Raw genomic sequence first — 72089 nt, 5'->3', positions numbered from 1 at the left:
GCGTTTTGCCTCAAAGGTTTGCACGATGTTTTTTAAAGCAGAACACTTCGCACTTGTGATCCATATCATTTACGCCTGTGCGTGGGCCAGGTTTGTACGGCGTGTGGTTGTTTTCTTTTGTACTACATATTGCTTCTACTGCAGGTGTTTTGTAGCATAAATAAGATCGCCGCATTTCCTATTTCAGGCACCATACGGTGGTGCACCAAAAACAGTTGCACGAAGAGGTTTGCCAAAGTTGACAAAGATAGGCTTCGCCTTAACATTCCCAATAAAAAAGAGATGCCTGAATGCAAAAGGGCAGTGCACATTACAAGCACGCATTCAGCGAAGCCTATCGACGCTGGTCAAGAACCTCGCCTCCTGCTACCCAACACACGCGAGCTTATCAATGTTCTGCATAACCATGCCGCGAAACCTAGGGGATGAATAATGAAGGAGGAAAACTAAGGCTCAAATGAGCAGCCCGGCTCTAGGGACACTACTGGGCACTATTGGTTTGTGGCGCTGAAGATAATGTGGGAGTGTTCTTTTCGTTCCCTTTACGGCTGTAGACCGGTGGCCTCCGAATCGATTAACCCCAATGACGGACGCGAGCTCCATTCGTTGCCTTTCCCGTGCTGTATGCGCGTAACACTCCTCCCCACGCTCCACTCCAACCTCCACGTATACGTTTATTAGGCGGGGAAGGGGAAATCGAACGGGCTGATAGTGACGTTGCTTTGAGCATTCGTATAGAAATGGAGGGGTAATTACTCGACACGCTGAATAGGTCGCCGCAAACACCATACGGCCTTTCGGTCCATTGCGCTCGCTTCCCGGTGACGGTGTTTTCTACTTGCCCAGCCCACCGAACGTTTTTCTCTTGAGGCGTGCACCGTAGAAGCTTGGTGTTCTAAAGGTCGATGTGGCGTGGGCGTTTTGTGCGAATGGGCAGAAGTTGTTGATTAATGGGAAGCAGCGCGAACACAAAATTGACTATGACTGGTAAAAAGCGGCACTCCAAATAGTATTGCGCGGGGGCTCTACGGGGGGAGGGTGCTCTATAAATTGAAGTTTGAGAAGCTCAGAGTAAAATATGTCCTGGGACGAGGTTGAAAGCGATGGATTAACGATGGTGGACAGCTCAAGCTTTTAGGTACCTATGCATGAAAAGCGTGGGCACCCAGTGCTTAAGGAAAACTATAAGGCTAACGATAAAACATGGAAAGACGGGGAATCAAAGACAGCCAAGGTAGCCAGAAGAGAAGCGAGACAGATAGAAACAAAGAAATTGAGATAAAAAATGGACGAAGCTAAAACGTCGTTAGAGACGTACAGGGCAGAAAAACAGGACATAGAAAGGAAATTTTCATCGATAATTCCAAGGACGCTGCTTTGCTTTTTCAGACTAGAGCAGGTTGCTTGAGAACTAAGTTCTCTGTGCAGAAGTACACAAAATGATGGGGTATGTGTGGTCGGTGGAACAGAAACAGAAACTATGCGGGACATAGTTTTCGAACGTGAGTGCATCTGTCCAAATCTTTAGGAAAGAAGTATGCGGCTTCCAGGAGCCCTACGATTTAAGAGTAGAACAGAGGGAGTTAACTTAAGGGCTGTCGAGGCGACTAAAAGAAGATTAGAATGGTGGTGGACGAAAAGCAGAGGGGGGAATAGTGCCTCGGACAGCGACCACTTGCAATGAAAATAAAACGTATTTTGTGCGTGCCCTCAGAGCAGCGCTAGTATTAAGCGAAGACTATAAAACATAGATATATTAGTTTTTCTTGGTAGGATAGCACGTCATCACCCCGTTTTAAAGGGGATACCACTTGCAATCAATCAATCAAAATTACAGGGGGCGGGGGAGAACTTTGTTAACAGAGACGCAACGAAACCTTCATGGTTTTCTACGATGTTTTAGATCCGGAGAAATAGGTAGAACAGGTCATACGGTTTCATAACCTAGCAGACGGCGTGTACTATCACCGTAGCCTAATGCTGCCTCAATGTACAGTCTGTGGACTTCTTGCTTAAGGTTCAAATTATCTGTGCTGAAAGAACACAATTTATTTGTGGAAAATAAACTTGATAATTTTGTCCCCGTATATAATTATTTTTGCGGTAAACGACAATGCGTGGATGAGTGTCTACCGTGTGAGGAAATTTAGCTCGGTTATTAAATACAGCGCCTAAGGACATTACCGCCAACTCATTTGCTCACCTGTTCGGCAGTTTTGCATTTCGGGGTTGGATCATTCATGCACAAGTTTTGTACTGTAATGTACGTCTCTTGGAACAGTTCTCACCATGAATGTTCACAATAAATGGCTGGCGATTGCTATACTCCCTAATGCGGAATTTGTGCGCAGCACGAACTGTAGTGTTCTCGGTCATAGGGTATAGCTGCTGCGTCTCAGGAAGCGATAGCTTGATGAGCGGACGCAGGGCGGCGCGCACTACTCTGCCATTATGAGGCAGCACATCGCCGCCGCCTGGCATGTTGTCGTAAATCGTGTTTGAACGTCCCGCGTAAATGTCGTGGGGTTCGTATGAGCCAAGCAACGAAGAGCAAGTCTCACTGCCTCCCGCTTACATCTTCACTAAGCGATACCGCGAACGAGCATCTTGCGCAGGCTCGGCATAATTTCCTCTTCCTCACACTTTCGCTATACGGCCCTCCGCCTTTTTTTAACACGAAAGTGTTTTATTCTGGGATACACGAACATGTGAGTGACGTTATATCCGTCAAGGAAGTGAGGCCAGTACAACGAATCAAGCGTCCTGTAAAGGGTGCACCCGTGCACACAGAGTCTTCTTGCGGGGAAGAACCTTTAGTACTAAAGAGTACGTTATGCTTAGGGTTGTTCGTTTTCTGGTTTTATATTTTAACACGGAAGTGTTTCATGCCGGGGACACGCCGAGATTTCATTGACGTCATATACTTCACGGAAATGACGCCAGTACACCTTTGCCGAAGCGACCCGCCAGCACGACGTCGCTCGCCAAGCACACCCACATGACAGCCGCCGACCCGCAAATCATACTCAGATGCATATTTCACTGCACATTTAACTTTATTTTTTTTACCGATTCCTGTGACAGAAGAATCAACCACAGTTTTTTTTTGTTTTCACTCGCTCGGTTACAACACCGTCGCGAAACCACAGTATCGGCCGCCAAAGGGCTGCGCACTGATAACAAAAACGACGGTTTGGCTCCCGTACGTGTCGGCTCGATACCAGCCCGACAACAAAAAATTACGCCCATCGTCCCGCGAGGGAACCCGGATGTGATGCGACGCATCAGGGGGGAGCGTTTGGACTGACGCTGGTATTGGATTGCGTCAGTTCACTCGCTGAAGGGACTGTCGCTTCCATCACGTCTTCATCGGAAGATCTTGCACGGAGGTATCGTCAAGCGAAGTCAAGTGCGAGAGCGAGCGCTGGACTAATCCGGCGCCGTGCGCTCCCCCGCTTATATTCCCGCTTTTGAAAGGAGAGGAGCCGGGGGCAGAGAGTCGCGCGCATGCGCACACATGCGCGCACCCAGAACAGCGAAGCGCACACGCGCAACTGTTGTTATGATAATGAGACGGAGTGAGAGTGTTGCGCACAGCTGTCGGAGAGAAGAACGGAGGAGAGTTGCGCATGTGCAGTGAGCGTGCGGACAACGCCGCGACGGCAACGGAGGGACATGCCCGAGAGCAAGAGATGCGTCACATCTAAAAAAAAGTTGTCTATCCGTGCGCAATGCACTAATACGGTGCCATGTGCTGTCGGGTTCGAGAACGACAATAATAAATACAAGTATAAATTGTGAACGAGACTATGTTTATGTTCTACCCGAAAAACAAATGAGCACACCATGGTCAGAGAAAATAAAGAGCACTGGGAAACCGGAGAATAGAGGGGGCTGCGATAACGCGGTATCGAAAACGATAACAAGTTTAACAAACGAGGGACAGTCAAAGTCCGGGAAAGAACGGCGGGGACACAGTAAGGGTTCACTGCGGGAACTGGAACCTCACGGCCCAGAGGCGCAGTCCTAGTATTACGGTGTTGCAAGGTCCAGCTGATGTCGTGGCCGTGGTGGTCGAGCGCGCTCCCAGCTCCCGTTGCAGAGAGGCCAACGCAGCTGCCTTGGGCGTCACTGTCTATAACCGACGCACGGCGAGCCGACTTCCTTGCAAAGGAGAACTCCTGGAGGCTGCAGTCGTGGAGGACTTCTTGGGGCACTGCACGGGTCTGGCCGCCCGACCGCCGCGCATCCCGGTCTCGCTCCACCGTTCACAGTCTCTGGTCTCACTCGGTGTTCTCTCTCGGGCTTGCTTCTCTGCCGCCAGCCGCTGTCGCTGGCCGATTCCGATTGGCTGGTCGTGAGTGTGGGGTCACTGACCCCGCAAAACGCTGATGATGATCGTGCCCTCGGGCTTTGAAACATACCCACAGAGCGGGTCTGCTTTGTCGTAGTCTTCTTCGTTTTCACTTCATGACAGTGCCCACAGAGGCCTAGAGAGCAGCCACACATGAGGTGCAATAATCAGCGCAGGCGCCATAGCGAGCCACGTTTGAATTTGGTTTCTGCAGCGTGTTGCAATCAAGCAATACATTTAAGAGGTTTCAGCAGGATTCCTATAGTTATATGACTGCGTTCTGATAACTTATTACTTCACTCTAAACAGTTTCAAATTGGTCGTCCTCACTCTTTTTGTCAAATTGCGGACACTCTCTACGTTTCCCGAAATACAGAAACAATTTTCGTTTGTCTACATAAAAACACGGAAGTTTTTACACTGCCGTGGGAATCTTGTTAGGTGGAGCGGAGGGCACTTTCTTCGGTTTTTCCAGCGCTTTTGCCTCGAGAAAACGTACTTCACATTCGAGCGCTCTATTTACAGGCAGACACCCGAGACAGCGATGGGCGCGGCTGTATAGGTCACCGTAGCCAACGTTACGGCGGAGTGGTTCGAGCAACGCGGAGTCAATTCGCTCAGTCCTGCGCCCAAAACCATTCATCACGTAGACGATTGCTTCAGCGTAATCAAGGAGGAGGCACTGACTGCATTTAAGTGCACCCGAAGAGCATGGATGGCGCAATCACGTTTACCGTTAAGGAGGGGCAGCGCGGTCAGCTTCCATTCCACGACGAGCTCGTCAAGGGCGACGAAAAAGACTTGACGTCCAGCGCATACAGAAACAGCACCTACAGCACTTTAACTCAGTGAACCCGGCCTTATAGAAACGCTCTGTTGCTGTCTCGCATGTGAGCCGTACGAAGAGGGTTCGCAAAAAACGCAAGATATCGCTGCCGACGTACAGCACGTGCATCGGCACTTCTCTGCGAGTGGCTACCCTTACTCATTTTTGCGCACTGTGGAACGCCAGATAGAACATCCTGTACTGCCCGGCAACACGCGTCCCAAGCATCGCGCTTCCATACCGTATGTAGTACCTGGAATTCGCGAGAACTTGGCGCATGTTGTACGCCCCTACAGAGTACAGGCATCGCACGCGCCAACACAACAGAGAAAGCACTTCCTGCTTAAGAACGAATGAAAAATTCCTAGGCGTTATCTACACTATTCCCTGCGCAGACTGCGACCGGTGCTATACGTCAGCAAGACGAGCAATTTTTAGCAGACTCAAGCAGGACATGTAGGGCGTAAAAACAAAACAAAAAAAGTATGTTCTAACGCTCTACCTGAACACGCCGGAGATGCTCGCCATGAAATATAGTGGACGAATGCGGAAATAACGGAAAAAGAGAAGAATTGAATCTCACGGATGTATTTTGAATTCCGTGACAGTACGAACCACGCAGCACACACTTAATAGCAATCATCGCAACTTTCCACACGTGTATACGCCCGTTGCATACGTGACATCTTGAAGCCAACATAACCGTCTCACTTTGGCCCCTATTTCATTGGGAACAAGGCGTCCGTACGGGAACCGAAACGTCTTTCCTGGGTTTCATAAACGTTCAGGGTCGGTGTAAGTTTTTAATTGTTGTCATGCCTCGTTTCAATTGGAGATTGTGTGGGGACAGAAAGGCCTGCTTCTTTTCGTCGAGGTAGCGCATTTCGAATTCGAATTTTAAACACCAAGCCCCTTCCTTTTGTGCTGCCTTCAGGCTGGTTTCCGGGTATTTCGCGGCTGGTCTGCAGTTCCGCCTTCAGCGCATTAATTGTATGGAAGCAAGGTGCTGGACGCCTCATACGTGATCGTTGTTCACAATGGTGAACCAAGCCAGGCTTCAAATAATGCTATGCCATCCAGCGCATTGTACCTCATCGGAAGCTGTGTTCTGCGTTCTTTTTATGTAAGTTCAGGTACGAATTAAACATTTTCAGTTGTGCTGACAATGTAAGAAACGATGTTTTTGAGCACGCATTATCCGTTTGCTCGCATGTACTGTGTCTATAATGCACTATGTTTACATCGCCCACGATAGATACGCATGCAACTCGGACGATTTATCATTTACCCCTCCCCCCCCCCAATTAAACATAACGGCGGGAAAAGCTACACTTATTCCTACCAACTTGAGGCGAATAACACTGTCAGTGGCTGCGCTGATTCCGTTTCATCCCTCGTAACTCCATAATAGTAAAAAGTTGAGTTGGCTATAGTAAAGTGTAGGCATCCTTCGCGCTAAATGCCGCCAGCAGCCACATGCCTAATTTACTTTATCTCTACTTCCCCAAAAAGTATACAGCCCTGAAGGGATGCGCAACTTAGCGGCCAGCTCTAGCTGTTTGCAATGAATAGGAATGACTTTAGCTGCAATGAATGTGACCGCTTTCCTATAGCAGAGATCAGGTAAAAATAACCGTTTTGAGGCTTGCTGGTCTTGGTGCAGTGGATTTTACATTGATATTTTCTGTTTATACCCGCTGCGCCAGTACAGCCGAAATGCCAAAGAAAACACACGCGCGCCGCTACACACACTCCCATATATATATATATCCGGTATATAAGTGCAAGAATAAATGTTTCTTGGACACCGGCAAATATCAAGAAAAAGAAAGACACACGTCGAAAGAGGAATGGTATAAGGTTCGGCCGAGGGACCGGCCTTCGTCAGAATAACGAAGGCCGGTCCCTCGGCCGAAACGTTATACCATTCCTCTTTCGACGTGTGTCTTTCTTTTTCTATATATGTAGATATATATATATATATATATATATATATATATATATAAATATATACATAACACAGAAATAAGGGTTGACAGCCAGGGAAATCGCGGAAGCAGAGGAGGTTCGGTGGGTCATTGAAACAGATAAAGAATTTGGAAAGAAAGACAGAAAGCGGAAAAAAATGCCCGCCAGGTAGAAGTGTATCTGACGCTTGAGGGTGGTAGCCAGCGCCACTCTGACTGTATTTCTCTATTTTCTCAACGAGCCCCTCATTTCCCTACTATATTATTCTGCGAAAGCCTAGCGAGGGTCTCGATTCTGGCAGCCTTGATGTCTAGGTAGCATAAGAGGGCTTCACGCCAGTTACGCGCTCATGGCAGGCTGTAGACGTTCGAGTCACGCCCCGGGGGTTAAAAAGAAGGCCCCCTTCTCCCCGTGTAAAGAATTTGAAAGGGAAGAAAGTGGAGAAAAAATGTCAGCCGGGTGGGCATTTTTCCCCACTAGTTTTTTCCAAATTCTTTACCGGTTTCAATCACCTACCACACCCTCCTTCTTGCTTTCGGAGGTTTTCTTGACTGACAACCCTTATTTCTGTCTTATTTCAACAAGCCCCTCATTTCCTATTCTGATTCGCTACATGCATAGCGAGGGCCTCTGTTCTGGCAGTCTTGGTGCCATAGGAAGCTTAAGAGAGTTCAACGCTGGTCGACCACTCTCGACATGTCGTAGGCACTCGAGTCATGGCCCGGGGGTTAAAAAGTAGGTCCCCTGCACCCCGTGTAGTCTGAGTGGCGCCGGCTACCACCCCCAAGCGCAAGAAACAAAAATACCTCAACATAAATACCCCAGAAAGTGGAGGGGGAAATAGCCCCACCGGTAGCGTAGTGGTCATCGCACCAGAACGGTATTCTGGAGGTCGTCGGTTCGGATCCCACCCAGTGGGCATTTTTGTTCCACTTTAGTTTTTTCCAAATTTTTGATCTGTTGCAATGACCTACCACATCCTCCCCTTTGCTTTCCAAGGTTCTCTTGACTGCCAACCCTTACCCTTAATCCTATCATATATATATATATATATATGTATATATATATATATATATATATATATATATATATATATATATATATATATATATATATAGCAAGTTCTCTTTGCTGAAACGTAGGCCACAATCGTGCTTTTACCTTGTTCGAAGTTTTTCTTCTCTTATATATATATATATATATATATATATATATATAATTTGGAAATGAGGGGCTCGTTATCGAAAGGCGTGGGTTCGGCCCCCACTCTGGGCGCGTGTTTTTCTTTCTTTCTTTCTTGCTAATTAATTAATCTAAAAATATAACTTTACTAAAGGTCACAAAATAGTCTAACCATTCCCCTATGCCTTCTTTGGCATTGTAGACGCCGGTATTTCGTTCTGTATATATATATATATATATATATATATATATATATATATATATATATATATATATATATATATATATATCTTAAAAAGGGGTGGCAAGAAAACAGTTGAGATAACGCCTTGAAAAGGCGTTCGCAGATCGTAGTTTGTATTAAAAATGAGCAAGATCCTGCTGTTTAACGGATCAAAATGAGCTGAATCTAGTTGCGAAATGGGCGCTTGCTTTTGACTTTACTGTTCAGACTGTTTCATGGGTGTTTTCAAAAGATGTGTTTTGCTTTTCGTAGCTGGATTATTATGAATTCAGACAGCGATTTGGAGATCAGCAAAAGAGCATTCCCGAGATGTAAATGACGAAGTGAATAGAAGAAGTGAACGAAATAAAATTGCGCGATTTGAAATAATGGTTAAATTTCGCCTGAACCTACCATACAATATAATTCTGGTTTTAATTATTTTTTACTCTAATGTTTGCCATCTTAAAACTTAACTAAATACCCACCGCTTACAGGCACTGGCAAATATCTCTTCCCCCTCTGAGAGTACGAAACAATTAATTAAGGCGAAGAAGAAGATATGAGCAGCCTTCTTGTTAAGCATTATGGATAGTCATGCCAATGTAATGAAGAGCTTGCTTACTTCCTAAGAACCCTCAGGCATGCCCAAGAAAATTATCGTAGGGAGGAATTCGAAAAGACTGCGAATGGTGCCAAGAAGACTCACCTGCTATCCATGTACTGTACTTGAAGCCCTGTTGTATATTTTTGATGCCTGTTCCACCAAAACTCAATCGCACCATGCCTGGGAGTCAATTTAAATTGTTTTCATAGGAATGCCGCATAAAATTCAGTGTTTCAATTCGATTTGAGCAAATCCAAGCTTATCACCCCGATATTACTCATGTTCATGGCATAATTTTTAATTACTTGTGGCCATAAACTTCCTCTAGCTGACATCAAAAATATGTCATTTGATATCACTGACAGCATTGTATTTAGTTGCGGCAACGAACTAACCGCCTGTTTCCCGAAATCGCGTTAGGTGGATCTGGTGCATTTTGAAGAAAAAGCGCATTATATATATGTGCGGGTGTGCGTGTGTGCCTGCGTGCGTGCCTGCGTGTGTGTGTGTGTGCATGCGTGCTTGTGCGTGTGTGTGTGTGTCTGTGTGCGTGCATGTGCATGTGTGTATGCGTAGGTGTGTATGAGTGTGCGTGCGGGCGTGCTGGTGTATGTGTTGGCGTTTGTGTGTGTGTGTCCGTGCGTGCGTGCGTGCGGCGCGCGCTAAGGATCAAAGACGCTGTCGGCTGATGAGAATCAATATATTAATACGTCTTGCAGTCAGTGATAACAACACTGTAATTTTTCGGCACACAGTCGCGATGGAGACAATTTGTGTTGTAAATACACCACCTTTGTCGCCTCAAAGAGAGGGGGAGGAAGCTTTAATGAATTCTTAAGAAGTCTACCGCCGTACCCATAGGGTTCTTGCTTCTTTGAATGGCTTCGAACAGCGCCAGATAAAATCACGAAAATAAAATGGAAGATCAGCAAGATGACACCGCATAAACATCTGCATATAAAGAAGGACGAGTGGAAACTAAACTACAAAACGCTGTAAAAAGCATGTAGGTCGGACCAGTTAAAAAACACGACGCACCCAGGGTAAGTGACATAAAATATCGAAGTATTGGTCGCTCGAAGCCACCTCGTCATGATTGCGCTATAGTTCAAGAAGTTGATGAATATCTATTCCTGCTCCTCGTCGATCTCGCACATCACAGCGAGGAGAAGCGTAAGATGGCCTCAAAGGCAACACCTATAGAGCCTACTGGGCGCAATGGCGAAATAATTCATCATCGTGCTCGGCTTCGAAACACGGCGCAACACCGATCTAGAGAATCTACGATTTTCTTACCAGGCCATCGACGCTGCGATCTGAACCGTCCCGATTACAGTATTCTGCAAGTCTCTTGGATCATTTTCTACCCTAAATTGCCGTACTTGACCGCTTTTACACTGTAAACTGACCTTCTGAAGGCAGCAGTCATGCCCGACGCCCGGCAACCCTAACAATGGAGTTCCAATCTGCTGAAATGGCAACGGCGCAATCGCCGCCGTCGCCATGTGCCGCCGATGCATCTCCAGCCGAAGCACGCGCTCTGCTCGCTGAAGAACCCGCTCATGCCATCGAAGAAGACATCGACGCGAGTGACTGGACTACTATTACGATAAAAGGCAAGCCAAAGATTCTAACAGCCCCAATCGCAACACTGAAGACCGTCGTCATCAGAACGCCAAACACGCTCAAAATTGCCCAGGTGAGACCCTACGAAATCCTTCAAGCCATTGCTTTAGCGGCAACCTTGGCCCCACACGAGCAGCAGGCCTTGACCCTCCAAGTTCAGTACCGACGGAATGTTATCCTTCTCAAGACCGCCAATGAATTCACTGCCCGAAAGGTAGCAGCTATCACCACGTTGCCTCTTCAAGCTTGCATTCACATCGTGAAAGCCTATGGGACGACCCCCGTGGTTTCGTGTCGTGGTGTCAATCACAGGATTGAGAAAGAACTTTCCGATGCCCAACTTTTAGAAATACTTGAATCGTGGCATGCGACGACCATGTCTTCCCGCATGATGGGAGTGACTGAGTCGGTGTTAACTTTCGAGGGCACCCATGTACCCCACAACGTTCTTTTCCGCCGCGTCTTGTATAGATGCAAACTTGAGAGACCCAGTGCTCTGAAGTGTAATAGGTGCCGTAAATATGGACATCGGGTGCTGAACTGCCCTCACCCTTCGACATATCAACGCTGCCCCACCTGCTCAACAAAGCTCAACGCACAGGATGAACCTCATAGTTGCTCCGCCCATTGCTTCCACTGCGGAGGAAACCATCTGACATTTGACAACACCTGCCCCGTACAAAAGCAGCAACACCAAAATAGCCACAAAGCCGCATACGAGCGTAGGAACAGTCTCCGGAATAAGCTGGAAACCTCACAACCAGAAGAACACAGAAAATCATCTAAGTCGCGGCAGTTCGATCCAAAGCAAGCATCGACTGCTTGGCACATGTCATCTGGTCGCACCAACCAGAAGCATGTGCAGCTCCAGCAACCTTCCAACCGCAATGACTTCCCCCCACTACCCCCAGCCACACAGGAGGCCCCAAGACCTCCTCGACCCAATCCCTGGAATCTGGAAGTTAAGAAGTCAGTTCCACCACGCCCACTTCTTAAGCTGGCTACACTTCTACCAGCGAGTGAGCCGAGACCATCCCTTCCCCCTCACCCCTTCATCTCTGTCTTTTACACACCTCAAAATCCCACACCAGTCGTCACATCTGACAATTATATGCTGCACATGAAAGACCGGAAAGACCTGATACTTTGGTATCTCGCCGAAGAAATTTCTGCCATACGCCAAGGATTCGAGCTCATGCACACTCTCATTGGTAATATTCTACAGGATTACAAACGCATGGAATTCATCGCCAATTAACTCAAACGTCCCCGCCCACCTAAATCCACCCAAGAAATGGCTGCATCCTCTTCCCTTTCTAACTATTTCTTTTTTTTATGGTGTAGGGGGAGAGGTGCGAATAGTCGGACGATGGACGACGGAGCTGAGAGCAAGAGATGCTTCACATCTAAACAAGCCACGCAGGAATGTTTCACTTCAGCCCCATCAGACAACCCAGACCGTTATCTTGTGCGTATCTGGAAGAGGAGAAAACGACTCTTGCGCACGCTTGCACCCAACCAAATAATAGATAGCTAGCCGAGTGCATCTCTGAATTAACGGAACATGTCTAAGAGCACTGTGCTACACTGGCCAGGAATCAATGGAATGAAATTTGTAACGCCATCAACAGCAGCCTGGATCAGAAAAGAACCTGGCACCTACTTAGAAAGTTCCTTGGGCCACATCCTGCTCCTGTTTCCACTCTCGAGAAGCATCATTCCCTGCTGGGATCGGACGCCTTAGCAACCAAGCTCCTCGACCTCCTCCCCTTCTCCTCCTCTCCTTCTCCGCGACCTCCTCCCCTTCTAGCTTGTATCCTCGCTGCATAGGCGCCTCCAATGCAGAACTCGATGAGCCGTTCACCCTTTGGGATCTCGAGTGGCCGGTACTAAAACTAAAGCGGCAGTCGGCCCCAGGTGAGGATCAGATTGCGTATACACATATACCAAACCTATCCGACAAGGACAAGGAACACTTTGTGGACTTTATAAACTCCCACTTGGAAGAAGGCACCGTCCCGTCATCTTGGAAGCAGTCCCTTATAACCCTGCTACCTAATCCATGCAAGAAATCTTCCCTTGAAAATCTCCGCCCAGTCCCTCTAACCTCTTGTCTGGGAAAGACCATGGAAAGGCTGGTTGTCAACCGACTTAAGGCCTATTTTGAGTCCACGGGATTTTCCCCCTCAACAAATTGGTTTCCGCAAGGGTGTGTCTACCCGAGACCTATTTTTCCTCCTAGCTCACGACTTTGACCCTCCTCCTTCTCCTTCCCAGATACAGGCCATAGTGATCCTGGATGTCCGTAAAGCATTCGATAACCTTGCCCATGATCCTCTCCAAAATATACTTGCCTCTACTGGCTGCATCGCTGCATTTCTCCGCGACTGCACGGCAAAGTTCCTTCTCCCTGATTCGGTCTCCGATCCTTTTCCCGTCGCGTGCGGTACTCCACAGGGCGCTATTATCTCCCCCACACTTTTTAACATCGGAGTGGCGCCCCTGCTCGTATTCTAGCATCGATCCCAAACCTCAAACATACATTCTGCGCAGACGACCTTACTCTTTGGGGCACATCTGGGTCTCCTGGGTCAGTGCAGGACACCTTACAGCACGGTATCGATGCAGTCACTGAGTATCTCGACACAGTGTCCCTGTCTCCCCCACCTGAAAGGTACGAATTGCTGCTTATGGTGAAAACTCGCTATCAGCCCCCACACAACCACCTCATCACTCTCACAATGGTAGGTCATCCCATTCCTCGCGTAATATCCTGACGGATTCTTGACTGCATATTCATGAGTCATATATCCGGCTAATGTGGCTACAACAGTTAACGTGTGCCATCAGCTTACGCATCTAGTGCGCCGCATTGTGAACAAGCACGTGGGGTTACATGAGGGTCAAGTTAGGCAGCTCGTACGCGCCTTAGCGCTCAGCAAAATTCTTTATACAATTCTATACCTCTCCCTGACTTGTCACTAAGGACATCGGATTGAGGTTGCGCTTCATACACTGTATATGACCGCCCTCAATGTTCACGTAAATAGTCCACTCAGCGCCTGTACTCTACGGGGCTGTTCTTGCCCCTGGGAGATCTTATACAACATAGCGACCAGCAAATGGCACGTCTTTCTAGCACAAAACAAGGACACTTGATCCTTCAGCAAGGTGCTCTCTGACCTATTGACCTCCCTATCATCACCCCTCGTGCACCGCTCACAAATTACATCAGGATAGCTCCCATCCCAAAAAACGTTGCAGCTGACACCAATCCAGGGAGATGGTGCGCTCGCGTTCTGAATTATGTTCATCCTATTGATTCGTCTACACGGATCGTCTACACAGATGCATCACGGACGCATGTCGAAGCAGCCGCCTATTCCATCGCAAGTAGTCACACATATCCTTGGTCGTTTCACTAATCCCCCACCTACAGCGACTCTGGAGACCTTCCCACCAATAATCAACAGTATTCAGGACCTCTCCGTAGCACCCTCTAACCCCTCCAGATATACCATATACACAGACTCAATGCAAGCTATTCGCACCATTCACATAGGGTGGATTGCTGAAGAACTGCAGTATGATCTACGCAAAGCCTTAACAAAGCTACGTCCCCACACTGTCACACTGAGGTGGGTTCCTGGTCACGATGGACCCCAGGCAATCAGGTAGTGCATAGCCTCACCCACGAACTTCTGCAGAGGGCGTCTGGGATTCCCTGGCCTTATCCACCTGGGATTCCCTGGCCTTATCCTCCCACGTGGGACACTACTCACCACTACAAACAAGAAATAAAGCTTCACTACAAGAAGATCAGAGAAACCCTTCGTACACTTCCTGTTCTAGAAAAACCTCTAACCCCCCGCAACTACGCATTCTTCGACGCATACAGTTAAATACCCTCCTTACACCGGCTCGTTCCGTTCTCTACCGCCTCCGACGCTCACCAGCGTGTCCCAATTGTCCAGAACCATTCGATAATTTAGAACACGGCATTTTCCCCTGCCCCATTGCGATTCAATCCCCACATTTTCCCCGCCCTCCTCCTTTACGTGGCGGGCTTGGCTTGCCTCGGACCAGCTCAGTGGCCAGTTGGCCTTGGTGAACGTGGCCCGGGACATTCTCGACGCTTAATGTTGCGTTTCAGTAAAGGGTTTTCCTCCTCCTTCCCCTTCTAACCAAAACAGAGCTCTGCGGTAGCAGCATGCCCGGGAAGCTGCACCGAGTCTGCCTTGGCTAAATTCAAGGGAGTCGAAAATTGCTTTTCGGGTCAATCATGTCGAGAGCTCAAACAAAGTTAAAAACGTGGCGCAAACTAGACGGGACAAGAGAGACAAGAAACACAAATACAGGCGCCAACTTCCAACTGTTTATTCACCAGAAACCAAACGTATTTATATACGATATATCAACAACATGAATAACAAAACCATGTATAATCAAAATGACAAATGTAAAAGGGGCCAAAAACACGCAAGATCAAGTGCCGAGAATGCATACATGATAACTGCAAACGTGCGCAGGAGTGCAAAAAACAGGACGTGCGCACATAGTCCAAGCACAAACCCAGCAGCAAAGAGGGGAGAGCAGCGTTACGTGCCAATCTACACGTTGTCTTTTAAGAAAGACACCTCTTTATCACTTAACGCCAGTGATGGCGTGCTGACGCACTTTTCACCAGCTCTTTTTATAAATACCGCCTCGATGATCTCCCTTTCGGTCTTGTTTTTTGCTCGCCTTAAAAAGGTCGTCTCATTCAGTAATGGCTCACACCCACAGCGCTTGCAATGGTCTGCTAGGTGCCCACCCATGTTGCTGCTGACGGCCAACCGGTGCTCTCTCGCACGTTCATTAAAACAACGTCCCGTTTGTCCAATGTATACCCTTTCGCACTTCAAGGGGATACTGTAGACGACGTTTTTTACACACTGGGTGTAGCATGTGTCGTGCTTCTTCGAGCATGTTTCCGGTGGCTTCTTAGTCATCATGGGGCAAACCTTGGCCAGCTTGCACGGGGCGGAACACACAATTCGCACATTATACCTTGCGGCAACTTTTTTTACATTGTGCGAGAGCCGGTGAATGTAGGGTATAACGTGCGTTCTCATTTTTTCTTTCTGCTCCTGCAGTTTTTTCCCGTGCTTTAGCTTCTGCAGGGTGCTTTCACAGACACTTGTAATGACCGTGGGAGGATATCGAGCGGCTTCCAAGCGGCTAATCTGATTGCGAAAACCTGCAAACAGATTGTGCTCGCAAGATTTCGTTAAGGCCGAATTAATGCATGTCGTAGCTATTCCCCTCTTTATCAGTTTGGAATGAGCGCTGTCATACGGAAGAAGGCTTTTCTTAGTTCTAGGGTTGTACATCCAGCACGTGTGGTCTTTTGCGAAACTAAGCTTAAGGTCCAAAAATTGAATGGAATTCCCTTGCGGTAACTCCCAGGTGTAGTCTAGTCCTCCTGATTCCGACAGAAAGGTATTAGTCACTTCAGCCACAGCAGAGTCAAGGTTAGAATGAGTTAAATTTAAAAGCACAAGGTAATCGTCTACGTATCTAAAAATTCTAACGACGTCAGAGTTGGTGGATTTTGTGTTAATGCGCTTGTCAATGAAAGCAAGATATATGTCACATAGAACGGGTGCTACAGAAGAACCAATACAAATGCCATCTTTTTGGACATAAAAAGAATCATTAAAAGAAATGATGGTGGATTTCAGGTAAACATCTAAAAGCTCTAAAAACTGTTCTGTACTTATGCCAGCGTTATTCTGGAAGTCAAGTTCACCCGACTCTTCTATGGTATGAAGGACAGCCTTGAACAAGCCTTGTTGGGGCACTGAATAAAATAGATCTCGCACATCAATCGAAAACGCAGTGGTAGCAGATGCCAGATCGCCTTCCACTAGAGCTTGCACCAGTTCAGTCGAGCTTCGCACCAAGAAAGGGTCGTGCAGAGCAAGCTTGCTGAGGCTTCGCTGAAGATAAGTACTGACTTCGTTTAGCCAGGACCCTCTTTCAGAAACAATCACCCTAAGCGGGCACCCTGTCTTATGCGTCTTCCCTGTAAAGAATGCTTCAAGGCTACACTTCTTTGACTTGGTAACGGCCTTTCGGAGATGTTCCAAATTTCCGTTTTTTAGTAAACGTAGCACCACAGCCTTCTGCTTCTTAGATAAGACGACGGAGGGTTTGAAGTTTTTCTGTATGGCCTCGTGGGCCTTCGCATCAAACATTCCTTGCGGCATTACAACAAAGCCCCCTTCTTTGTCAGCTTCAACAATGGCTAGCCCTTCTTTTTGCAAGCATGTTACAATCTTCCTAAAAGGAGGTCTTTTCTGTGGCTTGTCACTTACAGTGCGTATGAGACAGTCGACTCCGTCACCAATGGCTCGTTCCCGGTCTTGCTCACTCACACGGCTGGCTACACCTCGGACCATGGCTACAAGTTGTGTCCTTCTTGATGCAGGTTGAAAGCTGAACTTCGGGCCGTTTTCCAAAATCTGCTGAACATCACTCGGAACGGATGCGCCTCCGATGAAGGTTACAGATGACGTTCGGGCGGCCGCGCTGCGTCTTGGTGGCAGCCCTGCGGTGGCTCAGAGGTACAGCACTCGCCTCGTATGCGGAAGGTACTGGGTTCGAATCCTGGTGCCGCCGGACACCCACCGGTTTCTTTAATGGGTACAGGCGTCCCTGGTCGAGTGCGGACCCTTGAAAGGGGATTTCACGTCTGGAAAGCTGCCTTTACCCTATCGAGGGGCCCCTGACCCTTGTCCATCTGGCGGGGCCCCCGGCCATCATGCCGCGTTGCGCCATTGCCGGGGGTGAAAGAGTCTGGCGGCTTGTCCTGCCACAGGCGGTTGCGAGTTGAGCGTCCATCGTGGCTGTGGAAGGCACCATGTGAATTCGTGTTCCTTGGTGGCGCCGGGCACCTACCGGTAAAATAGGTACAAGCGACTCCCCGGCCTGGCGCTCGGCCCTTGTGTGGGACTACAACGCTTGGGAAGTTCACCCGGCTTGCACGGGAAATCGCCCCTATGGAATGGGGCGGCTGCAAAATCGCAGGAACTTTTAACCGCAGCGATGGCTCAAAGGTACAGCACTCGCCTCGTATGCGGGAGGTCCGGGGTTCGAATCCTGGTACCGCCGGACACCCACCGGTTTCTTTAATGGGTACAGGCGTCCCTGGTCGAGTGCGGACCCTTGAAAGGGGATTTCACGTCTGGAAAGCTGCCTTTACCCTATCGAGGGGCCCCTGACCCTTGTCCATCTGGCGGGGCCCCCGGCCATCATGCCGCGTTGCGCCATTGCCGGGGGTGAAAGAGTCTGGCGGCTTGTCCTGCCACAGGCGGTTGCGAGTTGAGCGTCCATCGTGGCTGTGGAAGGCACCATGTGAATTCGTGTTCCTTGGTGGCGCCGGGCACCTACCGGTAAAATAGGTACAAGCGACTCCCCGGCCTGGCGCTCGGCCCTTGTGTGGGAGTACAACGCTTGGGAAGTTCACCCGGCTTGCACGGGAAATCGCCCCTATGGAATGGGGCGGCTGCAAAAACGCAGGAACTTTTACTACCGCAGCGATAGCTCAAAGGTACAGCACTCGCCTCGTATGCAGGAGGTCCGGGGTTCGAATCCTGGTACCGCTGGACACCCACCGGTTTCTGTAATGGGTACAGGCGTCCCTGGTCGAGTGCGGACCCTTGAAAGGGGATTTCACGTCTGGAAAGCTGCCTTTACCCTATCGAGGGGCCCCTGACCCTTGTCCATCTGGCGGGGCCCCCGGCCATCATGCCGCGTTGCGCCATTGCCGGGGGTGAAAGAGTCTGGCGGCTTGTCCTGCCACAGGCGGTTGCGAGTTGAGCGTCCATCGTGGCTGTGGAAGGCACCATGTGAATTCGTGTTCCTTGGTGGCGCCGGGCACCTACCGGTAAAATAGGTACAAGCGACTCCCCGGCCTGGCGCTCGGCCCTTGTGTGGGACTACAACGCTTGGGAAGTTCACCCGGCTTGCACGGGAAATCGCCCCTATGGAATAGCGCGGCTGCAAAAACGCAGGAACTTTTTTTTTTTTGGACAAACGGGACGTTGTTTTAATGAACGTGCGAGAGAGCACCGGTTGGCCGTCAGCAGCAACATGGGTGGGCACCTAGCAGACCATTGCAAGCGCTGTGGGTGTGAGCCATTACTGAATGAGACGACCTTTTTAAGGCGAGCAAAAAACAAGACCGAAAGGGAGATCATCGAGGCGGTATTTATAAAAAGAGCTGGTGAAAAGTGCGTCAGCACGCCATCACTGGCGTTAAGTGATAAAGAGGTGTCTTTCTTAAAAGACAACGTGTAGATTGGCACGTAACGCTGCTCTCCCCTCTTTGCTGCTGGGTTTGTGCTTGGACTATGTGCGCACGTCCTGTTTTTTGCACTCCTGCGCACGTTTGCAGTTATCATGTATGCATTCTCGGCACTTGATCTTGCGTGTTTTTGGCCCCTTTTACATTTGTCATTTTGATTATACATGGTTTTGTTATTCATGTTGTTGATATATCGTATATAAATACGTGTGGTTTCTGGTGAATAAACAGTTGGAAGTTGGCGCCTGTATTTGTGTTTCTTGTCTCTCTTGTCCCGTCTAGTTTGCGCCACGTTTTTACCTTTGTTTGAACTATGTACCAACTAGCTCAGCAACAAGTTTGGTCATGTCGAGAGGCCTTACGTTCTCAGATTATCCTGTCCAGCAGACAGCTGGGGCTTCTATTGCAATTCATATACGGCCCCTGTGCTATTTATAAACATAAATAGCACACTCGCCATATGGCAATTGGGAATTGAACAAATAGGAATTGAACAGGGAATTGGAGGCCGCGGGTTTAATGGATGCTGCATTAACAGTGACGTTGCCCGTCATATCCGGCTTGTCTTCCACATTTTATACGGACAAAATAGGGGAATTGCAGCAGTACATATAATGTGGAAGACAAGCCGGATATCCTTGCAGTGCAAGAAACGAATTCGCGACCGAAACTCCCTGGGTACATCACATACACCGATCCCAGTGAGAAAAGCACGGCAATCCTCGTTCGAAGCAATGTAGCTGCTACGCAACACCTGACCGGCCAGAGAGGGTGTGAACATGTTCTCTTGGAAATCCACAGCAGAAGCATAGGAAGCAAACACAACATCTTTATACTCAACGCGTATTGCTGGCCCTCTAAGAAGAACCTAGACATAGAGGGCACGTTACTCGACAGCTAGAGAGAGGCGGGCAGCCGGCCTTTATTGATATTAGGAGATTTCAATGCGCCTCACTCGATATGGGGCTACAAATTCTGCTCAAAGAGAGGCAGGATGCTGGTGAACCTCATGAATCAGCACAACCTAGCCCTCCTCAACGAACCAGACTCTCCCACCCACATGGGCACAAGTACGTCCCGTGACACCACTCCAGACCTTACCCTGCTGAGTGGAACCTTAGACGTGTCGTGGCGGAACACGGGGGTAAACCTGGGTTCGGATCACGATATACTAAACATAACGATCAGGGGGCGCATGTTCAAGGCAAGAATGGGAACAGCAAAGCTAACAGACTGGGACAAGCTTCGACAAAGGCAAGCAGCCGACGAAGATGAGAACATGAACAGCACCAGACCGTATGACGAATGGGCTAAGGAGTAAATCGAGCTGTTACCGAAATATACCCAGAAAATTGCGACCACACTATAGACACCTTTTGTAAACGCAAGGCTTGCCCACTTCTGGGAAGCTCGACACAGCCTCACCAGACGCTGGAAGAAACAACGACACAACAGGAAACTTCGCAGACGAATCCGTGAGCTCAACAAGCAAGCTGCTGAATACGCGACCCAGCTGTGCAAAGAGAACTGGCTGAGCGTGTGTGACGGCCTGCAGGGCACCCTGTCTACCAGAAAGACGTGGTCTCTCCTCCGTCACCTGATCGACCCTCTCAGCAGCAAAAGCGCCACTAATCGAAGCCTCATACGCACCCTCAACAACTATACTGGCGTGTCGATGAACTCATCAACGACCTGAAGGCCAAGTGCCTGAAAACTGAGAAGGGAGACATCGCACCTCAGGACTATGCAGGACCTACCAACGAAGCAATAGACAAACCATTCACCGACACCGAATTGGTCGCGGAAATCTTCGAGAGCAATAAGGGCAGTGCGCCAGGACCCGATACCATTACCTACAGGTTACTCAACAGCCTCGGGGACTCGAGTACACCAGCTGCTCGAGTACACTACCCAGTTCTGGGAGACTGGCAAACTCCCACCGGAATGGAAAGAGGCAGAAGTCCGCTTCATACCCAAGCCTGGGAAGACACCTCACATTGACAACATCCGACCGATATCCCTCACGTCCTGCATGGGGAAGGTCATGAAACGTATGGTACTCAAGAGGTTGCACCAACATCTGGATGCCACGGACCAGATGCCGGAGACAATGTATGGCTTCAGGCAACACCTAGGCACCCAAGATGTTCTCATACAACGTAACGAGCTACTAATCAAGCGGGCAACGAAACAGGCACCGCGAGCGATACTAGCACTCGATCTCAAAGGTGCCTTTGACAATGTCACGCATGATTGTGTCCTCCGCAACTTACGCAACACGGGTTGCGGAGTGAGCGCGTACAACTATATCCGAGACTTTCGTAGCAACCGAATGGCCATGATCAGAATAGGAGAGAAGACATCCCAACCGATTTTCCTGGGGGATAGAAGAACGCCGCAAGGTTCAGTTCTCTCCCTACTCCTGTTCAACATTGCTCTCCTGCCATTGCCGAAGCTTCTCGAGTCCATTGATGGCCTGGGACATGCATTGTATGCCGATGAGATCACCCTCTGGACTGCGAGAGCAGGGTCGGATGGATGGATCGAAGACACGCTCCAAAAATTCCCCGCATTTCCCCGAGGGGAAGAATGTGAAAGTGCGAATGCACGAGTTGAATTTGCGCGGTTCGGTAATGTTCGCGAAAGAGAGATCACACACACACACACAACTACAAAGAAAGAAAGATGCATTTATTCACAGACACCTATTTGTGTTGTCGTTGTACTTGATTGCTAGAGCGGATCTCAGCTTTGAAATTTCGTGTCAGTACTCCTTTAAGCAGGTGCATTAGCCCTTCTCACGCCCGATTCTTGGCCAATCCCATACGTCCGATGACATGGCACATACGTGGGTATGTGCCATGTCAGCGGCCAGGCAGCGCGCGCCCATCTCCCCCCGTTGCCAAGGAAGACGAGGAGATTCCTGGCCAATCCCCCACGTGGGTATGTGCCATGTCAGCGGCCAGGCTGCGCGCGCCCATCTTCACGTGCGCGGACATCGCCGGAGGACGCAGGTTCAGGGTCGCTCAAGAAGTGCATTGCACTTAAAAGGAGCTGAGACGGTCAACAGCTATGCAAGACCACGTACATCAGGGATACGATCAGAAACCATTGGAATCACTCTAGAAGGGATCCGCATCCTTCCGGTACGTCAACTCAGGATCCTAGGCCTCTTGATCCAGGCAGACGGCAAGGCAATGGGTATGATCAGAAAAATCAAGCTCGCGGCAGACCAGATCTTGAGCATGATCACGCTAGTGGCCAACAGGTGGAGGGGTCTGAAAGAATCAGACACATTGCGCCTCGTTCAGGCCTTTGTTACCTCAAGAATTATCTACGCAGCGCCGTATATGAAACTCCTGAAAAATGATGTAATACAACTTGACACAATAATCAGGAAAGCCACAACGCAGGCCCTGGGTGTTCCCACAAACTCGCCCACAACAAAATTACTACAAATGGCAGTCCGCAACACAGTAGCCGAGCTTATAGAAGCCCACCTGTCCAATCAAAGTGTCCGCCTTAGCCATACCAAGGCGGGCAGAAGCGTCCTCCGGAAGATCGGATGGCAAGAATCCCACTATACCTGTCACGGCCAATTACCCGAAGAGTGGACTGAGAAGATGGACAGCAAACCATTACCGCGCCACATGAACCCCACAAGGCATGCCGGACGGCCCAAGGCCCGGGCCAGAGCCCTCTCCAAGACCCTGGAGGAAGACGACACTGTCCTCTACACAGACGCCTCCCTGCCCAAACACTCCACAAGGGCAACGGTCGCGGTCACCGGGTTGGACAAGCTGGTCACCTGCGCATCGATCAACACTCCATCTTCAGAAGAACCAGAAGAAGTGGCGATAGCCCTCACACTCCTGCAACCTAACGTCACCAAGATCATTACGGACTCACAAGCTGCGTACAAGAACTACAGATCTGGCTGGGTGTCTTTTGCGGCTCTAAAACTCCTCGAAAAAGCTGCGCCTCCTAAACAAAAGATCGAATTAGTTTAGGTCCCGGCCCACTCCTCTGTTGAGGGCAACGAATATGCTCATCAACAGGCCCGAGCGCACAACTCCCTGGCCACCGAAGAGGAAGGAAGGGGATCGCAACCCATCACCAGCTACACAGATATCGTCAAATATTACAGGGACGGTAGGAAGACATTTCCACACCCCCACCACTCCTTGACTAGAGCAGACCAAGCGATATACAGGCAAATACAGGCAGGCTCCTTTCCTCACCCCTGCCTCCAGAATAAAATGTACCCTGAAATCTACAAGAACAGATGCCCTCACTGCAATGTACTAGGCACTCTCCAGCACGTCATAGGAGAGTGCAATTTCTCCAAAGACCACCCCCCACCTATACTCATAAGTAATCCCCCTACTATCCTCACCGTTGACGAGCGATAGGAGATCTTGCTATCCAGCCCCGCGCTGGAAGACGAGCTCCGACTGATCCACAGGGGCCACGCGGCCGTGGAAGCATATGGAACCCGTGAAGAGGGAGCCACCCCATCGGGCGCTTAACGCGCTCTGTCTGACAATAAAAGTTGTTTCCTTCCTTCCTTGCCCGTCATGCCAGAATGGTCCAGTAAGTATTGAAGGACAATTTTGCGCCCTTCGGGCACCGCACTTGAATATTTTATTGAGCTCGCACTCGAGTTGGTTGGGATTATGCAGCGCCTACAGCGCTGCTCGAGAATCTGAAAGGAGAAGCCACCGTCCTTGGGGTTGGAACTTATACAAAGTTGCGCTCATATAACAGCTGGTCACGCAGAGGTCGTGGAAGCGGTTTTGTGGCTTAGCTGCTCCTTAACAGAGTATCCTGCTGACAGAACCTATACAGAATTAGCAGAATAGACGGAAGTGATAGATTCACCTGTGTACGATTAACGGCGGTCTCGATGACGGGCGTACACACGCTGCAGCACGAAATATGTAAAAACTGACGAGGATATAGATATCTGTTTGCATACTGCAGCTACAGCGCTGCACACGGTCCATGATGCTTGCGCCCACAGTGGAACAGCAGAAGTCGATGCGCACGTAATCAGCCGGCAGGGCGCCCACTACTTGAGATGCAGGAACGGCGGCCAGGGTGGACACGCTTCTTTGAATGTAGTTTAGGATCAGAGAAGCACTCTGGCTCACAGAGTGTTCCCTTAGTGGAGGCGCATGTTGAAAGCCGCATACAGTCTCAGGTGGCTCAGACGTGCTACCTTTCTAAAACCGTCACGCTCGCCTTGCGTTCAGCATGTAGAGCCTGCAGGCGATATCTCAAGCACCCTGTAAAACCACGAGAGGGCAGACATTCAGCAGCAGCCTGGTGCTTCCTGTAATCTTGCGAAAACTGTGTACGAGCTGAAGGAGTCGCTATTTTAAATTCAAGATTCACGATTTCTCGTTTTGCAAAGTATGAGTGGGTAGGACAGAGGAAAAAAGTCGCGTGTGCAGCTTGATGGGTCACCGGCTCTGATATGGGGAGCGCCGGATGGGGAGTGAATTACCAATGTATAACACGCACAAATTTGTTTGAGAATATCGCTCCATTCAGCGCTGTAACAAACACTGCGCTGTAACAAACACTGGCAGTAACAAACACTGCGTTCTAGAATAGGACTACCGAAAGCACCTATCTTTTGCCTATTACTCGAACTATATCCCATTCCTTAGCCCATCCCACATACTGCTCTTCATTCTAGCTGCGTTTTGTTTTGCTTCGATTCTCTCAGTTGTTTTCTGAGAACTTTTAAGTAGTTGATGAATTCAGCAATCACAAGTATTTGCGTTTCCTTTTTCTACGTGATCATGCCAGTTGGACACTCCGTCAATTCTTGTGTAGTTGAAACCCATTACTCAACTTTTATGAGCATTTTGAATGCAAATTGTACGCAAATTCAAGCCACATCTGGGATTCTCAGGCAACGCTTCTATTGACAAGTTTCTCATTTCTGAGGTTATGAGATCAAACATCCACATGGACTTCCTGTACCAGAGTCAGAACACTGTGTAATATTGTTACGGGACATCTACGTGGGCAATACCCCACAGCGCCATCACAAAAGACCCGCGACGACAACGACGAAGTGCTGGCGGACCCTGCGCTGGATGTCTGATTGCCGCCATATAAAAACTGTAAATAAATTGTTCCCCTTCTTTATGGTTCCCCTCATCTGCTCTGCCACCACGTTACATTTGGTGGAGTGTGCGGGTTCGTCATTCCCGTCCTGGCTCCAGCTTCGCACCTCATCGGCATCGGCGGACTCATCGAAGGTGCGTGAACCGGGTCGGGCAGCCCCAACCCCGCCGCTACAAGCACTCCACGACGTCCCCCCGCCCGCGTCCCAGCCCGTGACGAGCCGATCAAGAGCCGCCAAGACCGGACGATACGAGACTAGACGACGACGACGTGTCCCCAGCCCTGTAGTCCGACGTGGTTACAAGCCCTCACCGGTTCATCGTTGCTTTGCGGACGCCGATACTGCAAGACATTGCTCACGAAACCCACCACTTGCACCCGTGTTGGAAAGAGCTTCTTCACTCTATAGCCTCATCACATCGTTCATCTTCACCCACCTCATCATGCTACTGCGGCCTCGACCGGGACAGTCGCCTTCAAGGAGATGGTTGTTACACCCTCAAAGACGAGGAAGACGGCAGCGGCGTGTAGCGTGACGCACGAGCATCATCGATGACGACGAAGCTGGATGGGACACGCTGTTTGGCTTGTATTCTGCCGCGTTTCTCGTCGGCATCAAAGTCCTCATCGCGCCGCAGCTTCGACCGGGACAGTCGCCCTCGACCGGGGGTGATGTTATGGGACATCTACTTGGGCAATACCCCACAGCGCCATCACAAAAGACCCGCGACGACGACGACGAAGAAAGTGCTGGCAGACCCTGCGCTGGCTGTCTGATCGCCGCCATGTCAAAACTGTAGATAGATTCCCGTCCTTCATGGTTCGGCTCACCTGCTCTGCCACCACGTTACAATATCACATACTGTCTTAACATGCTTGCTGGCTGGGCGTTTATTTTAACCCCAAACGCACTTCTTCGAGCTTCTTTTAAGTGCGAATGCACTTTATAAGCGACCCTGAATTCCGTTGACCGCCATCCGTCCACATAGCAACAGCTGCGGGTGCGCGCGCTCCTTGTCTTCCTTGGCAACGGGGGGGAGATGGCACATACCCACGTGGGGGATTGGCCAGGAATCTCCTCGTCTTCCTTGGCAACGGGGGGAGATGGGCGCGCGCTGCCTGGCCGCTGACATGGCACATACCCACGTGGGGGATTGGCCAGGAATCGGGCGTGAGAAGGGCTAATGCACCCGCTTAAAGGAGTACTGACACGAAATTTCAAAGCTGAGATCCGCTCTAGCAATCAAGTACAACGACAACACAAATAGGTGTCTGTGAATAAATGCATCTTTCTTTCTTTGTAGTTGTGTGTGTGTGTGTGATCTCTCTTTCGCGAACATTACCGAACCGCGCAAATTCAACTCCTGCATTCGCACTTTCACATTCTTCCCCTCGGGGAAATGCGGGGAAATTTTTTGTAGTTTTGAGAGAGAAGGTGTCCCTAACGCGATCCATTTCTCAACCACGGGTGGTTGGTACTCTGTTGCGTGCCTATTTGGGTCATTACGCCTTGATACAAGTACATTAAGGCTTGATACTGATGTTTCTGCTTTAGCAAGATGTGCGCCAGAGAAAATGGTGATGGCCTTCGCTACAGTAAGTTTCAGAACCCCCCCCCCCATGCTGCTGTTCACTGCGTGTCCTAGTTTTAGACCACTGCATTCCTTTTTCCTGTCACTGGCACTTTTCGGGCCAAACTAAGCGAAACACAAATATTCGAAATATGGAACACGTCTCTAGTGTAAGAGTGCGATTTGAAAACGAACTCGGCGCACTCATATGATCAGGGAATTCTGGAACGTTCGAGCAATACTAAGATATGAGGCATTACAGAGACCAGCGAGCACATGAGTGAGCAGAAGCCTTAATTCTTTGATGCAACCCACTAAAGCGTTACTTTCGAAGGAGAACGGTTTGCGAAGCCTATTTTTCTGACTTTACACGGTGGGCAGATAAAATGAGCGAAACGGTCAGGTAATTGCTGTTTTAAATATCAGTTCTTTTCTCTGCTTTTTCTTTTATCTCAGAGCGAGTTTCTCCCGCATATTGCGCTGCAGTGAACAAACAATTTTTGGTGGCATTCAGCAGTGTATTTGTTTACACTCCTTCTTCGTCGAATCTTGATTTGTGTTTTCTTTTCATGTATTTAGAAGGGTATACGTTGGAACGGTGACTGAATATTTGGTTTTTGTCAGCAATCACAACGATGTTGTACTAGAAGTCTATGCCGATGCCGCCCCACCCTAATTGTTCTGCATCAGCGACAACAATATGTGGCTATTATACCGTTACCGTTGGCAATGAATCAGCAATAAAATAACATGAAAAAAATTGCAGGCAGGTGACGAAAGAGGGACTTCATAACTGCAGTACTTTATTGGTTCATCTCTCTCCTGCAATAAACGCAGAAGAAAAGACAGACCTTTTAAATTTGTTATATTAGCTATATCTTGTCGAAGACAGCAGGGGCTCATGAAAGAGCCATTTCTGAAAAAAAAAATAACACGTTGAGCACTACAATAAAGCATGTTTAGAATTATACGTTTTTGAATCACTTGACAAAACTGGCATTGTTTTAAAGGTACCCACTCCGTTCTGCGAAAGAAACAAATAACATTTGTGCCTGAATATTTAAGCTCGCAAAATTTAAGGGTACTGAAAATGAGAAGGTATTGAATTACATCATTTAGGTGTAAATTATAAAAAAATACAAAACCATTATCATATCCACAGAAAACATGCCTTAACAAACAAATGATTTACACGAGGTTAAAAGGCCGTGCTTTGAGTAAACAAGCAGTGGCAAAAGTAAATGCCTACGATTACCCCAAACTTGTTTTTCGTAAGTAAATATACACAACCAAGACCACGCGATACTGCGAAAAATTTGTACTGACACTGCTCTAGTGGTCTCAAGGTTGCAATGACCCTTATTTTAACCAAGATAAACTCAGAACGTCTTTCTTTGAGACTGTATCAGTGCAAACGATTTCTGAAATACTTACACTTCTTCTTGCGGAGGAGGGTGGTGTAGTCGAAGGGAGAGCCAAGGCCGTAGCCGTAGTTCAGACCATAGGCGCCGAGACCATGGCCGAAACCGTAGTGGCCGACACCGTAGCCGAGGTGGCCAACACCGTAGCCGTAGGCTGGAGCAGCGTGGGCGACGCCGTAGGAGGCAACGACTGGGGCAGCGTGGGCGAAACCGTAGGAGCCGACGACTGGGGTGGCGTGGGCAACGGTGGCCACAGCTGGAGCGTGGTGGACGGCGGTGGTGGTAACAGCTGGGGCAGCGGCGTAGGTGGCGACTGGAGCAGCAGCAACGACTGGGGCGGGGCGGACGAAGCTGGTCACGGCTGGAGCGGTCTGGTAGGTGGCGACGCGGGTCACGGCTGGGGCAGCAGCAACGACTGGTGCGGGGCGGACGAAGCTGGTGACGGCTGGAGCAGTCTGGTAGGTGGCGACGCGGGTCACGGCTGGGGCAGCAGCGTAGGTGGCGACTGGGGCAGTGGCCACAACTCCGGCGGGGCGGACGAAGCTGGTCACAGCTGGAGCGGTCTGGTAGGTGGCGACGCGGGTCACGGCTGGGGCAGCAGCGTAAGTGGCGACTGGGGCAGTGGCCACAACTGGGGCGGGACGGACGAAGCTGGTCACGGCTGGAGCGGTCTGGTAGGTGGCGACACGGCTCACAACTGGGGCAGCAGCGTAGGTGGCAACTGGGGCAGCGGCGTAGGTGGCAACTGGGGCAGCGTGGGCGACGGCGGTCACGGCTGGAGCAGCGGTATAAGTGGACACGGTCTTGGAAACAGCTGGGGCGGCAACGGCGTAGCTGGCAGCTGGGGCGAAGCCGTAACCCAGGCCGAGACCAGAGTATCCGACGCCATGGCCAAGGCCGTAGCCAAGACCGGTGTAGGCACCGTATCCGGTGTAGCCAGCGAAGGCGCTGGTGGCCAGGGCGAGGAGAACGCAGGCGCGGATCTGGGAATTGAATAAGAGCTGAGTGGTTGAACTTGTGCCGTAGAGAATAAACACATCGCCACTTTTCACGTCAAACATGGCAGGGAACGTTTAAGTGTCCAGATTTGATTGTGCTACTTATATGAAAATGACATCAAACCTGAATAACATGAAACGAAGGCAATTTTAGTTGGTAGTACCTTTTATCCCCACAGAAAATTGCATCGTTATAACAGATTGACCCTTTTAAGAGTGCACTGAAGTCTGTTGTAAACTTTGCTTCTTTGCAGCCACGTGTTAACGTTTAGTATGCACAGCAAGTTTTAAGTGTTTATTGATATACTTACATACAGTTTGAAACGAGAAATATCTGTCTGAATGTGTCGCACTTCTGTCACCATATTTCCCAACGATTCGTTATGACTGCACCATGCAAGTCCACTTGGCTAAATGTTCTGGATTTGAACAATGCTTAACCTTTGTAACCTGTGCCTACAAAAGAAAGGGTAGTTACTTATACACGTTAAAAACGGGGAAGTCTAGTATGGGAAGGCTCCAACCACTTAAAAACACGAAGGGTAACCGGCGTGACCTAATTACGCGTGTTGTTGCGGCGATCGTGACGGTCACATTGTGTTTTTTTTTTGCCTGAAATAGCAGTTGCCCTAAGCGCTAGACTTACCGTAATAATTTAAATTATCAAGCGCATTCTGCGAACTGCTAAAATGCATTATCAATAAGGTTTAATAATGTTTTTACTGTTTTTCGATCATCAATTTTTCTGCGAGGAAGCTTCACTACGCTAAATCTAAAAATGCGCTCGCGGTCATATTCTTCAATGCATGATTCACAGCTTGCATATGGAACTTGTACCAAATTTCTTCTGCCAAAACTCCGATGCCTAAAAACAACTTATTTCAAATATGAAAACCGGACTTTTTAGGGACACATTTTGCTCCAGGTGTCCACATCTCTCGAAGCTACGTCAAGACGTGGATAACTGGCAATTTCTGACAATGATATCCCTACATCATTGGTAGACGGTGAACAGACGTTCTTACCATGGTCTCTTTCAGCTGCTGTTGGTCCAACTGCTGACTTGACTGGCGTTCGGGCTTCTTTTTATACTAGGGGAATCGTCGCTGGGGCGGCTTTCGTTCTGTTACAAATGATGAGAGGGAAAAGAAGAAACGGAGAGAGAGAGTAATTGCACGTGGACATCCAACAAACAGTCGCGAGAAGATGGTAATACTCTGTTCTCGGCATTTCCCACCGCATGCCATTTGTATGTGGAAAAGAAAAGTAGTACACCCCGGTATGCACCAATTAAATAGGGGGAGGATATGTCGGTCTGCCTTGCCTTTCACAACGCCGCTTGAAATGAAGATTCTCGCGTCCTTGCTGACATTCCATTGCATCTGATACGAGTACAGTTCAGCGGAAGCCCAAGCTTCGCGGCAGAGAAGCGCGGCTACTGGCACGTGTCGAAGCGATTTGTTTCGCATCCTACATATCAAACTGGTTTCTGGGCTACCGAGCTTACGGTGTATTTAACAAATTGAGCAATGAATATCTCCTTCTGAGCTGATTTCTTGCTGCTTTTTTAATCGGCTCATTAGCAAGCTCTTTAGGCTACAGGCGTTGAGCAGGCGGCGATCTCGTTGTAAGGAAAAAGTGATGTTACAAGCTTATCACGTCCCGTTTTTGCGGCAGTTCGTACCATGTTGAGATGTATACGAGGACTGCCGAGGTCTTCTGAAGGGGACAGGTTAGTGACTCTGATCGCACCAACAAGCTCCCCTTACGTGCAACTACGCCAATCGTAGTTGTCACTCGGAATGGGACCGAAGTTAGCGGACAGGCAGCAGCGATCAGTACGGACGGATTTGATTTCAGAAATTTTGTAATGAGCGAATTATTTTAGTAGATGGACGCAAGGCGAACAATATTGCATATCTTCAGTGGACGCTATGGTGGTAAAATTTACTTGACCCTGCCGTTTGATCACTTTAATGGATTTTTCGTTTCATAGATAGCTTTTAATTACGTATCCTAAACTAAATAGACTGGAGAGATTGTCAAGGTTCTTACCTCATCCCAACTTGCATCACGTGGTCGCACGTTTGTGCTGAAAGCAATTAATAGTTGCTTCGTGGACATAAAGTGGTATGTAAGGAGCTTCTTAAGTTGTCTGTAATGAAAAGCCAAACCGGAGGGTTGTCATGAACTGTTTGCTTTGAATACTGAAAGTTGAGAACGATAACAATTCTCTCCAAACTTAAAATTGCTTAATTTTAAATATTTGGTTCGTGCACTGTTTTTATCCCTGTGACCAGCTTCCAAAGGTCCAAAGGAAACATGCAATGCTATGAATACTTAGTAAGTAAAGTAAGTCAGCTTGGTACACCACCGAAGTGTTATTTGTTTGTCTTGCTGTCGCAGAAATGTAATGTTGCATTCATTATGCTTGGAGAAAACGAGGCCTTTAGTTATCATATGATATATTGAAAGGGTCATATTTGAGTTTTTAATCCCGAGTAGTTCTCAGAATACTGCACGTATTTATCATCTCAATTTGCTACAATTATCCAGTACGAGCCACAATAATGCAGCTTCAATCTGGTACTCCTACACTGACTTGGATTGCATTGAATCCGTTGTCAAAAGCGCCGCGAGCAAGATAACAATATGTGAATGTTTCACTCCCGCCGTATGCTGTAGCCTGCACAACGTATCCGTTAACATGTCGGCAGGGGGGGGGGAGGGGGGTGGCGGGAGGAGTCATTCTACGAAGGAGGCATCGCCGAACATAAAAAACGAAAACCTAAAAATAAGACCCCAAACTACAACACAAAGGAATAGTAGCAATGAATGAAATAAATATTCGAACTGAAAATTTTTTTAGGATGCTTAAGTCTGTTTACGCGCATTGAAGGTGAAAGCTCAGTGGTAGTTTAAAACAACTTCTCTATTACGGCATCTTGTTTGCGTCTCTTCTTTGCGTTAGTTTTTTTTCTCCGAGATATTGCGGGAATAACGTCGACTCGCTTGTTTTCTGCTGCATCGTGTTTGCGTCTCTCTTTTAGCTTGCGTTTATTCCTCGTCAGCCCGAGGCCCGCACTATTCTACAAAGTTTCCCTTTCCGATTGGGAGCTTTGTGATTGTTTAGAAGTGGCCACATTGGCCCCTAAAAGCTCCAGGTTCCCAGCCAATCCCCCAAGGGCGTATGTGCCATGTAGAAAGGAACGGCAACAACGACAACTCTTTTTCTACCATTGCCAAGTGGTTAGGTCTGTGGAGTCCAGTTGCCGTCACAATATCTAAGGGTACATCTTCCACATCATCTGCAATCAAAAACCGTACGCCATATATGGTTGCAGTGAAGCTCTTTATGGACCATTCTCTTGAGGGTAGTATTTGCAGTGGGCACATGGCCTGGGCCCACAACGATTTGTCCACGAGGAAGACACAGCAGCACTGCCGAGGGAGCGCATCCTAATTAGTCTAAGCGGAGAAAGCTGAGGACCCTCTTACCAGTGGCTGCGAATGGTGGAACCCCTTACTACACTCGATCAATTTTAACAACAAACCCGTCCCACTACTGGATAGGCGATGTGAAAACATGTTTCATCTGTAAATATTGTTTCGTTTAGGAATATTGTGTGCTAAACAGAAACGAGTCATACAAAAGCGGGGATAGCTCAGTAGTAACGTAAGGGGCTCCTATCGGGAAGATCGGGGATTAAATTTCATCGTATCCCACAAGTTTTTATTTACTTTTTACAGCGGGGCCCATTTTTTTTTTGACCGAACCACGACAGTAACCAATGGTGTTTTACGGACTGGACACTTAAAGGAACACTGAAGTGATTGTGGGATTACTAGCGCAGATTGTATTCCGGAGTCCATAGGTCATGTTTAGACCACTCTGGGCACGTATACGCGAATTTATTTAGTAGAAAAGTCAATTCAAAAATGGTGTCCTCCTCTTTGCATCCTCGCAAATTTTCTGGGGAGTTTTCGTGTGACGTCAAAAGGAAATGACTTGGATTGACTGCGCTACTGCACGCCTCGCCGAGTACGTTTTATTTTCCAATAGAGATGGTAGATTGGAGTCGATGAGGGCCGTGGCGCCGGAAATTTCATCTGCGGGAATGCGCACCAGGGTGGAGGCCTCCATGTAGGGGGCACCCACTGGTTTCTTCTTTTGCAAACGGTCACCTCCGGATCAGCTCCAGCCCTCAAGGGTGGCACTTTTGTGCGAAATAGAGAAAAAAAACAGCAAACAAAAACAACAAAACCCAAAAACCCAAGGAAGATACATACATAAATCACAGGCAACGAAAAGACACAAACAACACAGCGTCAGTATGGGCTGGTGTAAGGGGGGCGACGCTCAACGCTGTATTCGCAAGGGGCCTAGGGTGAAAAACGGACTGATTTCTTACCCCCCACTTGGCTTCACAGAGCCAGAAAACATGTGGATTTACCACGCAGAAAACAGGAAAGTCTAGAGCAAAGGCACAGATGACAGAATAACAAATAAACTAACCCCACACATAAGTATCATGACGTAAAATATGAGTGAAGTGGTTAGTCATGAGAACAGTAGAGCATGGACAGTGGAAGTAAATAACTGCAAAGGGATGCAAACATAATTGAATCAGTATAAGGATGTTGGGTAGGTGGTAAAAGCAATAAAAGGTCGAAGACGACCAGTCACTAAAAGGCGACCGCCACCTGGCTAATGACCCTTAAAATACTGATGGTGAAATAACGAAAGGACAGCAATGCAAGGAGGAGTGAATTACATTCAGAGTCACATTCACAATCCCAGTCACCAACCCACTCGCTCCATTCAATCGCACTGATTCCAGTCATACTAAAGTCCCGCATACATGGAAGAATTAAAAAAAACAAAACAAAAAGGCCAATAGGGGCCTAACCACAAAAGTGGCCGCAAAAAATGCAAGTCATTAATAAAAGAATGGTAATGAGTGATTGAATAGGAAAAGAAGCTACTGTGATATTACAAGGAGGACTGCCCGGCCCCACACATGAGCGGTGATAAGTTTGGAAAAACGATTAAGGCAGATTAGGCTGCCTACCAAGGTCCAGGCTGCTAGCCAGCCCATATCCGCATCTGTCAAGCCAATTTCATGGGCAGCCCTCCTTGTTCCAGCACACACGAGCCCGCGCGCGCCGAAAGTGAGCCCCGAGACCTCGACGTGCTTGGGACCAATTACCGGGGCTAATGATGCGTACTTAGTTCTCTTTCCGGCATTCACGCGCTCGAGGAGACCGACGGTCGCGTCCCAAGCTACCACCGCGTCAATCACGGGAATTTGGTCCCGCAGCTCGAGAACGATGTCTGGCCGAAGCCTCGCACCGTCCCGATCCGTGATGAGGCATTCACTGGTGATGTTTGCGAAGGGTTACGCTTCCGAAGCTTTTCAGCCAGTTGCGACTCAATGAAGTTATGACGTCAGCAGCGCGGCGCCTTAACAAAGGTGCACTCTTGTAGGATGTGGAAGGCCGTCTCCTCCTTGTGTCCCGCAGCACCTACAGAGGCTCGAGTGAGGATTCGAGGCAAGTCTGTTGGGGAGGGTACGAGTTGGGAACAGGTTGCTGCGAGGGCGAAGAGACTTGATGAAATCCCTGTCCCCCATGTACCTTGCACCGGGCCGGAGCCACGTGTTTGTTCCCCACCCTGTCCCTCTCAAAGGAGAAGAGACTAGTGTTTTCGTACCAGGCCTTCCATGACATCCAGTGCACCTGTCGTGCCTCGTTCATGGCCCTGTGGAGCTCATCCGCATCCGTGATTCCCAGAGGACTGACCGAGACAGTCGGCCCACCGTTTAGTGCGCCGGCCACCAACGGGGCGTCGCAATTTGTTCGCTCAGTTGAAACTACGCCACGACACGTTTGGAAATGGAAGAACGTGGATTTCTTTAGTTTGTCAGTTTCTACACTGTATCAAGCTCCAAGTGCACGCCGCTCCACAGAAGCGCTGCACAAGCCCACATGCGACGTTTCCCTGACGGGTACACTAGTAGGAAGATCTACAGCCACTTGAAGGCGGGATAAGTCAGCGAAGTCAATAAAGGTACTAAGGAAATAAAATCAACTGAGACCTTTACCGTACAACGTAAACCTAGGGCGCAGGAATCACTTTTTTACGCTGGGTGAAAAAGATCAGCGGTCAGCGGCACGACTACGCATCTGCGAACGCTTTTCCGTCTAAGAAATGCAATTGCTAGACGTGAGATATTGTGGAAATTTGTGCGACGCTAACTGCACGAGCGCTACACACCAAGTAGTCAACTAAGCTACTTGAAATGCTAAAACGTCATAAAAGTGTAGACTGATTAGACGTTATATACCTTATATTTCCAGCGCCGCAGCACGGGCCCGTGGCCGAGTTGTCCGGAGCGCTAGGGTATGTTATTTTGCAAGTCGCAAGTTGGAATCCCGGAGGGTATTCTTTTTTTGTAACTTGATTTTATAGTTTTCGGCAGATGTTTTCTGTGCTGAGTTCACCGTTTTTGGGCCGTAACGTTCACTGCTCCACGAACGACTTCGCAGAACGCGCGCAGACTGACACTGACGCGCTAGCGAGTTCTCGTTGGCGTGCTTTTGCCATAAGCACCGACTGCTTGCAGGCAGTGGGCACAGGCCAGATTCAGCAGACCCTTGGCCTGGTGCGAACCCGCTTTTTACGATACAGGCATCAGTGAGGCAAGCTCCAAATATGAAGGAAATGCGCATGGCATTTGAGTGGCTGCAGTGACGCGGAGGGCGTTCATCCACTGCGTAGGCCTCGGCTAGTGAATGCTACGATTCCAAGCCGTCCTGGGAGGCTTATCTTAGGCATTTTACAGCCAAAAACATGGCATAAGCGCGTTATAACGACTAATGAGGTATCCAGAAGGCCCATCCGATGACGCCGGTTGTCAAGCATGTTGTTTTACAGAACCGAAACCGAAACTTGTTTGAATGCTAACCTTGGACATCGTCCAATCACGGTGCCACCTCCTCCCGACGTCACAGCGTTTAGTTGGCGCGGCCGCCGCAGACCGCGCATGGTAGTTTTTCTTCTTTCGAGCTTTTTAAAATATTTACCGACTTGTCAACCGGATAAACGATAAAAAGTGTGCTAATTTGAGCCAGTCTACGCCATGCAAGCACAAACGGGAGCTTGACAAATTCACTTCACTGTCGGTTTAAGGCCTTCACCTCAAAATTTCAGGATGCTGTGACAAGGAGTCAGAGAGTATATACTGTCATTAGGAGCTAGCGCAGAGGTTGGGCCAACAAATTCGCCCCCCTTTGGTTGTTGCACTGTGTTTTCTCCGGGAAAATGGCAAAATGCTTCATTGTCGTGTTGAGAGCAGACATGGAAGTCGGGTAAAGTTGGTCGATAGCTTGAGATATGAAAGTCGCTAACTGTAAGTGTTTTTTTTTATTTTGAGAAAAATTACCATCTTTGTCTACTCCACTTTGCGGGCTAAATACTGCCTTGGGGGGGGGGGGAATCATTCCCCTCTACAAGCTTACGTCAGTGGTTTTATTGAAAAAACGCACATACATCGTATACCGTATTTATTCGATTATAAGGCGGTCACGATTATAAGGCGAGGGGAAGTTTGGAGAGGGAAAAAATTGCCATATATACATGCTGAGCTTCGAGTATAATGTGGGGTATGTCTTTAAGTCTACGAAATTTGGGAAACCTGGCCTTATGTCTGAATAACTACGGCGTAAATCCCAATACCTTGAGATTAAAATGTACCGCGATAAGTGACCCGATATTTAACCCCGGACAAACTCTATTCCGCGGACGCTTCAGGCCAGGAGGTCTGATACGCTGGCCGGAGTAAAAACCAAATGTTCTGTGGGACGGTAGAAACAACTTGAGTGATAAGAAGTAAATAGGATATCTGACAATGCATTTAACGAATTTTGCTGGCAACTTGAAAGGTTTGACTCGTGTTGAAATCGATGTAATGGCTACAATTTCTTTTGCGCAGTGTTTAGCGTGCCGTTCGACGGCGCTCCCGTTCAGCGCTCAAGGCGTTACCATGGTGCTGTCCACCGGCATTCGAATTTTTATGTCTCGACTGGCATAAATTAGGTCGCCTGCAATAGTGGGATAGAGGTTTTTTATCTGCTCCGTGATACGGAAGCGGCGGATCGACACTGGCTCTTGCACAGTTTTAAAGCGCAGCATTCTTTGCCCAGTACCCCACAAGCATGACAGTGTAACGCCTTGCACTTGCACGAAAATGTACCATTGTTGGTAGTAACACATGTAATCGTTACAATAGGATAAATGAACGTAATAGGTGGAACAATATTTTGGGAACAAAAATAATTAGGAAAAGAATTACAAGAAGTAACTGAAAAAAAAAGCGGTAATCTTAAACATGTTCCTCGAAAAAATAAAAAAGCAGAGGCGGCTCGACACGGGCTCTTGCCAAGTTTTAAAGTGCAGCATTCTTTGCCCAGTACCCCTCAACCAAGACAGTGTAACGCCCTGCACTTGCACGAAAATGTACCATTGGCGGTAGTAACACATGTAATCGTTACGATAGTGTAAATGAACGTAATAGGTGAAACAATATTTTTAGCAACAAAAATAAATAAGAAAAGAATTACAAAAAGTAACTGAAAAGAAAGAAGCGGTAATCTTAAACAGGTTCCTCCAACAAGATAAAAAAGCTACAAAAGAACGTTTGACACGCGTCAAAAACATTGGGGAATACGGGCCCAGCCTGCAACGCCCTGTATTTTAACAAAAATCCAGAATAGGACAAAAGTAACATATTTCTTCGTTATATAGTCATGATTATGTTTGGGTAACTGGTGGAAAAGAATGTCGAAAATTCAAAAAGCTAGAAACAGAAAAAAGGTGTTGAGAAAAAAAAAGAAACTAATCAAAGATCGTTCTCTCATACATCTCTTCCGTACACGACAAGTAAAACAAAATCTGAAAAGAAAATGATACAAGCACGAATAAACACACTACCGCTTCAGGAATGTACACTCTTGGTGAGATTAAGGCAATAACCGCTATAATAGGGTAAATGCACATAACGGTCAAAAATAAACATAGGAACACTTTAATATAAAATTACATCCCAATTTCATTGGAAACTCATAAGAAAATCTGGATATAAAATAATGAAGACAATCTGTGTAGAATGATGCAGATCAGCATACAATTATCTCCATGTCTGTACCTTTTTCTGCGTAGTGTCATTTATATTTTGAGTGGTTTTGGTTAATTTTTGCTGTTCCTAATGATTTCTTGTGGTGTTGAGGTTACAGGAGGCGAGAGAGAGCAAAGCAGTGCCAGACGCTGCCCTTTCTTGCGTAACGACGCTGGTCGTTACCGTAGTTGCAAGTTTAGAGTCCCGTCGGACGCTTCTGTATACACAGCGTGTTTTGTATCACTCGTAACTTCAAAGATCTAAAAAAAAAATCCCGCCATCTCCACGAAGTGAATGATGATGAGAGGGGCGAAGCTAAAATGCTTATCGGTAAAACCGTGAAACATTCGCCCACACATCATATAAAAACTCGGCACGTCAAGCTTTCCACCGCTCTGTTGACAAGCCCGTCGACGAAATCGATGTTTGGGGTGGTTATGTAGGGCTTGTTTAGGACAAAGAGAATCTCCATGGATAAATTGGCGAATTCGGTGTGAGACACTTTAGCCACCTTGGCCGTCGCCTTCTGCGGAGCGTCTTGTGTCGCGTACCCCCGGTACGTGTCCTCAGCTCGCATGCTACGAACGACAACCTCTTCTTCTTTCTCTCCTCCTTGTTGGGTAGCAATGAACGTGTTGAAGCTTTTGACCTCTTCGGCCAGTCTTTGGTTGGCCAATTCCTAGGGGGATCCTGCCACAATCATCATCATCCCTCCGCGTATGGCAGCAATGAGGGACGGGACAGGGCCGAGCAAGAGTCTAGAGCTCGCAGGCGACGAACGACAACCTCTTCTTCTTCCTCTCCTCCTTGTTGGGTAGCAACGAACGTTTTGACCTCTTCGGCCAATCTTTGGATGGCCAATCCCTAGGGGGATCCTGCTACAATCATCATCAATGTGCCGTGTACGGCCGGGACAGGGCCCGAGCAAGAGGAGCTTCGCCCCTAAAAATGTTGCGCTCAACATGGGGGGGAGGGGATGGGGGAGGTTAGTGTTTACGGAAGTGCAGTGGCCTTTATTTTGCGCATTTTCAAGCAAGCTTGCAGACGTGTACCGACATTACGGATGTATAGTAGCCGCCAGAAGTGATTTGAACACGGGAGCGGTGGACGAAAAACGGTAGTGTGACGTGGTAGTTTGAGATGTTATGAAAAGGAGCTGAAAGCGCATGCGCGCAGGGCAAAGCGATCGCCCTACCACAAGTAGGAGTGGCTGTTTTGAAGCGGCTCCGACCACTATCCGCCGTGCTTCAACGCGCTCGCGGGGGTGCAGTGATGGCGCGGAATACAGATTCACGTCAGGGTGTAATTCGCACTCGTTCTCCAGTGAAGAAGCCGCGGTTAAGGCGCTAGCTGAAGCAGGGCAGAAAGAACGACGAACTTTGTCAGTTCCTTTCAGGTTCCTTTAGGTTACACCGTGTGGTGCTGCATGCCGATGCAACAGAATGAATTCGGCCAGCGCTTCCATGTTCCTAATACTTCTGATTGCCCCTCTTTATACGTCGAAAGGTTGGGGCTGGAGGAACATAACAGTGCATTGTGAGCGGTGATTTCGGCGGACCGGACGGGCTGTGAGGAAAAATGGTATGCAAGGCTTGGAGTACTCTAACTGTCATTTGAAACACATGCCTTTGTATGGTGTTCTGACATCAACGATAATATGTATACTCATGTTGAAATTGCACTCATATGTGTGAATACATGTAAAAGTGCAGCCATTAATGCAGAATTGTTATAAAGTGCAACTACGAATTTCTGATACAATTATGTTAAGTTGCGGCAGGACGCGTTTACACGCACAACACAAGTTTGCCTAAATGCAAAATTTTGGCTGAAATACGTCTTTGAAATTACATCTTTAAAATACGTCACTGAAATGTTTCAGGGAATGGGTCTGAATGTAATGAGACGGTAGTTCTCCGGTAAACGACTGCTAGGTGATTGATTTGCGGGAACCACTTTACCCTGTTTCCAATCGCCAGGTACGCGTGAACACTGAAAAGACTGGTGAGAGGTCTTGGAAGGAATTAGTGATGAGTACAACTCCATAATTTTAATTTTGTCTAATTAATGGCTTCGTAACCCACCGAAGAAGTTTTCAAGGTGCTAATTAAGTCTTCTAACTCCTAACCAGCCTATTACAATAGAATCCACAAGGGAAACGTATCGCTAGGGGAAGCTAAAACGGAAGACGGAGAATATTGTAGAAAATCTGAACAAAATACACCGTTCAAAAGTTTCTAGCGTTCGTTATTTGGAACAGGTAAGCCACAGTGTGTTAAATGTAATACCTCCTTGTTATCGCTGCCTATAAACGAAAATTTTCCGGTATTGTTTTGTAGCTAAAGAGACGGGTAACATTAAAGTGTTTTCGCATTAGTAAGTTCAGGGACGTTTTCGACTTTGTGGGAATCGTGGAGAACTTGGTCCCACGATCCCGAGCCGGCGCGCGCTTTCGGAGAGACGCTTTGCGCGGAAACCGGTCCGGCGCTCCGCTGGTTCTTCGGCGTCCCCCGAGAGATGGCACCACCGGTCCGTGCGAGGGCATAGGCACGCGGGCGGCGCGAACGTGTGCGCGCCGGGGATGGAGAGTCTCGCCGGTGACCCGGTTGGGGCACGAGCGGCGGAACAGCGCGGCGATGTCGGCGGATACATGTATCTCAGGTGGTAACTATTGTTTGTCGCGCGCCGTGAGTGCCTGCCTCCCGTTCGTGATCACGACCCGGACGGCGTGATTCGTGAACGCCGTCGAGCCTTGGGCTAGCATGGTTTGGGATTCCCCAAATAAACGGCTGTGCTTCGGCACTACTGCCTACTGTGTTCTCGTATCGGCGAACCTCGCTGGGCTGCCGTAGGTTGGAGAGCCCGCGTGGTTGACACGCCGGGAGCTAGCGTTCTGGCCTACCATAGAGTGCTGGCGAGGTCCCCGAGGAACCCCTCATATCCCACAACTTTAGCGTTTTGGTATGGAGACCAGCGATCAGGTTGGTTACCCTCTTGGCGGGGCGAAACAATCGTTTTTTATTTGCGTAGGCGTTCAAGTGCGCCTATGAATGATGACGACCGAGGACTTGTGAAGACTTCTTTTGTGGAACGTAGCGGGGAATTAAGTATAGAGGTTCATTTTCAAAAAAGAGACGTTTCTGGCTCAAAGTACTAACATCCGGCCCATATGCAGCGCGCGTCTCCTTCAGCGGGAAGAATACAACGAATATCGGGCCGCAATTTCAAATCTCGAGTGAGGATACACCAATCTACGCTAGCCCGGTGTTCCCGGTCGTCGTTACAGAAACTATTAGGACAAGTCATGGTGCACCTCAGCCAGCGACGACTGCTTTTTTTTTAATGAGAAACTTTATTCATAAAAACACGAAGTATGTACATACACTGTTTGGACCGATAGCTGCATAGGCTAGTGGCCGGTCCAATATAAAATTACAAGCAATTCACAAGCAATTCACAAGCACTTAAACGTCAGAGCGTAGAGGGCTCAAGAAAAATTGAGATGTACACAGGGCTACATGTCATACAACTGGAAAAGTACATATTCACAGATAGACCCAACAAATACAACAGAAAATATTGTCACTAAAAAGATGATTCACCTAGCAAGAGTTTCCGATAAAATTTCACAAGACTTGTAATGCTGTTTAGCGGCCATCTTCAAATTTCTCCCTGTTTTCACCTCTATCGGAAGGTCGTTCCATATTTTGACTCCACTGAACTCGATCAGGCGTTCACCATATACATTGTTACATTTGGGAAGGTTGAAATTGAAATTCGAGGCTTGCCTTGTACTACGAGAGGGTAAGGTGAAAGGGCTTAATGGAAAGGGAGAATTGGTGTTTATTATATTGTTGATCACGAGCGAAATTTTGTAGTTACGCAAGGACCAAAACGACAGTACGTGATTATCATGGAAAACGTTGTTTCTGAAAAGACCTGAATCAGTTATCAACGCAGTCAATGCTCGTTTTTGCCTACGAAGTAAAGGCGACAGGTAGGTTTTATACGTTTGCCCCCAAGATTCACAACAATAACTGATATGTGAATGACAGAATGCATAGTAGAGGGAGCGTCGTACATCGTACGGAAAATAATATCTCGCCTTAAAGAGCGCGTGGCAACCAAAAGCTAGTTTCTTGCATGTGCTATTTATTTGTTCTTTCCAGTGTAAATGACAGTCAAAAATTACTCCTAGGTATTTGAAATGCGATACTTGCTGTATTAATGAGCTGCCGAGAGTAAGTGTAAAATAATTGTGGGTGGTATTGTACCTAGAGTGAAAAATGACGTACTTAGTTTTGTCTGCATTAAGTGTTAAGCGGTTTTCAAAAAACCAAGAGGATAGGTTTTTCAGCTCACTGGTTATTCTGGTTTGAATTTCCTGAAGAGATGTTCCGGAAACAACAAGAGCGGCATCATCTGCGTACATTATTATTTGTCAGGAGGAAAGAGCCTTAGGGACATCATTTATATAAAGTGAAAACAATATGGGACCCATAACAGAGCCCTGTGGTACACCGCAAGTTATCTCTTTAACGTCTGACAAAAAACCATTACTAAGAACCCTTTGCTTCCGGGAGGATAAATAGCTATGAAAGAATTTAGGTGTGCACTCTGTAAAGCCATAACTTTCTAATTTCTGCAGCAAGATTGGATGATAAACCGTGTCAAATGCCTTTTTAATATCCAGAAAAACAACGACAGCTATGTTATTCTGATGCATCGCGGAATTGAGAGCCTGTGATAAAGTAAGTACGGCTGTTGAAGTAGATCTATTTTCTACAAAACCATGCTGCTGGGGTGCAATAATATTATTTTCTTTAAGAAATTTTTTAACCTGTTGCGCAATTAGTTTTTCGAAGAGAGTGTTGAGCGCACTCAGTACTGATATGGGCCTGTAACTACCTGGTTCGTTTGGATCTCCATCTTTGTATTTGGGGACCACTTTTGCAACTTTGAGTATATCCGGGTAACAGCTATTTTCAAGGGAATGGTTGAACAGGTGGCATAAATAAGGACCAATGATATCAATGTTTTCTTTTAAACACGCATCTGGATGCCATCAAGACCCGATGCTTTATTTACTGCCATTTTACTGACACTGGCTCGCATATCCTCTATAGAAATGTTATGAAAACCTAAGTTATTATTTACAGTTCTGGGTGCAGGAGTAGTAGATAACTGTAAAGGAAATTTCCGGGTGAGGCCAGAACCAACATTAATGAAGTACTCGTTAAAATTATTAGCAACGTGTTGGGAGATATCTTTGGGTGTGACTTTGTTTTGTCGATCTATTCCAATTACGTTTTTGACAATCTTCCATAGTTGTTTCGTGTCACCTTTGTTTTGTGTAACCATTTTTGCGTAATACAGTTTCTTCGATTTTCTAATCATTGCTACTGACTTGTTTCTGTAGTACTTAAACTGCTTGCGGTAATACTCATTTGTTTTGTTTCTTTTCCATCTGTTGTAGTACGAATCCTTACTCTTCAGAACAGCAAGTATGTCTCGAGTTATCCACGGGCACACAGGGTCTTCATAGTTATGTTTGACGCATTCACGCGTAGATTGGGTAATTACATTTGTGATGTAAGAAACAAAATTTTCAAATTCAATGTTTACATCGTCACTACCCAGGTTTTCAAAATTATCACGCTCAAGTAGTTTTCTAACACTCACATAATCAATACGAGAAGTTCGCTTCGGGTGACTTTGAAAAGAGGGTCTCATACAGGCTCGTGATCAGAACATAAATGTTGGGCAATGATCGGCAACAACGACATCGCACACACCGGCTCGCAAATTCATATCTAAGCTGCACAACATGTGATCGATGAGAGTGGCAGATTTACTGGTAATTCGGGTTGGGGAGTTAATGACATTTTTTAAATTGAAAGACTGCAAAAGGAAGACATAGTCACTACAATCGTCCGATGAAAGATCAATATTAAAATCACCGCAGACTACGATGGGATTCTTGGTTGTCGCATGTGACATCAAACTGGTTTCCATTTCAGAAACGAATTTTTGCACACTAGAATGCGGCGGACGGTAAATAACACCAATTATGAGGCCACACTGCAACTTTACAAAAAGGGCTTCAGTTGCGTCACTGCTGTGTTTCTTAACCTCAGAAGCGCAAAAGGGAAGTCCAGTTTTGATAAAAAAGGCTACGCCACCACCGCGTATAGTGCTGCGCCTAGGCATCGATAGCATTCTGTAGCCTGGTATAAAATCAGATTCACCTCCCTTCAACCATGTTTCTGTGACGGCAATGACGTCATATCGAAAAGAAAACTGTGACAGGTAAGCAAGAAGATTATCGGAATTTTTACGGATACTCCTTACGTTGCAATGTAGCATAGATAAATCATCAAACGCAAGCCTAGCTTGCTCTATTTCGGAAATGGTAAAAGTCATCGGATTAAACACCTCTGTTCAGGTCTTCTGCGCATGTCACATGGAGTACTTTTGTTTTTTCTGCTTTCCGCATTAGAATTTTTCCGTCGGAAACCCAAGTGTATTTCCAGTTTTTTTCTCGCTTCGCTGCCAGAGCCTTTCCTAGTACTAGCTTATTCGCAGGACAAAGATGTTCATTGATGAAGATAGGATCATTTTCCACAAAACCCAGCGCAGATGTATTAAGCCGGCATTTCTTGGCTGCTAGTAGGACACGGTTTCGGTACTTCAGGGAGGCAAACTTCACAATGATATTTGATTTAGTTTTATCTTTTGTTGGAACACGGTGTATAACTTCGATGTCTGCTTCCGTGATATCCTCTTTCAGCGAGGAGCAAATGGCCTGCATCGTTTCTAGGAGATTCTCATCTTGTGTCGAAGGGATGCCCTTAATTTCCAAATTAGTTTTCCGACTGTACTGCTGGAGGTCAACCACCTCACTCCTTACCTCTTTCAATTCTTTAACAAAGCGGTTGTTTTCCTGCTTAAGGTGGCGGTTGTCCTCTTTTACAGAGGGAAAGTTTTTTTTAAGTGATACTTTTTTTTTGCTTCCAAATGGGCATTCGAGAAACTGCGCTGTAGTTTCTTCAACCACGTTGGTTGAAGGTATTGCTACGCCTATGCGGCTGTAACTTGTCTCGAAGCGCGTAATGACGGCTCTCAAGCCCACGCCCAGCCCGGGCACGGTCTTTTTTTTTTTTTAGCCTAGGTAGGGCCCGCATGTGTGTGACCAGGCCTGGTCTTAGACGTTGAAAAAAATTTGTTTATTATATTTGGTCGAGTGCCTTCGTAGCGGGAAATCAGAAGGAGCATCTAGTCTGTACAAGCACGCCCTGAATTGTAACGCAAAAAATAAGGGTTTAAAAGTACGCGTTGTTTAGCTCACACCGTCTGCAGTTCACGCCACATGGGCGTAATAATAGCTCGTATTCTTACACGAGAGACAACATTACCTTTGATGACCAGACTCTTGGCAACTTCATGGCGTTGTTTCGGTCACAAGTTGGTATTAATGGAATTTCTTGCTCTCCATTTGAATCCACGAGTATGTGTGTGCGTTGAAATATTTTCCCTGGAGTGGTTGTTAAGCGGTTGCGCTTCTCTAGCACGTGAGTTTGATTTCCAGCCATGGCAGCCGCATTTAGATTGGTTCGACATCTAAAGCACACGTATACAGACATAGATGCACAGCTCCAGGATGGCTTAATTAATTCCTTCCCCGTTAGGGCATTCCTTGTAACCCTATCTTTGATATGTTATACACCAAAATATAAAACCTTGTTGCAGTACATGAAATGTCATTAATGTTACAGTATATTGACTATCAGCCCTTGCAAAACACATTTTTAAAACAATATGTACAACTAACATCAAGAAGGTTGTAAAAGTATACTCAGAATATTCAATTTCATGCTCTTTTCTGCACTTCACGTCGGAACTATTAACGGCTGTGCCTATAAATTCAAGCCCGAGCCCGGCCCGGGCCCGTGGCGTCGAGCTCGAGCCCAGCCCGGGCCCGCAGCACTGAGCCCGGGCCCGGCCCGGGCCTGCCGATAATCGACTTCGGGCGGCCCGGCCCGGCCCTCGGGCCGGGTCGGACCCGGGCTTTCGGGCCGGCCCGGGCCCGTGCAGTGCTCTAGCGTGGCTAAAAGCCTTCTCGGCTTGCGGGCCAGAGTTAAGTGACTTGCTGTTCGTCCCCGCAAACTACGTGCGAGGTAAGTGCCGAATTTACGACGGGTGGGAGGAGGCAAACAACCGATCGCCTGTCAATGGCGGTTCAGACTTGCAACGCATGTGGGATGCCGTGATCGTCCGACACGCATGGATTGTTTTGAAGTTGAATAAAATGCATGCGTCGAACCCGGGCATTCGGTTCAGGGCGTTCTCTGCGATTGCACGAAAGTGCCACGGGGCCTAAACGCTTTCTTTATGGAGCGTACCCAGGTAAGAGAATATTCATGTCGCGTTATGGCCGTGTTGCATTCAATACTAACGGGAAAGCGTTTGTTTACAATTGTTTGGATAGTCGTAAAATGTCCGAGTACTCCGGCCCTCCGCTAGCAGATCAGCCGGCGATTAATTTCGCAAAACACTCCACAGATGGCGCCGTAAGCATTAGCCTGTCGCTGCGCAAAACTGATGAGACGCTCTACTAAAACTCCTCTCGCGGTGTTCACGTAGCGCGACGCAAAAATTTAGCATTTACCGTACGCAAAGGCAACAAACGCTGTACTAAAACTGTCTACTGAAGCGATGCGCGCGGCGAGATCTGTAATCTCCTTTCCTCTGCAACGCGCATGCGCACTGTTTCCACGCGGCGCCGTTAGGATGCTCTAGTAGTAGCTCGCGAAACGCGCTCCCGTGTTCCCACTAAGTGTGACCGCGATAGTACGCTAATAAGGCTATCGCTCTAAAAGAAATATTATTGCGCAACAATCTCATCGCAGAGTTACTACTTGATTAGAATTGTGAGGAAGTAACACAACTTTGAACACAATCCCATTACTTCTCAGGGATCATACACAAGCATGCTTATCGCACCATGTCGGTGGTATAAAGACAAAATCTATAAAGGGTGCGCTAACTGCAGCATGAATCAGCAGCCAGAAACACTTGAGTGGATGACAACAGTGGACAGACTGGTAAAGTCATTTCGTTTATTGACACACATCACTCGGGTCACAGTAAGGGCACCAAGACAGATGATGCATCCCTCTTGATTTGTTAAGCCTAATCGACTTCGTCGATTACTGGCGTGATTGTCAGGAATGGTGTTTCTGAAAATAAGAAATAATACCGCGTTTATTATTGGCTCACAAACTATTATGCAGTATTACCTTTGTATTTTCATTCATCTATTGGTATGCCTTTTTGTAGGTTCGAGCAATGCGTGAGAAGCTTCAATACCTTTTTTATCACTCTGTAAAGGTTGCGCCTAGTTAAAATTGAACTACCTGCTGAGAATTCTTGATAATACGAAATAAAGACTACATTAAAATATAGTTTAATTTCACAAACCAAGGGAGAGTATTACAACTAGAACACGCAAATTAAGTGTGACTGTGGGAGAGTTGTAGTTTGGCATTTCTCATCTCTCGGCTCTTGAATGAACACTAAATTTATTGCTTCAGTTTTCGAGACGCCGTTAATGGTTAACCAAGCATTGACCTCCAGAAGACGCGGTCAATACGCGGCAAGGAATGTTGGTCGGTTCAAGACATAGCACTATGCCTTACTTCGTTTTGCTCTTAGCACTTCCAAGTTCTTGTCGTAGCACATGATGAAAAATTCTGAAAAATTTGCAACCTCTCAGGCGGTTCCAAATACGAGAGCCAGATTGACTGAAAATGCTCAAACGATTTTGTGATAATTGTAATACCTACCACTCCTGCGCTCATGCTTGTAACTACAAGAGCACTCTTTCCCCTGACGTGCTCGCCACTAGGAGCCTGAGAGAAAAGGGATGAAGTACTTACACTTCTTCTTGCGGAGGAGGGTGGTGTAGTCGAAGGGAGAGCCAAGTCCATAGCCGTAGTTCAGGCCGTAGGCGCCAAGACCGTGGCCGAAACCGTAGTGGCCGACACCGTAGCCGAGGTGGCCAACACCGTAGCCGTAGGCTGGAGCAGCGTGGGCGACGCCGTAGGAAGCAACGACTGGGGCAGCGTGGGCGACGGTGGCCACAGCTGGGGCGTGGTGGACGGTGGTGGTGGCAACAGCTGGGGCAGCAGCGTAAGTGGCGACTGGAGCAGCGACAGCGGTAGCGACTGGGGCGGCGTGGTAGGTAGCGACGCGGGTCACAGCTGGGGCAGCGGCGTAGGTGGCGATTGGAGCAGCAGCAACGACTGGGGCGGGGCGGACGAAGCTGGTCACGGCTGGAGCGGTCTGGTAGGTGGCGACGCGGGTCACAGCTGGGGCAGCAGCGTAGGTGGCGACTGGAGCAGCAGCCACAACTGGGGCGGGGCGGACGAAGCTGGTCACGGCTGGAGCAGCGGCATAGGTAGCGACTGGGGCAGCGTGGTAGGTGGACACGGTCTTGGTGACAGCTGGAGCGGCGACGGCGTAGCTGGCGGCTGGGGCGAAGGTAGCGACTGGAGCAGCAGCCACGACGGGAGCAGAGCGGACGACGCTGGTGACAGCTGGGGCAGCGGCGTAGGTGGCGACTGGGGCAGCGGCGTAGGTGGCCACGGCTGGAGCAGCGTGGTAGGTGGACACGGTCTTGGCAACAGCTGGAGCGGCGACGGCGACGCCGGCGGCTGGGGCGTAGCTGTAGCCGAGACCGAGACCGGAGTAGCCGACACCATGGGCCAGGCCGTAGTTGGACAGGCCGTATCCGGCGTAGCCAAGACCGCCATAGCCGAGGCCGTAGCCAAGGCCGTATCCACCGAAACCGGTGTAGCCAGCAAAGGCGCTGGTGGCCAGGGCCAGAACAATGCAGGCGCGGATCTGCACAGAAAATGTCCAACACAGCGATTGAAGTTTGGGAATGAATGGATTAATGCTTTTTGGAAGAAACACTGGGGAGGCTGTGCTTGTCATTGATTGCTTCACAGTAGCCAAGCTGGAATTTTACTCAATCAAAATTTCCACCTCTAAATTTCGCGCTGCTAGGTATGATCAGCCATGCTGATTAGGCAAGAAATCGGTGCGGGCAATTATTTTTTTTATATTTTTGTTTTTACTTACTAAAGCCGGTAATCACAGCTATGGGAGAAGGGGGAAAGGGGCAGTGGAGAAAATATTGGGGTAATAGGTTGTGATTCAAGGTACTAGGGCACTGGATGTGCAATAAACGAAATGGGTAAATGGTAGCACGGAACAGAACCAAGACAAAAAGAAACAATAGAGAAACGAGGGAGAAAACAGTCAAATGCTATTTATCGCTCACATGAATTCATTTTCGGCCATTGAAAGCTTGTGTAGCGGTAAGCTACTGCATAGTTGACTGTTCGTGTAAAAAAAGCTGAATTTGATTTATTAATACGGTTGTAGAAATTTTTCATACGAAAAGTGTGTGATAGTGGAGAGTCGAAGGCCTGGAGCACGTTAGGTTCTTATCTTCTTACATCTCGTAAGGGGAGATGATGATCGAATGAAGGAGCTTCAGCGATTCTTTGCTCCGCCGTGGGGAAAATGTTCGTAGGTTTAGAGTGGGTGAGGCTGGCATAGGTGGTAAAGGAAAGTCGTATCACCGGACAATGAGTCTCTTTTTTAACCACTCAAGTTGGTTGATTTTACACTTGTTGCAGCTGTTCTATTTAAAGCTCTCACATGACATCACCACTGCCTTTTCTGGTGCACAGCTCTCAGCTGTGTCCGCGCTGTTCGAGATAAAATCAGCAGATAAGGTCCCAGCTTTCCACCATGGAGGCAGTGCGCCAGTATGGCAGCTACATTGACTGCAGCGCACGCCATGTTTTCAGGTAACGGGCGCTCGAGCCTGGAACGGATAAGCGTTTTAGCACAGCTAGGTAGTTTTCCTAAGCGCCCAGGATAACGTACGGTGGAGGCAGCCGATGGACGACAATCGGTATTTTGTTCTTTTATTCTTACAGTACAGTGCTCTCAACAACAGCTTTCCTCCTAATTACATGGAAGTTATTTTTTATTGAAATAAATTTGTTGGCCTACGGTATTGTAGAGACACAGAGTGTCCGCTGTAGATCTTTGCTCATACAAATTGGCCATGTAAATATCTGGCCACATTGAGATATCAGAATTGAAGTTTCCTATGCCATTGTATGCGGTAAGGGGACTTACACAAGGAATAATTAACTTATCTCCGAGCTTTCTCATTTCCTTGGGGCCACGTAATCAGAGTCAAAGCTGAGCTATCATGACTACACAACGTTCTTTGGAATTACGTCCACGCAGAGTTTTTCTTTTTTTAAGGGAGGTATATCCGGTTACAACTAATAGCCACCGCATAGTATTAGAGGTTTATCTGACCTAATATGACGCCTTTGGAAGAGGAATTATAAGCCTCAGGACAGCAACGATAAATTGGAGGGTACACTTCAGTGGGATTCCAAGATTCAGTGGGATTACAAGAGTAGAGTCCCGAGAAACACTGATGCAAGTAAGGTCTTCTGAAGCACTTTGCAGTATAGAAAAGCAATGATAGAGCACCAAGACACACGCTTACCATGATGTCTTTCAGCTGCTGTTGGTCCAACTGCTGATTTCCTTTCTGCTGTAGCCACTTTATATACGGATCGTCTCGTGGGTGGTGCTGCGGTAATTTCTCAATAAGATGACAAAAAATAACAGGAACAAAAAAACGAGCATATTTGTAAATTCAAAAGAGAGAAGCCGGGAGGAAAGGATAGTGCAGAGCGATTGCGTCATTGTGCTTGCAGTGCATGATAAATAAGAGGAAAGAAAACGCAGAAATGCCGTGGCTTATGCGGCTCGAGTAATGCGGATCCTGTCGGCTGGCCTTGACAGCATGAGGTCTCGTTTTGAAGAATGTTGCGCTTGGTGGTGACGGGCGATCGGATCTGGTTACAATACAGTTTAATAAAAGACACGAAAAAAGTAAGACCAATGAAAGTGGGGAGACTGGGCGTACGGTAGGTGAATGCTTTCATATGGCACGTTCAAAACCGGCTTATGGACTCCCGCGCTACGCGAAGTCCAGAAAGATCATAGGTATGTACACTGCTTTTTTGAGCCACTCTATTTCTCCAACTTTTTGTCGGGTGAGCGTGCGTATTGAAAGAGCGTTGATCACAAGCTATTCGCGTACAGGAAAATAGTATTAGAAAACGATCACGTTTTCCGGCCAGTACGATGGGTGCGCCTTAGAGCCGGCCACGTGGAATTCCAAAGTTTGATGACCAGGACACGGCCGCTCGATGGAAGACCAGGACATGCTTGCGCGGCAAGCATGTGACCGGCATATAGTCACTTCATCGGCAAACGCGATTTGAGGTGTTCAAAGATTAAAAAAAAATCATAAACAAAGAGCATGCACTCTTGGGTAAAATTTAAGATTGCTCTTAGAGATTTTGAATAGTGTTTAGTTAGACAAAGCCTTCTTTCGAGCAGGGGTCGGCAACTTGCCGTCCGAGGTGAAGTATTATACGTCCACGGCTGGATGTCAGAACACCTCTCCCCTCCACTGGTCACTTCCTACCCGAAGGCGGACATGGCAGTTTCGACCTCAAATGGGGTCAGACAGGAATAAATATCGCTTTCAGTCGGCATTGTCCCCCATGTTCGCTCTTATCCAGACAACTTCTTCTTTGCACACGTTCAAATAGGGATCAAGCTTCAAACTTCCAACATAAACCGCAAAAAATAATAAAAGCTTTCACGATGCTCCAAGCCTCTCACCCCCAGATATGCTACCCCACCGCCGTGTGTCGAATAATGAAACCCGGCTCTCCGCAACAAAAGGTTGCCGAGCCCTGCTTACGGGATACTTTGCTTTTCATTGAAGCCAACGTACTTAAGTTGGTTTTCATTGAAACAAAGGTACGAATGGAGAATTGAATGAGGAGAAACGCGATCTGCGTGTTACAAGGTCGATGTGATTAAGACGCAGATCAAGGCCTGCATAATAGCTAAGAGTACGAATTACTCAACCTCTTACTGAGAATCAACGTGGCACGTCAAGCCGTGAAATCCTGTTGGTTGTGGCCCGCCAGTGCTAAAGTCATAGTATTGGAACGCTCATAGTATTCGAACGCTCCGCACTCATTGCCATTTCGGGAGTGCGATACGACACTCATTTTGTGCAATGCGCAAGGGGGAGTTTATGATCCTATCTGATGTGGTGAGCTTGATGCAAAACAAAAAAAATTACGCCCACCTCCCCTCGCGGGAACACTGGTGTGATGCGACGCTGAGGGGGGTTCAAGCGCAAGCGGAGAGCAACCGTCAACAGAAAGGCCGCCGGAGAGCGGCACACCGGTTATATGCGCAGCGCGCCCGAAGGAGAGGAGACCGCAAAGAAAGAGAGTGCCGCGGCTATGACGCAACACAATCCACTTTAATCCAATCTAATCCAAATCCAATCCAATCGAATCCAATCCAATCCAATCAAATCCAAGTCAAGTCAAGCCAAGCCAAGCCAATCCGATCGAATCCAATCCAATGCCCCTCGCGAGAGAGTGTTCGCTATCGGAGAGGAGAGGGGGAGAGTGGCTGCGGACAACAACGGACGAACGCGGACATCAACGGACGCACGCAGGAAGGACAGGGTCGCCGACAAGAGATGCTCTGAGCGTCGCATCTAAAAGTGATACATGAAGCTTTCATAAACACACCGCAGGTTTTATGACAGTGTTTATGAACTGCATATGAGCCTAGTAAATCTTAAACATGGCATTATTTTGGAAAGAGTATGAAATATTTTGGGCTGCAGCAACGGCTACCTTCGTCCTTTCACAACTGCTCTACTAAAGAGACAGTGACAGTGGTTGGACAGTACGCTTGCAGGGGTTGGAACGCTTTCGAGTTCACTCGTGTCAGTGTTTCATAACTCCTGTAGGCTATGTAAGTTGTGTATCACGAAGTCTAGACATGCCTTATGTGAATTTTTACGACGAAGTCTTCTTGCGCGAGGTTATGACCTAAATGTCCGTCGCGTCGACTCAAAATTGCATGCGCTCGCTCCAAAGCTGATGTTATATGGTCTATAGCTCTTCATCTAATACAAGCAAATTGCAATGAAATGCGTCGCTAGAATGACTATGCTATAGCGCCTATGGTTCCTTTTACTTATCAAAATTAGTTTCTTCACCGAGAAGTAGTTAACATTACAGAATTCCTGTCTGCTGTCGGCAATGGCCGTCCACGTAAGGGGGAATGGTTAGCGCAAACGACTGTAACTCTTCATTTGCTGAATCGTATCATTGATTGATTGTGGGTTTAACGTGTTCCGCAACGCAGGCGATTAGGCGTGTCGGAGTGGAAGGCTACGGATTAATTTTGACCACCGCGGTAACTTTAACGACCGCGGAAATCTCGCACACACGGGCGTTTTTGCTATTTGAACACAAATTATATGAGATATAATTTAACAATAGTAGCAGAAAAATTGCGTTTAATTGTATTTATTCTTTCCATACAGTAAGTCGCTACTCATGCTTTGTGTCCGCCATGTGTGAAATTCATGTCCGAAATTCATGTCCGCAATTCTAGTCGGCCATTCATGTCCTCTATCACCCTCATCGCCGCGCGTGAGGATGATGGTGGACAAGACCGCGCTGGTCACCGCGAGAGGTCTAGCGCTGCCGTGGAAGAAGGGAAGGGGTCACTGCTGCGCAAGAACCACAAAGAGAAAATAGGCGATAAAGCCCTGCCGGCAAAAACACCTGCGCAGTTTTAAGGAAGCGGTGAGTCACTATTGTGGGAGATTCGAACATGCGCAAAGCAGAGTGTGTTTTCAAAGAGGGCAGTGGAGGGCGAGAGAGTTAAGACTAGCTCGTTTTAACGGAAGACGGTTAAGGTAAGGAGGAAAGAGCAGGTGTGGGAGGCAATAACGGAGAGGGACCCAGTGCTGTTCATGGGGGATAGGGGAGTAAACGCCGTGTTTCAGGGACGAGAACGACGTATAGCGAAGCAGGCGGCGGAGGGGGTCAGTGAACTCAGGGCGATTTCAGACGACTTCGAGATCGCGGTCTGCATGGTGCCGGAGGTTGAGGGTAAAGGAGGCCACCTAGAAATACAGTGGTAGTAGCGAACTGTGAAAATTGGACGCTCACTAAGGCAACGAACTTTGAGGTCATGCATCTCTATTGAGAAGTGCGCCGTGGGGGCAGGGAGCAGGTGTTTGTTAGAGACGGCCTGCATTTGAGTTACCGTCTAGCGGAGCAGGTGAGGAGGCGACTAGCTGCGGGTGCTGTAGCATTTTTAGGGGCCACGAGTCGAGCATCCCGGAAACTGGGATGAACAACCAGCACAGTGAAAATGTAGCACGGGTAAGCGGTAGTGATCTAGATCAAAAGTATAGCCATAGTAAACAAACCGAAGTTAGCATACAGGGTGCACCAAAGCTTGGAAAGGGGTATGGGATAGCAATGGAGGCGAGCGAACTAGTAAGCGACGTTTTTCCTATGACCCACGTTTATTCGGAACATCGGAAAAGAATTAAATAAAATAAACAATGAGGAGTGACTGACAGATACAACATAAACATGTACGGGGCCAGATCGCGGGAAAAATGGTTAGAGGATCAAAGTCAACTAGAAAAAAATGGCTCCCATCCACACCGTAAAGGTGGTTGGAAAGCAAAGCTTTAAACGAACCCACAACAATTTCCTATGCCAGGTCGCTTCAATTCGCACACGTAGCTCTACAAAGAGCGAAACCAGACTTTCAGCAAGCTGTTACATGGCATCCCGAACGCAGCACCATCGGCCACAGCCGGGCTAGAGTGGCGGACGCCGTCGGTGTAGCCCACCCGTGGGTCGGCAGAAAGAAAACTGAGAGGAGCCTCTTACGAAGGGTGAGACGGCGGAACCTAGTCATCGTGATGTGCTAGTTCGGGGCTACACCACCATGCGACACAAGCGCAGACACCCAAATAATTCGGCATTTGAGCTTAGTGATTCCCATTTACACCGATTTAAACTAGTCAGCTTGGTAAGTTTGAGAATTATGAGAAAGCTGAGGGAACTCTTATAATCGCTGTTTATCAGAACCAATCGCTCCTTTCGCCTTTTGCAATGCCTCTAAAAACAGAAGCGAATTCGTATTCACCAAGGAAAAACAGATGATTTGATTTGATTTGATTGATTGTATGGTTCAACGCGCCGACGCAACGCAGGCGATGAGGCGCACCGTAGTGGAGGGCTGCGGATAAATTTCACCTGGGGACCTTTATTGTTCGTCAAAATATCGGACACACGGGCGTTTTTGCTTTTCGCCTTCATCAGAAAAGTGGCCGCCGCGGCCGGGAATAGAACCCGCGACCTTGCGCTCAGCAGCAGAACGCCTTTGCCACTGAGCCACCACGGCGGGTAGTTAGAAAACGGAGTCCTATTCTTGGGAAGCGGTGCGGAAACGGTAGCGTTTCTCTAGCGGTGTCTGTACGTGGTCTCTACATTTTGTTTTCCCGCCCTATAAACCAATCCTTTGCCTATCTTTGCCGTACGACCACGTAACCTCGTCGGATCCAGGACACCCAGGAAAAGCTGTCCAATATATTAATCAAGCCGCGTGGAGGAAGCGCGAAATGGACGTAAAGCTGCGCTAACACAGGCCCAAAACAACCGTCGTTAAAGCAGTCGACAAAGCCGATGCAATGGGGGGAACGCTGAGTAAGAGCGCGCGTCGCCGCGCCATCTACACTGTGCTCCGTGAGTGATAACGCACCCCCCCCCCCCACTAGTAAAGCATAAGCATAAATAGTATAAAGCATGAATATAAAGCATAAATATAAATCATAAAGAGCCACCTTTCAAGCATAAATATAGGTGGCAGGCTATAGCAAAAGTGTAGGTACTAGGAAAGTGGGACGGGTCGGCATGCCGATTGGTACAAAGTAAAAAAATTCCCGCGCCTTCCCGCGAGGGGAACACGAGTAAATGTAGAGCATTGGGGCCTCAGTACTGATTGAAGGCAGTGTTGCTTCCATCGCTTCTTCCGTGATGCTGGAGTAGCAGCACGAGCGTCAACCAAGGCAGGAAGGAGCAACGCAGTGACTGAAACACGAGCGACCGCTAGCCGCTATATTTGCAGCGCGCGCAGTAGAGGGAGAGCAGTACGGGGAGGAGAGCGCGCATGCGCAAGCAGCGCGCGCCCTTCCACGACCCACCGCGCTGCTATCACGCACCTTTTAGGCCGAGACCGCGACGGAGTGAACAGGCTGACTACGACGCATGCGCGCGCCAGCTGCTGTTGAGAGAGAGGAGGGAAGGAGAGGCGCACCTGCTGCGGACGCGAAACTGTTGACCCCGTCCGACGCAGGAACAGGCGAGGCTAAGAAATGCTCTGCATTTAAAAGAAACTGCGAACTGAATACGTGGTTAAGGGTGTAGCGACACCATCACCATCGTCCCAATCAGCACCATGATCATCATCAGAGCAGTGGACTGGCACTTGGGCAGTTACACGGTACACAGTTGGAACGTGACTCAGCAGCTGGGAGGCTCCACGTTCTGGCAGGGCCTACGCGACCTAAATAAATGTGGGAAGCAGCATCCGCTTCACGCCTGCTTCCTACAAAGTGGTGACCCGGACGTTCCGCTCCTGTCACCCGGCCAGCGGCACACCGACATGGTGACGTGACGGGAACCACCGAAACCGGAATTCGAGCCACGCAACTTCCAAGGGTGGTTTATTAAGCTTGAGGCTACGTTCTCCCTGAACTACGTCACTATACAGCTATTCAAGCACTCCATCCTTTGGGGGACGCTTTCCCTCGAGTTGCACTACGTTCTCGCCCTACCACCGCCCCGCTAAACGCCCTATGATGACCTTCGGACTGCCGTGCTCGCGCACTACGTCTTTCGGGACGACCTGTTTCGGCCTGCAGCTGAAGAGGTGCCCGCATGCTCCGCGCACGCATCGCCGCCGCACATCGCACGCTCATCGCCATCGGTGTCATCCCCTTCCACTAGCGTTATCCCCCTGGCCACCGCCTCCAGCGCGGCATCCGCACCATCAGTGACAAATCTTGCCACTGACGCCATCGCAGACGCTCACTAAACACCGTCTGCTTTGTCCACTACTACCTCACCCCAAGAAGGTGCCGGTGATCCGCCGAGCACCGAGGCGACGACCTCCCTCCCTCTACGGTTGATGCCACCCCCATCAAAGCTCACTGTGAGCCATTTCCTGACACCACTCCACAACGTGTGCCCCGTAACGCAGCCACCTGAATGGCATACACGACAAGTACAGTGCGCCACCGACGAGACTCGCATCGACGCATGAACCATCTGCCGTCGTGACATCACGTCTTCCGTCTTGGTGAATGCGCAGGAGAAACGTGACTCTTCCAAGGTAGCACTCTAGTAAGCTCTCAACGAGCTAAGATAGACACCCTCGAACTACCTGTGACAAAAAGGTGACGGGTTTGGCAGATCACAACAAAGAGGACCCCAGTCGGCGTGCGAGCCATCCACTACGTGCACTCTTGCCTGTTGCTTCGCTTGCGGGCCCCGCGTCTTCTATTTCGAGCCGTCAACGCCGCATTAGACCACACAAACTTCATGCACCTTGCGACCGATTTGTTGCTCCCCGTCAACTCGCTCCTTTCATCACAGTGCGGGAGTCAGAAGTTCAGCGGACACAATTTTTTGCCCGCCCCCTTCGACAGCAACGCGTCCGAGTTCGCAGAGCATTCACCACCCTTCTAGGTGTCTCATGGGCTTTCGCACATAAGCAACGTCGCTTCGAGCTATCAGGGCGCTCAATGGCCCATTGGTCGCTCATCCGTAGACGAACACGGCGTCGACTGCGTCACTGTCTCCGCACATGCAGCCGTGGTCTGGGGAACAACAGAGCTGGCAGCAGAACGGAGCCGCCCTACACCCGCAAGCTATCTGCACTCGTTTGTCTGGACCACCTTGTAGCCCGAAAAGTGCACTAGAGCTTTGTGGGACACCACTCTTGCCTCTCTTCCAACCAGCAGGACGCTCGTTTCCGCCTACAGCCTCTGTGCCTCTCCCAGGAAGGCCCCCCGAGGGAAATGGACTCACCGGACGCCCTCACAGGACCGACTAGGACAGTATAAGGACATTGGCCGTGGACACATCTTACTGACCATCGGTGTTGTACATACCTGTACATAGTTTATTTTTTGTTTCGCGCAACCCGTCTCATCGATTTTTCATCTTCACGCGCTACGCGCTAGGGGGGGCCGTGTAGCGACACCATCGCCATCGTCCCCATCAGACGATCATCATAGCGGACGGGATTGGCACATGGGCAGTTCCACGGGACACAGTTGGAACGCGACTCAGCATCTGGGTGGCTCCTCGTTCTAGCCGGGCCCACGGGACCTAAATAAATCTGGGAAGCCGCATCCGCTTCACGCCTTCTTCCTACAAGGGCATGCAATGAAAGGAGGAACATGTTGTGAGAGTCGCTTATCTGTGCTCAGGGGATGGCAGGGAAGTTAGAGAAAAAAATTAAAACCTGCAAGCTGCATTAAGCCGGACCTCGATTAGCTAAGACAGTCACGTAAGGTGATTCTAGTGGGAGATATAAATGCCCACATTGAGGATGTGGACGGATTCACAGACCGCAATGGTAAACTCGTACGAGATATGCGTGAAGAACATAATCCCATTGTAGTAAACAGATAGAATATAGGTGAGGGACAAATTACATGGAACCGAGGGGAAAAGCAGTCAGGTACAGTGGAATCCCGCTGATACGTCCCCCGGACTTACGACGACCCGCTTTTTACGACGGATCACCGCGGTCCCGGCAAACGCCGCATAGAAACAATGCATTAAAAACCCCGATGATGTGACGCTCGTGAGCAGGCGGTGCGCTTCATACGACGGACCCTGGCGCGGATAAACCGGCGTTTTCCCCATATTTCACGCCGCTTCGCCACCTCGTTCCGACCGTCTTTATTAATAACCCTCGTTTGACACTGTTTGATGTGCAGTGGTCCGCAGGCGGGCCAGACCACTTGCAGAACAGATTTAAGCAAGCAGGCGGGTACTCGTGAGCGGGAGTTAACCTGCGACGGCCCAATGCACGGCCACGTTGAGGTGGGCCGGTAAACCGGGCCTTACCTACTGCAGCATTTATTTAATAACGTATTTCCAATCCAATCCAATCCAATCCGGTTTACTCGCGATGTTATAGTCATCTTATCTCATTCGCTTTGCTTGATCTTGTTGGAAAAGAAAACAGTCATGTATTGGGCACTGACCCTGTAGTGATTAATGTCGCTTTTTTCAACTGCGCCTTCCACTATCGTTTGTTTTGCATGGCCTTGGCAGTTTCACACTCGCTTTTTCTTCTCTCAATATCCTCGACCACTACTACGTCGTCCTTATCTCGCGCGTGCAAGGCGCGGGCATGTTGGGTTATCTGGACGCCATGAGAGGGGGGTGGGCACAACATAGGCGTTGCTTTTTTTAAAACTGGAGATTACAGCTAGAGGCTCGCAAAGCATGCAAGAACGCATTAAATATAGTAGTTTAAATAAGTTCTTAGCCCAGCTGTCGCGCGCGACCGTCTACTAGGCCGGAATTTACAGGCACCCCGGTCGTACGACACCCGTATCATATGACGCTTTCTGGCGGTTCTTTGAAAGTCGTATTAACGGGGTTCCACGGCACAGACTACAGCCTCCTGTCGGAGGGAGGTATGAAGACCGACTGCAATGGAAATAGATGTAATAGGATCCCACAGCTTTGAAAGTACTCAGAAAATGCTAACTTTGTGTTTTGGAAAAATGAGGGATCAAAGCACAAAAACAGTGGTTCACGAGGTGAAATTAAGCAATGAGCAGATAGCTAATATTGCGAAAAGCCTGGGGACGGAAATCGAGAGAGAGCTTTCGAAATATTGGGAATACGGTGAACTAATTGGTTTTGTTCAAGGACAGACAAGGAACGACAAAAAACGCAACTACTGGGAAGGAATCAGAAAGCCAAAAAGCTGGTGCAACAAGAAAACCAAGGAAGCTATACAGTTAAACCTGTATATAACGAACCTTTATGTAACAAATACCTGGATTTAACAAAGTTTTCAATTCCCAATTGCCACCCCTTTGAAGGGCGTGTGTGTGCGACGTCGATATAACGAAATGTCGGGGCGCTGAACCTTGATGTAACAAAGTCGGCGAGCCGATTAGTGATTGTTTTTTGCACTTTTTCTCAAAAATCGGCCACGCAAAGTTTAGCGAATACTAGCACTACCAGAAGGAGCCAACAGCAATAAAAACGCCTAGAGCCGCCTAAACACGAAATTCGCCATGATGATGATGACGACGACGACAAGGATGATGATGATGATGATGAACGTAGGGGCTAGCAGCATCCCTTCCATAATGTAGCAATAACGTCTTGCTTTATTAGCGTGACACCGCATCAGCAACCAAGAGTAAGTACCCTTCACGTGTTTTTCACGTGTGAGGACAGTTTCGGTTCCCGGCTTAGGTTGTGAGGTGCAGGCCGTCCTGCCGGCGTGTAGCCGCTCTTGTGTACTTCTATCGGTGGTATGGGTTCGTCGGTGATGAGTGCTGCTGCTAGAGAATGGGTGGTTTTGCCTTTTCAAGCAAAGCGCGCTGGCGAGAAAGATAAACTTTGTGGTCCGGTGCAGTATCCCAGGTACACATAGGTCACAAATAAGCCGAAATGGGAGTAAATGACTTGTCGGATAACTCAGTACCAATTAGGAGTCTTCAGAACTCCTTCCAATGGGAGTATCGCCTTACCCCCATGATTTCCGCAGTTTTTTCAGTGGCATATGGGAGTTTTATTTTACTGCCACTACAATGGGAGTTTTTAGGGGGACCATTGGAATTATATTATTTCCTCCTACTGGGAGATTTCAGAGGGCGCGTTGGGAGCAGTGTTGACCTGCACTCGAGGTATTTTTTTCTGTTATTTGGGCGTTTGATATAAGCGCTGCAGAGGGATTTATTAATGTATTTGGAGTTCTTCATGAGCGCACGGGCCGAATTTTCATTTTTCGTTTATGATTACGTAATTACTAGTCTTTTACCGTTTTAAACGTTCAATGGCAAAACGTGAAAAGTTTGTTTTCTGCACACAGTCAATTGATTGCTTAGCAATTACATAAATATGATATACTTAGGAACACGTTAATCACACATGGAAAATACTAAATCAACAAAACAGCTGCATCGAGAATATCAGGTATCTTGGTAAGAACTTTATCTACTACAACACTCTTCTACGAAAAAAAATGTAAGCCATTTGCAAATAATGAGATCAGCATGTCCTCGGTGAGCTGTTTGCTTTCACTTGCCTCCCAACCCAAAAAGCCACAGTAGCACATGCATTACAGGGATAACAAAACGCTTTAAATCTACGGTAACAGATACAGAAGTATATTTTGCATCTGACCTGAAAAAAAAAACGGCATTGTAACGACGCCGCACTTATCACTCTTGTGTCGAACTTTCAGTAGTGTCTGAATGTTTATTTAAAGCTGCGCAGAATTGCACTTCCGTTCGAGACACCTGCGCTCACTAGTTGGTTAAAACGAAGTGCTGTTCGAAAGAGAGCGCGATCCTTGTGGCGTCCAACTTCTCAGAATGCTTCCTTTTCCTCTTTTCATCACGTGTAGTGTCCTGGGAGTGAGCTTCAGGTTTTACCACCCGCACTTCCCCTCTCTCCCGTCACCCAAAGTTAAGGAAAAAATTGCGCCCACCTCCCCGCGAGGGCAACCCTCTGTAGATGCGACGCATCGTGGGGCTCGCTTGGTGTTTCCGTTGGATTGGTTCTGAAATCGCGGGAAACGTGTCGGGAACGCGTATGATTATTATGTTTTATGATTAATATTATGTTTTATTGGCCAATCTTGGTCAATCTCCCTAAGTGGTATGCTTGGGGCTGCGCTGTCGCAACGACCTTTACTCCATCATTGTTGCTGTAAGTGGGAGCTTCTTTTCTTTTATTGCAAGTGTTAATATTTGCCCCATCATGCGTTGTATCAGTAGCTTCTTGACGTAGTTTGAATGAGTCAAGGATATAAGGCGCGTTCGTAGCATTTGATTCTGTCTCGGGTTTGTGGCGCAGTGGGAAGAGCACCATGTACCTCGCGTTCTGCCCACAGGGTCGTGGGATCGAAACCGGGCGCCGCTAATATTATATTTTATAGTGTAGAGGGAGGGGTGTGGACGATAGAGGGGCATCGGAGGGGAGAGGGGGTGAGCGGCGGAGAGCGCAGCTCGCGCGGCGAGGAGAATGGGCGAGGGCCGGACGACAACAACGCCGACGCTGCATGGACAAGGCGAGTGAATGAGATGCAGTCGCATCTAAAATTTCGATAGGTGTGTCGCCTGCCCTCCCCCCCTCCTCCCCCCCCCCACACACACACGCAAAAAAAATGAAATGCAGCATCTCCACTGCGTTTATGACGGCTAGGGTGCGGAGTAGGGGGACTCGAAATGACATCCAAGTTACGCCCCGAGCAGGCGCGTAGCCAGGATTTTTATTCGGGGGGGGCTAAGGTTGTTCTCGATCGCCCCCCCCCCCCCCACCGAAAAAAAAAAAAAGCGCGGCAGTTTGCAAGCGCCCTTAAAGGCTACGAAGATAAAATACATGTTGGGTTCATTAAAAAGGCTATCGTTCATTAAAAAGACTGTCTTGTCCCAATAACAACGATACCAGTTCTATCTCAAACTAATCAAAGGAATAATCGACATAATAAATTAAACATTGGGCGTTCTGCTGCAGAGCAAGAGGACGCGGGTTCGATTCCCGGGCGCAGCGGCCGCTTTTCTGATGAAGGTGAAAAGCAAAAACGCCCGTATGTACAAGATTTCGGCGCACGTTAAAGATCCCCAGGTGGTCAAAATTAATCAGGAGCCCCTCCACTACGGCGCGTTAAACCCTACAATCCATCAATCAGTCAATTAAACATTTGAAGCAGTGGCGAATCCCCGCCCACTTCCCGGTAGCGATTTCACTATGACATCACAGTATCTTGTATGTACGATTGGCCCAACGACCTAAGTCACCGCCAAGGAACATTGCGCGATTGTAGAGGGGCCTCCATTGATCTTATCTTTTGAATTCTAACGTGCAGTTAACATACTCATAACTACGTTTTAGTGCTGGTCTATATACATCACTCCTGCCCATATTACTTCACTGCAGCGCACAATTTGAAAATTTATGACATTGCATTGCTTCGATTGAAAAAACGTCTGTGATTGAAATGGAGCTGTGCGAGTTACCAGTGCTATTAAATTGAACTAGGTTGTATTTTGTCTTCAAATAGGCCCTTTAAGGTTCTCTCAGGATATTGGTGTTGATTGTGATTGTATTTGTGCCAGGTGAAGTTGTAAACTGGGCGAAAATCTGCAGACCGCGTGGTGCAAATCTGCGCCCGTGATACGGGACGTACATTGCACGCACGGGCACATTGTGCAGGCATTGCACTAAATGGTCACAGTTTCACGTGATTACTTGCTTTATTTCAACATGTGCAGTATGATGTCTGTGACATCCGAAATAACATTACGTAGGCCATAAAAATGAGATCTTTCTATTTAGTTGATGTTTAAATGCAGAAATTGTTTTGATTATAAGCCTTCTGCGCCCGTACAGAATCTTCCAGTGTAAGGCCAATGAAGCAAAGTTTGTGCAGAATACACCGAGTCTATGCACTTACGTTATATGTAGCGCAGGTTTCATCTTAAGAAAAAAAACGACAGGCTATGAATTATGCATACAAGAAGCGTTACACAGACATCACGCGCGAGAACTGCGCTGTTAACGGCGAAAATTACACGAACATGGTAGGATTAGCCCTCACGCAAAGCGGAATAATTCAGCCATCGGTACTGTCAAGCCATGTCAATTGAAATTTCGGCTTCTGTTTTGATTCTGTGACGCAGTCCACCTCATAGCTTCTAAGGACGACCGGTAGATATGAGAAGCTGGTGCTTTGTAACATCGCCAATCTGGTTAATGTTTCGGTACGCCCAAATGTCGACTCTGTTGTAAAAAGCTCGGCCTTGGTGTTCTGAAATACTTGCATTATTCTCTGTCAAGTTTTCAATTCTTCGTGCGTAAATTCCCTACAGTCTGCCTGAAGGAGTGTACTATTCAGCAACTTTTGTGGGGCGGCAATCCCCTTTAGGTGTAAGTACCACTCTTGGATGAGGTAGAGCAAATCACTGCAAAGTTCACTATTCAATGCAATAACGAACTTTAAATTCATCAAGAACAAATATTAACGCAAAGACGGCGTTGTTTGACCATACTCTTGCGGTTAGGCATGCAAGTTGAGCAAAACCTTGCTGCATTTGGAATTTTGTCGTGAGATCTCAGGAAAGAATTATAATGAGGTCCTACCATTCTGGTTTCAAATATTAATGAAAGGACATACTGTTTAGTGGACGCATGCGCTGCCATTGTTGAGCCGAGCACACACTGGCGGTTTTAAAGGTAAACGATAAAACAGCATTGGAGGACGCACAGGAATCTTGCGGTTTTCGTTAGCGACTCAGGAAATGGAAATATATTATTATGTTGGGACGCTCCTTGGTCCACCAGAAAACAGGGTGCAGTGGGAAGCTGCACATGACCTTCAGGCTTGGGTCGATGCTCGAAATGAGTCAGCATTTTGTTGCCCGCAGCACCAAGAAAACATGCGTAATGGCATGGCCCTGCGTAGATAAATGCCACAGACTACAGTATTTCAGCATGAAATGGGCACTAATGGTACAGTTATTGTGGTACAGCGACCGTGATGTTTAAATTGAAGCATGGTTTCAGGCTACGACACAATACATTGGCAAAAAATTGCAAATGTGTTTGCAGTGATAATTCATCGGTCATTTGGGTTACTTAAGTATTGCTCGAAATTTACTTCATGCGATATTTTAGGACGTATAAAGGTAGTGGATCCCGGCAAAATCACTTCAGCGCGCACCCGTATGTGGGGCGGGGGGCGGAAGTGTACTGGTGTTCTTGAGAGGGCCTGTGGTCTGTAGCCTGTTTTTTTAATTACGACATTCGTTCATCATGCCAAATCGTTTGAGCATTGAAAGAACGATACTCTTGAGCCCACAAAACTTAAAAAAAAAAAAGGCCAGAAAGAGCTGAAGGAAAATTCTACTAGAAAGGCACGTTGGTTTCTTCGTCACCAGTACGAAGGTCCTTCACTTGCGCACACTGTTAAGATGATTTTAAAATTGGGTGTAGCAGTGAATGCGCGCGTCAGTGTGAAACGCGGCAACAAAAGTTCCGATAACGGGCACACCATGCGACAGCGCCTACCTCACATTGAGTTGCGTGAATGTAGATGAAGTTGCAGAGAACACAAATATATTTTTAACTCTTCATGTACTTCATAGACAGGGTAACTTAACGCTGTCCCGATACGCTTTGAGTAACCCTCGTCAACTTTGTGCATCATAGGATAGTTAAGCATTTATATGAGTAGAATTTACGTTTTCCCTCTTTCAAAGGTACCTACCCGGTTCATAGCTGGCGCTCCTTTCAACAACAAATTCAAACGCAAAAATTGCATTAGAAATAAAAGTAGATATAATTTTTTTCGCTTGCAGACATAAAGGTACTGTGACGTCGTGTAAATATTAGGAAGCAGTTATTTAAATATTAAAAGATACAGTGATCACGCAAGTCAGTGATCACGCAAGCATAAATCAGGGGTCAAGGGAAGAAAATGACTTACAATTGCGGCCTCTTTTGTGTGTTACATGGCACTTCGAGTGTGAGCTTCCCAAAGCCAGGGCGCTTCTGCCCTTGCACCGTTCTCTCATGTCGGCGTTGTTGTGACTCAGGCCCCTGACTATACACAGCTCTGGGCAGCCGCCGCCCAGGCAAAAAGCGGCCGTGGACGCAATGGAGGGGCTTTAGTTGTGACCGAGGTCGAAGATGGCCATCGGGTATTGGTTACTGTCGCGACCGCCGTCTGCCCGTGGTAGGGCTGGTGACTGTCGCGCCTTCGCGCTTACAATAAAGCCGCGCCGGATTCGCCGAACCAATGCGATACGCTGCTGTCGCATTCATGTAAACCCGCTTTGGGGGCAGCGCGCCCTTTTTGTCAAGTGGGTGTTCCCCAGTTTCCTAGGTTAGCGAAAAATACCGCCGAACGAATCTGCCTAATCGCGGAGGAGAAAATGTCTGTCTGGAACACCGCTCTCAGGAGAGGACATGCAGTGCGCGCAAGCTGAGACCATACAATTATCCCACGCCAACACCCTCCCGGGCTCCACAGAAACGTGAAAAAGAATGAAGGGGTGACGTGCAGAAGAGGGGCATGCTTTGCTGTGCGCCTCACCCACAAAGACCCTCTGCTCCCCCCCCCCCCCCCCCCCCCCGGGCAGTCATCCAGCTAAAGCAGACGTTTCGCCCAATACGCAGACCCATCGTTTTCTTCAGAACCATCACCGTTTACACGTGGTTCTGCTTACGCATACAAAGATCGTCTTTTCCCTTTCGGGCCTTCATCGTGCCAGTCTTCACCCATCAATGACCGGCGGTCCCTCTTTTTTTTGCGCACTCCATGGTTCCCCGGCCATACCGTGACGAGTCAATCTACTCTGCTGAGAACGACTCAGCCGGGCAATTATTCTCTGTGGGGCGACATGCCACACACAAAGGGACACAACGCACGCCTTTGGCGTCCCGTGGGCTGAGGCTGCTGAGCTTACCCGAAGGCGCCATCGCTTTTGGAGCTGCACCCCTCCGCAATTATCCTGACCTGGGTGCTTCGTTTTATGTAAGCACCAATGCGTCAGGACAGGCATTCAGTGGTGAATGTTTTTAATAGTAGCACGTCCGAAGGTTATGCCCCTTTGTTCACAGGCGACGTACCAGGCAGCACGGCGCTGGCCGGAAAAATTTCGGGGGGGGCTTGAGCCCGGTCAGCCCCCCCCTGGCTACGCCACTGGCCCCGAGGGACATCCGATTTGCGCCCCGACCGTCATTCGATTTAAGCGGTGAGTTGAATTTTGATTATTCCCTAAATGAAACTGCAACTCACGGCTCAAATCGAATTTCGCTTGATTTTCGCTTGATTTTGGTGTGCGCATGGATGGACGCCGACGGACATTGGGAGGCACTAACGTGTTCCGAACTGTTACAAGCGAGCGAGTAAGCCGTTTGACTGTCGGGTCCTAACACACCGTCCTCGTCGAATGGGGAAGACAAGTGACAATCAACTCTGTCTGATCTACCAGAGAGCCTCGAATCCTGCCGGTGCCTGTGTGTTTTTTTTTTTGCGATTGTGAATACTATGCGCACGACGCGGACGGACATTGTGCGGTTCTAAGGTACTCCGCAGCTATAAAAAATATAAGCAGTCGTCCGTCGCCTCTACAGAATTCTCCCTCGAGGGGCGTTTGCTGGTTATAGTTTTACGCGCCTAGCCCACGGAGAGCTCCCACGGGGCCCCGACCTTCTCCCTTTCCAGTGAGAGCAATGAATGGCCGGCTGCACGCGGCAGTCACCCTTCTCCTCGTAGCGGGCGCGGCAGCCACCACACGCACTTCTCAAGAAGAGCAGCCCTGCGACCTTTGACCGGCCAACTTCACCTTCACCTGCCATAAGCCCCAGACCCCGTAAAACAAAAAACAGTGGTTCACAGTGCGGACACTTTTCATTCCGCTCTCACGAGTGTGAATGAGTGAGTGTTCTGCTCGAGACCCGCGCAAATACGCATTGCTTTCACACCGTTCGGCCTCCCCAATGACGTTCCGTCAATGGTGCCCTCTCTCACGCACAACGCTCACCTCCAGTGGCGGAGAATCGCCCGCGCAGTGACGCGGGAAACACACTGAGTTTATTTGACACTACAAGGGGCACAAGTTCCCCGAATGTTGGTTACAATAAAAAACGTGCAACTCTTACCTTTAGCCATCTCTCAGAATTACAACGGCGTTGTTTTTAACGAGCCACTCTGCGTTAGCGATCACTGAATTTAGGCCTCGCGTCGGCTCGCTGGTGTACTCCATCGGCCCGAAGGTCGGTGACTCGGAGGCGATGTTGCAGTGCGTCGCGCGTAGTATTGTCTGCTTCCACACTGTTAGCAACGAGCTTCGGTTGTCGGGAAGCACTTCACATCGATTCGTGCGGCCGCAAGTTTACTCTGAAAATAAATTTTCGGGCACGCTAGAGCTCACACGACACGCGGCACCAAATGGCAGCCATTTTGTAAGGAGGCGTGGAGGAGGAAGGGGTCGAGGGAGGAGGAGCTGAAGGAGTTGGCGCGGAAGGTTTTCACACTCCCATTAGGACAAACCTAGTATTCACAGCTAGATACTTCGTTTTGTGGGGAGGTACAATCGTGGTAAATGCACCTATTTACCGCGGCTCGTGGCCCCCGGTGTAAAGTGGCAGTTCTTCTACCATCATACTACGACACGTGGCAGCAGGCCGCCTGCCGTGAGGAGTTGAAAGACGTAGTTCAGCCAAAAAACTGCTATTCAGGCTATTTTGTATTTTGTGTATAGCACCCTCTCAACAATCTTGAGCGCTGTATAGAGCATCAACTTCGCAATAAGGCAATTTTGCAGCATAAGTTTTGTTCTTGTAGCGCATTAATTAAGGCGCCGAAAAGCGTCAAAAGGCAAAAGTGATGCTTAAGTTACGTTCGTTAATACAGGGGTAAGTGACCTTGTTTCTTTGGATAACAGTGTAGTGCCTAAGCTCGTATTGAAGCAGGAGGTGCAACGCACGTAGTTTATCGCTGTAAAATAAATCCATGAAGGGGGAGTTTACCTTCAGTGACGTCTGCATTCTAATTTCGCTTGTTCGTCTTATTTCCTGCAAGCCTTGACTCGAACCCCGCATGTTACGAAAACCTGGATGGAACAAAAAATGGAGAACGTTTGTCAACTTCGTTACAACCAGGTTTACCTGCAACACAAAGACAGCAAGCACCGAGCGAGCACAGGGAGGCCAAGTGAGTGGGAATGCAAACAGGGGAAATAACTTTCAAGTGGAATTGGTACCTTCTGAAGAAGCTGGAATTGCACAAACTAGTACAGAAAAAACTCAAACAAGAATGGGAGCGATGGGTTCCTAATAAGCAGGCAAATGATAAAGCCGCGCCGAGAAATATTTGGAACGATGTAGAGGAACTAAGAAAAAAGGCTGAGAGAAGCGCAACGTCATGTCATAAACAGTGAAGGTCCGGTACTAAAAGGGGAAGAAGCGGTATTTCACATTCGTTCAATCGTACAAGAGAAGCTCAAAAGAATGGAGGGTGGACTGCAGCCTTTAGCGAGTTGGGCAACTGAGGTGCGTACAGATAGAGAACTAAAGTTGAGAAACTAAACTAGAAAAAAGCCCGAGAGAATGATCGTGATAATGCAGCAACATGATTGGATGAAATTTCTATACATCTAGTGAACATGCTGGGCCGGAAAGGTTAAGCACAGCTGATTCGAGCAATCGATAAAGTAATGGAATCCTGAACAAGTACCGAACGATTCGCGCAAGAGCAGAACGAAGGTGATCCATAAAGGCAAATGAGACAGGCATGATGGCAACTCCTACAGGCCTGTTACAGTTACCTCAATGGCATACAGGCTAGCAATGGAGACCATAAAAAATTCCCCGCATTTCCCCGAGGGGAAGAATGTGAAAGTGCGAATGCACGAGTTGAATTTGCGCGGTTCGGTAATGTTCGCGAAAGAGAGATCACACACACACACACACAACTACAAAGAAAGAAAGATGCATTTATTCACAGACACCTATTTGTGTTGTCGTTGTACTTGATTGCTAGAGCGGATCTCAGCTTTGAAATTTCGTGTCAGTACTCCTTTAAGCGGGTGCATTAGCCCTTCTCACGCCCGATTCCTGGCCAATCCCCCACGTGAGTATGTGCCATGTCAGCGGCCAGGCAGCGCACGCCCATCTCCCCCGGTTGCCAAGGAAGACGAGGAGATTCCTGGCCAATCCCCCACGTGGGTATGCTATGCGGACATCGCCGGTGGACGCAGGTTCAGGGTTGCTTAAGAAGTGCATTCACACTTAAAAGCGCAACTGCAAGCGAGGATGGGGGAATGGCATACTGAGAGAACTAGAAAATGGATTAAGGCGAGTCAGGCGCTTAGAGGGCAACCTATTTGTCCTACCCTAATGCATAGAGGTGTCAATGTCTCAAAAAAGACCATTATGGATAGAATTCCTGGATAAAAAGGGAGCCTACGCAAACTTAGATAGAGAATTTCTATGGAGCCTACATGAGCGGGAGGGATTAGGCCGTCTTTGTACAGTTGCTGGAGGAATTTACAATAAGAGCGAGGTGCAAACTACTTGGGAGGACGTAAAGGTGACGGAACCGGCAGCTACAGATAATCGTTTAAAGCAGGGTTGTGTTAATATGCCTATATCGGTGTGCATGCTTTACATAGCAAGACCAGAAAGAAGGTTTGAAGACTGAAAAATAGGCTCCAATCTATGGTTTAGCCGCAAAGGACAGGAAGTGTAACAACATATCCCGGGACTGATAAATGGAGATTACATAGTTTTACTAGAAGATAGCAAACCATGTCAACAAAAGCTCTCAGACATAAGCGCGGAAGTGTCCACTGAACTGGGGTTAGAGTTTAGCGCAGCAAATTTGGGAGTTCCTCAGAGTGCTTTCTTGGGCGAGTTGGTCATTCATCGTGTAAGTAAGCGCAAAATGATCAAGGACGAACGAAGTGAACGGGACACGGCGCTGTGTCTCGCGTGTCCCGTTCACTTCGTTCGCCCTTGTTCATTTTGCTCTAACTTATGGGAGTTCCGGTTTTTAATGACGACACCCGTAACAAATCGGTATTCGTTCAACAAGCAATATTACCATCGATAACGGAATACACATATCTGGGTATATGAATAAATGAAGGTCAGGCGTATCTAAAAAAACCCGCCAGCATCTTCCCACGGGGGGAACTCGAGTAAATGCGTCGCAGAGTGGTGGGGGTATCGCGTGAATGTTGCGTAATTGGGTATGGTTTGGGAATGCTTAATTGTTATTTCGTCTTAATTATTCTTATGTATTGAATGAAGGAGAAGCGAAGGCAATGAGTGTAAAGTTAAAGTCTGTATTTATTGCTTGGTGCCGTCAAGCAAAGCGTCAAGTCAAGCGAAAGCCAAGCAAAGACGCCCTTGACTGAATTCCGAACGCGCACTCCGCCGCTTATATACACACCGCCCGCGTTCGAGGGAGAGGAGTACGGGGGAGAGACGTGCATGCGCACACTTCCGTACACAAGCGCACGAACTTTCCACGCACCCACCACGCCGTTATCACGTGTACACGCCCTGCCGCCGTTACTGTTGAGCGCGACGCAGCGCACGGCTAGCTACGACGCATGCGCGCACAGACGCGCTCCCCCCGCACCGCCGCAGCTGTTGTTGAGAGCGACGGAGCGCATGGGGTACACGCACTCCTCCCGCACCACCGCACCTGTTGTTGAGAGCGAGGAGGGTTCGGGGGAGAGACGCGCACCTGCGCCTCGACGCGACGTGCATGCGCAGTGAGCGCGTGGATGGCGCCGACAATATCGACGAGTGACATCGCGAGCCTAAGAAATGCTCCGCAT

The 72089-nt window shown here is 48.3% G+C and overlaps 1 protein-coding gene across 1 annotated transcript; it reads right to left on the bottom strand.

Annotated features, from left to right (window-relative positions):
• Positions 1-27631: 27631 nt before the first annotated feature.
• Positions 27632-51090, bottom strand: LOC144147048 (uncharacterized). The gene is made up of 4 exons (XM_077679076.1): positions 51048-51090; positions 48570-49348; positions 28283-29052; positions 27632-27764 (listed from the first exon to the last, which is right to left on the bottom strand). Coding segments are annotated over exons 1-4 (1554 nt in total). The 5' UTR covers positions 51051-51090; the 3' UTR covers positions 27632-27762.
• Between the last annotated feature and the right edge of the window lie 20999 nt (positions 51091-72089).

The sequence above is a fragment of the Haemaphysalis longicornis genome, unplaced genomic scaffold (genome assembly GCF_048455015.1).
Source record: "Haemaphysalis longicornis isolate Haplotype H1 unplaced genomic scaffold, Haemaphysalis longicornis Haplotype H1 scaffold_7, whole genome shotgun sequence".
NCBI classification, from domain to species: domain Eukaryota; kingdom Metazoa; phylum Arthropoda; class Arachnida; order Ixodida; family Ixodidae; genus Haemaphysalis; species Haemaphysalis longicornis.
The sequence above is the reverse complement of the archived record's forward strand: the minus strand, read 5'-3'. Positions and strand labels throughout refer to the sequence as shown.

Coding starts and splice junctions, on each gene's coding strand:
- LOC144147048 (XM_077679076.1), bottom strand. Junction 29,053..48,569: donor GCTGTGGCCACCGTCGCCCA/CGCTGCCCCAGT, acceptor CACTTATACCGC/TGCTCCAGCCGTGACCGCCG.